The sequence below is a fragment of the Cynocephalus volans genome, chromosome 4, assembly GCF_027409185.1.
Source record: "Cynocephalus volans isolate mCynVol1 chromosome 4, mCynVol1.pri, whole genome shotgun sequence".
In the NCBI taxonomy this organism is placed as follows: domain Eukaryota; kingdom Metazoa; phylum Chordata; class Mammalia; order Dermoptera; family Cynocephalidae; genus Cynocephalus; species Cynocephalus volans.
The window spans coordinates 160,276,519-160,344,621 of NC_084463.1; the positions used below are offsets into that span (position 1 = coordinate 160,276,519).

The 68,103-nt window shown below is 50.1% G+C and overlaps 5 protein-coding genes and 1 non-coding gene across 10 annotated transcripts in view; 3 read left to right on the plus strand and 3 right to left on the minus strand.

The window, feature by feature from the left end:
* BATF2 (basic leucine zipper ATF-like transcription factor 2) overlaps positions 1-5,875 on the minus strand; it is a 7,166-nt gene extending 1,291 nt beyond the window's left edge. Inside the window, exons 1-2 of the mRNA XM_063096003.1 lie at positions 5,837-5,875; positions 4,290-4,394 (exon numbers count right to left, since the gene is read on the minus strand). Coding sequence (XP_062952073.1) covers positions 4,290-4,394; positions 5,837-5,875 — 144 coding nt within the window. The remainder of the gene's footprint in view (positions 1-4,289; positions 4,395-5,836) is intronic.
* Positions 5,876-21,156: 15,281 nt separating this feature from the next.
* Positions 21,157-28,234, plus strand: ARL2 (ADP ribosylation factor like GTPase 2). Of its 2 annotated transcripts, XM_063094433.1 has the most exons (6): positions 21,157-21,281; positions 24,702-24,812; positions 24,908-25,070; positions 25,775-25,829; positions 26,798-26,878; positions 27,771-27,857. In XM_063094433.1, the coding sequence occupies exons 1-5, from the start codon at positions 21,217-21,219 to the stop codon at positions 26,863-26,865; spliced, it is 462 nt and encodes a 153-aa protein (XP_062950503.1). In that variant the 5' UTR covers positions 21,157-21,216; the 3' UTR covers positions 26,866-26,878; positions 27,771-27,857. The 2 variants fall into 2 exon arrangements, with proteins under 2 accessions (XP_062950503.1, XP_062950502.1); XM_063094432.1 differs by lacking the exon at positions 25,775-25,829 and having other exon boundaries at positions 27,771-28,234.
* A 2,214-nt stretch (positions 28,235-30,448) lies between these two features.
* Positions 30,449-42,172, plus strand: SNX15 (sorting nexin 15). 3 transcript variants are annotated; one of them, XM_063093697.1, is made up of 8 exons: positions 30,449-30,614; positions 35,822-35,857; positions 36,081-36,201; positions 37,461-37,576; positions 37,673-37,820; positions 38,129-38,272; positions 41,074-41,331; positions 41,624-42,172. In XM_063093697.1, exons 1-8 carry the CDS (start codon positions 30,516-30,518, stop codon positions 41,728-41,730), a joined length of 1,029 nt encoding a protein of 342 aa, XP_062949767.1. In that variant the 5' UTR covers positions 30,449-30,515; the 3' UTR covers positions 41,731-42,172. The 3 variants fall into 3 exon arrangements, with proteins under 3 accessions (XP_062949767.1, XP_062949768.1, XP_062949769.1); XM_063093698.1 differs by having other exon boundaries at positions 38,132-38,272; XM_063093699.1 differs by lacking the exon at positions 41,074-41,331.
* On the minus strand, positions 36,703-36,776 carry TRNAI-GAU (transfer RNA isoleucine (anticodon GAU)). The gene has a single exon. It is a non-coding gene; the product is annotated as a tRNA-Ile (tRNA).
* Positions 42,173-42,585: 413 nt separating the features above from the next.
* Positions 42,586-45,080, plus strand: SAC3D1 (SAC3 domain containing 1). Of its 2 annotated transcripts, XM_063093696.1 has the most exons (3): positions 42,586-42,697; positions 42,907-43,487; positions 44,503-45,080. In XM_063093696.1, exons 2-3 carry the CDS (start codon positions 42,914-42,916, stop codon positions 45,003-45,005), a joined length of 1,077 nt encoding a protein of 358 aa, XP_062949766.1. In that variant the 5' UTR covers positions 42,586-42,697; positions 42,907-42,913; the 3' UTR covers positions 45,006-45,080. The 2 variants fall into 2 exon arrangements, with proteins under 2 accessions (XP_062949766.1, XP_062949765.1); XM_063093695.1 differs by lacking the exon at positions 42,586-42,697 and having other exon boundaries at positions 42,827-43,487.
* Positions 45,081-45,581: 501 nt separating this feature from the next.
* NAALADL1 (N-acetylated alpha-linked acidic dipeptidase like 1) lies at positions 45,582-57,419 on the minus strand. The gene is made up of 18 exons (XM_063095942.1): positions 57,235-57,419; positions 56,981-57,153; positions 56,778-56,899; positions 56,269-56,391; positions 54,113-54,396; positions 53,908-54,012; positions 53,134-53,219; positions 52,851-52,970; positions 48,332-48,417; positions 48,186-48,249; positions 48,027-48,094; positions 47,766-47,857; positions 47,594-47,684; positions 46,760-46,841; positions 46,503-46,676; positions 46,340-46,427; positions 46,136-46,228; positions 45,582-45,768 (listed from the first exon to the last, which is right to left on the minus strand). The coding sequence occupies exons 1-18, from the start codon at positions 57,417-57,419 to the stop codon at positions 45,582-45,584; spliced, it is 2,223 nt and encodes a 740-aa protein (XP_062952012.1).
* Between the last annotated feature and the right edge of the window lie 10,684 nt (positions 57,420-68,103).

The window sequence follows — 68,103 nt, forward strand, 5'->3', positions numbered from 1 at the left end:
ATAGCCTTCATGTAGCAACTTCGATGTCATTCCATCCTGGACACATTGAGTCTGCTTAATGCTACTTCCAGACCTCCCCAGTGCCCAGAACTCACCCACCAAAACACTGTGGGGGGAATCCCACACACTTTGGTGGGTGAGTTGTGGGCACTGTGGGAGGATTCACTGGTATGTCCTGTTTGGCATCCCTGAGTCAGCATTATTAAGTTCTGTTCTGCTGAATGTCAGGTTCTGACAATAATCAATGTGCAGTTCTTTTTTTTTTTTTTTTTAAAGATGACCGGTAAGGGGATCTTAACCCTTGACTTGGTGTTGTCAGCACCACGCTCTCCCAAGTGAACTAACCGGCCATCCCTATATAGGGATCCGAACCCGTGGCCTTGGTGTTACCAGCACCACACTTGCCCAAGTGAGCCACAGGCTGGCCCTGATGTGCAGTTCTAAATAACCATGTATGATGACAATACTGGTAAAAATGCAGACAATTTTATTTCCACGTGTTCATAAGGCTGAATAACTTGAACGACTTCCTTCGGTCCCCTGCCCCTCCTTTTCTGGACACTTTAAAAGAAGAAGTTGCAAGAGTGATTTGCATAATAATGTGTTTAGGTCATGGACTCAAAGTTCTTTTTTTTTTTTTTTTTTTTTATGGACTCAAAGTTCTGACAGAAAGCCACCAGCGGCCCCACTCGCAGGCTGATTTCTGCATGTGGAATGATGGATGTTTCTAAAGTGTATTATTAGGTCATTAGGTCACCCTTCACCTAAATACTCCAAAGTCTTCAACTCACCTCCAGGAATTGACTCATTCATTCATTCATTTGCCACCTTCAGATCTCAAGTCTCATGACAGGGAGTTTGGACATTCGAGATGGCTCAAATGTCACTACTCAGGGAGGGCTCCCTAGTTAAATCTCTACCACCCCACCCCACCCACTCCCTCCCCTCTTGTCTACTTTATTTTTTCCCATAGCCATTATCACCATCTGACATCCAGAATACTTTATGGATCAGTTATTTGTCTGTCTGGCTTCCCTACAAGAATATGTACGAGCCCTGTGGGGTGAGAGTGGGGTGGGATTTTGTTTGCCGCGTTCGCAGCTGACTCTCCATCCTCGATAGGCATTTCTGGAAGGAAGAAATAAGTGAGTGCATGGAGTCTCCTAGGCACCACCCCGAGCACCAGTCCTCACCTTGCCTGGTCTGCAGGGTGCTGCTTCCCCACGCACGTGCCAGCACTGTTGAATTTGCCCCCACAGCCTTTTCTTACCTTCATCCACTTGGAAAATTCCTATTCATCCTTCAAGACCCCCTCAGACTTCATCTCTCTCTCTCTTTTTTTTTTTTTTTTTTACCAAAGATGCCACTAGATATGTGCTATGGATTAAATTGTGTCCTCCCCCACCCCCAATTTATATGTTGAAGCCTTAACCTCCGATATGACTGTATTTAGAGATAAGGCTTTTAGAGGGGCCGGCCCGTGGCTCACTCGGGAGAGTGTGGTGCTGACAACACCAAGGCCACGGGTTCGGATCCCATATAGGGATGGCCGGTGGCTCACTTGGGAGAGCGTGGTGCTGACAACACCAAGTCAAGGGTTAAGATCCCCTTACCGGTCATCTTTAAAAAAAAAATAATGAGAGAGAGAGAGAGATAAGGCTTTTAGGAGGTAATTTAGATTAAATGAATTGATAAGGGTGGGGGTCTAATCCTACAGGACTGGTGACCTGAAAAGAGGAAGGGAGACAGATCACTCTCCTCCCACACTCGCTGAGGAAAGCCCATGTGCACACGGCGAGGAAGCGGCCAAGGCAGAGAGCTCTCACCGGGAACTGAATTAACTGGCACCCTGATCTTGGACTTTCCAGCCTCCAGAACCATGAGAAGTAAATGTCTGCTGTTTAAGCCACCCTGTTGATGGTATTTCATTATGGCAGCTGTTAAATGAAAAGTATAGGAGGCCGTTGTTTTGGGCTAAGTTTCTGCACTAGGCCCCAGTAGACAGGAAAAGATAAGGAAGTTCCCTCCGCTTTAATCTTGTCCCCACAGGTAGCTTTTTTTTTTTTTTTTTTTTGCTCGTGGTCAGTAAGGGTGTCCAAACCAGTGACCTCGGTGTTGTAAGGCTTCTCTCTAACCAACTGAGCTAACAGGACAGCCCCTAAGAAAAGTAGCATTTTTTTTTTTTTAAGATGACTGGTAAGGGGATCTTAACCCTTGGCTTGGTGTTGTCAGCACGACGCTCAGCCAGTGAGCGAACCGGCCATCCCTATACAGGATCCGAACCCATGGCCTTGTTGTCACCAGCACCACACTCTCCCGAGTGAGCCACGGGCCAGCCCAGAAAAGTAGCTTTGAAATGACTAGTACACTTCTTTGCTACTGCTTTCTTCATCCCTTCTCTGTCTATAAAGCCAATCCCTTCTGCTCAGCTCATCAGAACACTTTCTGCCTTTTATGGAACAAAGTGTTGCCTGATTCTAGAAGTGCAATAAAGCCAATTGAGATCTTTAAACTGTTTGTAGTAATTTTGTCCTTCGACACAGTGTGAAAAGACTCATTAGTCTTTTCATGCACTATGTGTTGCCCCTACCTATGTGTTCCCGGAGCACTTTATTCTGACTCTACGATTCACTCAACAGTGAATTATTGAGCCTCTTCTCTTTGCCAGGCACCGTTATAGACAGTGGGGAAACAGCAGGGAGCAGAATAGTCCCTGCCCTCATGGAGCTCAGGAGGAAGACCGTATGGAATAAAAGGTCAATGCTAAGAAGAAAGAAGAAAAAGCAGGTAAGAGAAGAGTGGTTGGGCTGGCTGGTTAGCTCAGTTGGTTGGAGTGCGGCTGTGTAACACCAAGGTCAAGGGTTTGATCCCTATTCTGGCCAGCCACAGAAAAAAAAGAAAAAGAGAGAGAGAAGAGAGGTCTCTTTAGATTGGATGGTTTAGAAGGACCCTTCTGAAGAGGTAACATTGAACAAAGACAACAACAGAAAGGAGTGAGGTTGAGCAAGCTGCTATCTAAGGGAAGAGCCTTCAGGCAGAAGGAACAGCAGGGCATAGTCCCTGAAGCTGGAAGGTGCTTGGCCTGTTAAGGAAGGTGAGGCTGGAGTGGAGCAACAGGATGCCAGAAGAAGAGGGCAGAGCGGTGGGGTGGAGGTTGCAGAGAGCATAGGGCCTTTGGGTGCAGAGGACTGAATTTTCCTCCTCACTGTAAGGACTAATGTACGTGCAGCCCTCCCGCATCCAGGTCCTGAGCCCAGCTCTTAATCCTCTCCCCCAACTACTGGAGGCCTCCCTGCACAGAGGAAGAAGGGAGGCTCCCAGGGACAGGTAACAGTCCAATGTCAAGCAGCAATTGCTGTGGAGCCCTCCCCTCCCCCACCGGGCTGCTTCCCTCCCATCGGGTGTCTCCTTTAGTCTCCACGGGGATCCCACCAGAGGGCAGGGATTGTGGTGCCCATTTTCAGATGAGGAGAGGAAGCCTGCCCATCTTAACCTTGAGCCAGAGTTCTCACAGTGTGGTCTTGGCCACCCACCCACCCATGGGGGGACTAATCACAGTGCAGGTCCCTGGGCCCTGCCCCAGCCTCAGGAGATGGGATCTGGTGGGAGAGGAAGAATCTGCATTTTTTAAAAAAATTTTACTTCTCAATATACATTGTAGTTGATTTTCATGCCCCTTTACCCATTCCTCTCCACCCCCTCCCCTGCCCACCCACATCATATCTGTTCACTTGACTTAAACAGTTCAAGGGATTTTTGTGGTTATTCTGTCTTCCCCCACCAACCCTTGATTTGTTTGTGTGTTTATTTATTTGTTTACTTTTAGCTCCCACAAATAAGTGAGAACATGTGGTATTTCTCTTTCTGTGCCTGACTTGTTTCACTTAATATAATTTTCTCTAAGTCCATCCACATTGTTGTGAACAGTAGGTAGTATTTCATTCTTTTTTATAGCAGAGTAGTAAGAATCTGCATTCTAACAAGTGCCGCAGCTGGCCTCTGTGTTGGGTTCTCCCGATTTGCCTCCATTTCCTGTCTCCCTTCCCCTAGACTGGGGTGGCCTTGAGGACAGGACCGGGCTGAGGATGCACCCTCGGTCCTTGAAGCCCAATGTGTACCTGCTCAACACCCAGAAATTTCCAGATCTCAGCTGCAGGACTCTTTCCTTCTCCCAAACTCAGGGGACCCGGGAAAATACAGCAGTTTATGGGAGAACTGCTCCCAGGCAGGGGGATAAGTGGCTGGGCCAGGTAAGCAGGGGCAGGGACGGGAAGGGAGGGCATTCCCACCTGGTGCAGGGCATCCGCCTTATCCGTGTGCTTCTGCCGGCTGCGCTGGGCGGCGACCCGGTTCTTATGTCTCTTCTTCAGGTGCCTCTGCTTCTCCTCAGAATCCTGCAAGGCACCGGCCAGAGGGCTCAGGGGTCCCTGCAGGGGCTTGCACCCTCTGTCCTGGATGGCCGTTTGTAAAGCCAAGTCCTTCCCCTTGAGTCAAGTCCCTGAGCGTCCCTGTTCTCCTAGGAGCCTCTTGTGCCCCCGCAGCACCTGCACCCCATCATGGGCACTCCTTGTAATGTCAGCTTCACCAGAGTCTCTCTCACACATCACAGGGGGCAGGTGGGAAGCTGTGGAGCCCAGCATTGGAACCCAGAGAGAACTGACTCTAAACCCCATACCCCATTCTGAGCAAGTCACCCACTTCTCTGAGTCGGTCACCTCATCTGTACAATGGAGGCACCACAGCACTTTGCTTACAGGCTGCTGTGAGCAGTAGAGGACACCATAGCATGGCAGCCCAGAGCTGGCCAGCAGGTAGGGAAGGTCCATTGTGATTCCAATTGCTTTTGTTGCCACAGTCAAGGTGTTGATTTTCCTAATCTTGAGCTCAGGGTCTGATTTCGGTCCCACATGTCCATTCCCAGCTCAGGCCCAAAGCTGATATTCCCTACTCGATAAATATTTATTAAGCACCTACAACATGCCAGGTTCTAAGCTACGGGGATACAACAGTGAACAAAACAGAGGACGAAAATCCCTGCCCTCAAAGTGCTTGCATTCCCGTGGGGCAGCAGCCTAGAAGGAATGAATGGAGAGCCCCTTCTGACTCAAGAGTGGACTCCAGGGCTGACAATTGTGTCAGTTTCATCAATGAAACTTAAAAGAAATGTTTAACCCGAATGCCTAGAGCTCCAGAAAGTCAGGGTAAGAGGGTCTGTTGAAGACCTCATAGCCAGACCCCACCCCAGGTCACTCTGGTGGTGGGGGGGAGTTCAGTGTAAGGATCTCAGGCAAGACCCCGACCGTCCTGGCTGAGGACTCTGTGCTCCTAGGTTCATGCTACAGCTCCACCCTGGCCACATGCTCAAGTTCATGGCCATAGCAGGCTCATTTTAGACACTGGGGCACCAAGAACTGGAGGCTGGGGGAAGGACCTACAGAGGGGGAAGAGCAGAGGCTCAGGCATCTGGGTCCCAGAGAGGGACAGGGCCTCCAAGGGAAACCATGGTCGAGGGAATCTAGCCAGGGAAGAGAAGGCTCCTGAAAGGGAAGTGAGGGAAGAACAGGTGGATTAGAAAAGAGCAGGCATCCAGAGGCCAAGTTCTGAACTGGAGGCTGGATCTGCAATACAAGAGCTGGAAAGGCCTCATTCCAACCTCCTGACTTTTCAGGGGAAGAAAGTGAGACCCAGAGAGGGTATGTGTGGAGCCCTCGGTCACACAGCCTGTGGACACAAAGTTGGGACGAGGAGCTTCCGAGTGCAGCCCTCACTATCTGGGTGCTGGGGACCCTCGGGCATATTCCCCTTCTCATCCCCAACCCTTGTCCCCTGTACTCACTGTCCCGGTCAGCAGCCCATCGACCCCGCAGAGGTGCATTGCTTAGGCAGGGGGAGCAGGCTCACTCCGCTGGTCCTGGGTGTTCCTCAGCAGCTGTGATGTCCCAGTGCCCTCTGGGGGCCCAAGGAAGTGACAGCTTTTTAAATCTCTAGTGACCACTCCACCCCCAGCAAGCCAAGTTTCAGTTTCTCCTAAAGCCGCCAGCTGCTCAGAATCCCTGGCTCAGGGTTGCTCACGTGGCTGGAATTTCCTAACATGAACTGGCCTTCCGGTTGGGCCCCTTCTGTGGGAGGAGGCCAGTAAAGGGTGGAGAGGAGGCAGAAACAAAGGCCAGGTGTGGGGAGGATGTTCTGGGAGAGAGGGCAGGCTGCCAGGAACAGAGTCGAGAGGAGAAGACAGTGGGGATTGAGGGCTCATGTGGGGTATGGCAGAGCCCCTGGGCTCTGGAATTGGGGGAGTCCAGGTTTACAGCCCACTTTGGAGCTGTGCAGCTTTGAGAAGATGACTCACCCTCCCTGAGCCTTAGTTTCCTCATCTGTAAAGGGTGGGAGTTGGGGAGGCAGGGGGATGGTACAAATACCCACTCCTAGGCTTGATAAACAAGAACTAAGCGAGATAATACAGCCACCCCAAACCCTCTGAGACCGATATTGAAGCATGTCTGCAAAAAACAAGCAATGGTCCTTAAATAGAACAGATGGATAAATTACTGTGTTTTCTTACAACAGACCACGTAGCAGTGAGAGAGTGATGTCTAGTGGTTAGGAGCTCAGCTACATGACTTGGGTTCATAACTTCACCTTTTTGTGCCTCTGTTTCCAAATGGTGAAAAGGGGATTGTATTAGTCCATTTTTGTTGCTTATACAAAAATACACGGAACTGGGTGATCTATAAAGAAAATGAAATTTATTGCTTACAGTTTCTGAGGCTGGGAAGTCCAAAGTCCATCTGGTGGTAGCAACAGTGACCCAGGGGTCTCACATTGCAAGATGGTGGAAGAGCAAGAGACAGACTCTCTTCTTTTAAAGCCCTCAGAACCACACTCCTGATCACCATTTTTAATCCATTCACTACTGCACAGTCCTACAATCCAATCACCTCTTCAAGGCTCCACTTTTCAATTACCATCATAGGATTTCCCACCCTCTTAACGATCACAGTGGGGACTAAGTTTCTAATACATAAAACTTGGGGGACACAATTCAAGCTTCAATGAGTTTTGAGGGGACATAATTCAAACCACTACGGGGATAGAATTAATTTTTTTGTGAATTAAATGAGCTAAGGCAGGTAAGTCACCTGAAACCATGCCTGGTAGAGACAGCAAGGCCTCAACAAACATTCACAATTATTATACAAAGGAAGATTTGAAGCTGCACTTACCATCTAAAAAATGCCTAAAGTCTAAGACATCCAATTGTACAGAAATAGGAAGCTGCAACAAGATCTGAACAATATGATAAAATTTCTATAAGGTTTAATAATAAGGATATGTAACTCTGACTTTTTTTGTTTGTTTTTTATTGTTTTTTTTTTTTTTCTTTTTGTTGTTGTTTCTTTTTGTTCATTTCTTCAGACATGGAACTATGTTATAAAAGTATAAAATATGCATGGGAATGAGAAACAAAATTCAGAGATCCGTGGTGGGGGAGGGATGGGCTGAGGGGGCCACATAGGGACTTCAGTTGTGTCTGTGGTGTTTTATCGCTTAAACTATGGGAACGCTAATATCTCTGTGATATTATTACCTACAGTTTGGGGTGTACCTGAAATGTTTCATAATAAAAAAATTTTTAAAGACCCAGCAAATCCTGGAGCCCCAGGCAAACCTGCATGGATGGTGTTGTACGTCTAAGAGAGACCAGGCTTGGATGAGACTTCTGTTTGGGTGACAGAGGAGCCAGTAATCCCTGTCCAGGAACAGCATGTACGGTGTAGGGTCCTATGGTCTGGTCACTAGAGCATCCTTAGGTTTGTGCCTGAGTCCCTAGGGTTCAAGGCTGATGATGTGGGATCACAAAGATGACAAATACTGCAGATATGATCTTCTAATAGGTGATGGTGGCCTGGAGTGCTGTGCTGAGGAGTTCACGGCTGCCTCTGAGCTTCTTAGAAGAGCACTGCAATAGGTTAGCAATGTCTGCCACGCCATGATTGATTAGTGATGTCTGCCATGAGCAGAGGTGAGGAGTGCTGTCACCATCTGCTCTTCCTAGAACCAGCCACAAGACAAGTCTGGGCTTTAGAGTCAGAAGGCCTGACTCCCAGTCCTGGCACTTCGCTCACCAGGTTCATCATCTGGAGCCTCAATGTTCTCACATGTAAACTGGGGCTGGCAAAGAAGTCAAACCTGTTTCACAGAGTTGTCTTGAAGATGGGAAGGAAAGACATGAGAAGCTCTCTGAATATTGTACAGAGATATCCCCCTCCTGAGATTTGTGGCAACATATTTTGGATTCTAGCATTATTAATGCAAGCTTATAATTAAAAACACCCAGGTGGGCAGGATTGGGCATGACATTGGGCCTTGCCCTCCTTGCTTCCAAGGGGCCTAGGGGTAGAGGCTGAAGTGAGGCTTCTCCTCTTTCTCCAAATTATTTTTGTTTCCCAGAAACTTGGAGGGCTGGGGCATCTTGCCTGAGGCGGGCACCTGAGGGGCTCATTAAGCACAGTCTATAGGCACCACAGGGAGCCGTCTGAGGAGGCTTGTGCATGATGTAACCAAGAAAAATCACCCGTGTGTGTGTGTGTGTGTGTGTGTGTGTGTGTGTGTGTGTGTGTGTGCGCGCGCGCGCGCGCACGTGTGTGGCTAGGACCCGTGGATCCCCACCCCAAGCCTGGACCCCAGTTCTTCCCCCTCCAGACCCCGGTGTCAGGTAGAAGGGTGACAAGCAGCAGGTGTGGCTCCTCCCTGGAGGCCACTGCCCTGGAGGAAGACCCCCAAGAGGTGGACGCCCTCCCAGGCTGGTAGGGCCATTCACTCTGACCCCTCACTAGGCTGGAAGTCCAAGATCAAGGTGACAGCAGATTCAGTTCCTGGTGAGAGCCTTCTTCTTTCTGACTTGCAGATGGCTGCCTTCTTGCTGTGTCCTCGCATGGGGTGGGGGCAGGGGGGAGAGAGAGCATGAGTGAGCGAGCTCTGGTCTCTCTGTCTTCTTGTAAAAACACTAATCCCATCATCTAAATCTAATTACCTCCTAAAGTCCCCATCTCCAATACCATCATATCAAGGGTAGGCACTTCAACATACCCGTATGAGTTTTGGTGGTGACACACAAATATTCATTCACAAATATTCAGTACACAGCAGAGGGTAAGGAAACTAATATCCAGAGAGGCAATGTCACCCCACAGGAGGGGGCAGAGCTGGAGGGAGAACACACCCTATCTCCTCCCAGCCCTTGGGCCCTCTCCACACCCACCTTGGAAGGGCCTGGGCCAGTAGTCCAAAGCCAGTAGCCCTGGTAAGTGGAAACGTGGAGGCTTCCCAAATGCCAGAGTTACAGAGATCCTGGGTGACAGGATCTTTGCCTATTTTGCTCTCTGAAGTGTCTCTGTGCCTCCAACACTGCCTTCACATAATAGATGCTCAATTAATGAATAAATGAATGAAAGTCAGGCAGGCAGCTTGCCCCCCAGGAACCCCAAAACTTTCCTGAGTAAAGTAATTTCTGCTTTACTCATTCCCATAGGAACTGCCCTGGGTTTCTGGAGGACTCTCCCCAACCAAACTCATTTCACTGATGAGGAAACTGAGGCATAGGGAGGAGACAGTCACGTGGCTGATTTGGGAGAAGCCAGGATGCATTGATGCCCCATTCCAATTCCTGCTTACACCTCCTGGGTTTGGATAGATGCTGCCCAGGGATGAGGACCCCTCAGGATGCACCACGTGCATCCCTCATTTTAGGGCTGGCCTCCTCAGGTCACCTTGAGGGAGTGACAGACGACAGATAGCAGAGAGATAAGCCAGGTGGCTGCTGGTCGGGCAAGGCTGGCTATTGACAGTGTGCCTGCATGGAAGCTTAGCATGGAGGAGTTTACAACCCAAGGGGGTGTGGGACACACCTGTTGGGGAGGTCACTTTCTGTTGGGGAGGTAAGGGAAGGCTTTCCAGAGCAAGAGCTCTGTGGGAGGGACACTAAAGGATGGGAAGGCTCTATCCCAGGGCCTGAAACTTGTTTTGGGGCAAGTCACATAGCCAACCTTGTTATGCCTCATCTGTAAAATGGGAAAATAATATAAGGATTTGGTGAAGTAATATATGTAATGGGCTTAGAACAGTGCCTGGCACACAGTAAGTCACACAAGTGTCTGTTAAACTTTTAACAAAGGGACCCAATAAATAGCTGATGAATTTTTTTTCACTCAACAACAGGTTTGTATTTTGTTTCACTATTATTTATTTTAAGAAAAAAGATAATGTGATGCAAGAACAAGGATGAGTTTGTTTTCCTAATGAAATACCTTTTTAATGAAAAAGAAAGTTAATGATTGTGTACATGTGTGAGAAGCAGCACTTAATATCTGATGTCAATTGCTCAAGATTTTTCACTTACAAAGGAGTCTTGATAAGAGATGGGAATTTGGGCTTCTCTGAATTCTTAGTTTTCCTTACTTAACCTTTTACTGTCATTTGTTGTCCTCAGAGTGGACTTGCCTTCATATATATATATATATATTTTTTTTTTTGGCGGCTGGCATGGGGATGCAAACCCTTGACCTTGGTGTTATAACACCGTGCTCTGACCAACTGAGCTAACCGGCCAGCCTTGCCTTAATTTTGTACAGTGTTGGAGTAAACGAAGTATTCTCCGTGCAGTCTTCTGTGAAGTCTTCACTGGGAGGTGGTACACATCTGTGTTACACGAGTCTCTTGCCCCTATAAAAGATCTAATTCAAACTTAAGTTATTGCGAGTCCAGAGTATACCAGCTTCAGCCACTGCTGGATCGTGATGACCAAACAACGTCATCAGGAGTCCGTCTCTCACCTTACCTGTTCTCCTCGGGGCTGGCTACATTCTCAGGCAGGGCCCACTCGTGGTAGATGATGGTCACCAGAAACACCAGCTTAGCTGCCTCAGGACAGAGACATCCCCCACCCTCTGCCACTTTCCCAATAGTTCCAACAAAGGTCCCAGGCCTGGCTCTCCTTGGTCTGGCTTGGGTCATGTGCCAATTCCTGACATCAGTTACTGTGGCCAGAGAATAAGGTGAGACTGTCAAGGCTGGGGTCCCAGGTCCATGCTGGAGCCCGGGGAGGCTCAACCATAGGGACTAGGGAGTGTGGAAGGGGCATCTCCCAAGGGCATCTGGGTGCTACTGGTGGAGGAAGGGTGAGTGGGTGCTGGGCTGATGCAGAGGGTGCAGGAGAGCAGCTCAGATTCAGATGTGAGGGGGCTGCTCCTTCACAGTACATCCCTTGCCCCAGTCACCTCCCCGGGGGGATGGACTCGAATCCCCACTTGTCCCTGACACCAAGCCTCTCACTCTTTCCAGTACCTCACCCCTGCCCGAGCTGGAGAGGATGGGGCCTGTGGGCAGGAAGGCAAAGGCTAGCTGAGGGGATGATTCCTGAGGAACTGAATGCTGGCCAGGGAGTGGGGGCAGTGACATCGTGGTGACTCCCCAGGGAGCGGGGAGCACAGACTTTCACTTTCAGCACAGTACTTTGTGAGCACATGGTGAGGGTTCATTAGAGTCTGCAAATAGCCGGGACTCCCAGGACTGGGTGACTTCACCAGGGGTTCTGTGAAGTCACCAGCACCGAGTCCCCGGTGCTGATGGAGAAGAAGCGGGAGCTGGCACACTGACTCCCACTCAGCGCCCCCCGCCCCTGCAGGCCTGCTGCCCAAGCTTTGTGCTCCTGATCCTCTGCTATTGCTTCACTGCACACATCCTTCTGGGAAGTTGACTGGAACGTTTGGGAATGGACAGGGATCATAAATAATAAACAGCTGAGCTCCAAAGAGTCAGTGGGCATTGACCACACCTCCTGGATTTTCTCAGGTAGTCCAAGCCCCACAGATACCTGGGTTTAAACCCTTGCTCTGCCACTGTTAGCTGTGTGACCTTGGAAGAGGCCTTGGGTTTCTCTGGGTTTCAGTTTCCTTGTCTGTAAAATAGGGATAATACCCTCTCTTTGCCAGGGCTATCATGATGATTGAAAGCACATATGGAAAGAGGTCACCAGTGAGCTCAGAAAGGGCGAGTCCCCTCTGTCTTATCCCAGTGACCCTTAAAGACAGGAAGGCCTCATGTGGAGCCTGGTGTGGGGGAGCAGCCAGCCAGGGTCACAGTGCCAGTGCCTAGCAGGCTGGGATGGGCAGAGTGGGCTGGGGAATAAAGCCCAACCCAGTCTGGCCAGCAACTCACAATGCAACACAGGACAGCGCTGCCCTCAGAGACTTGGCACTAAGGATGGCACCAAGGTCACGGGAGCTCTGGCTGAGCAGGTCGGCAGTTGGTCACGGCCAGAGGACTTTAGAGATTGTCTGTCGAGTCTCCTTGTTTTATAACTGGGGAAGCCGATGCTCAGCAGGAGGAGGGGACTTGGCCAAGGGCAAGGAGGCAGCAGAGCCTCAGCATGCTCTCCTCAGCTTATTCCTCGCAGATCCAGCCATCGTCTTGGAGCCTAAAGTGGAAAAAATGGGGAACACACAGGGCACCCATGGAAGGGCTGTGGGTCAGCAGGAAAAGGATTGAGGGGTGCACTGTTGAGAATGCGGCCTCCAGAAGCCCTGGAGCAGAGTCCCCGAAGCTGGGAAGGGAGCCCCTCCAGGAGAAAGGTTGGGAGGGGTCTCGGGAGGACTGGGTTCAGCTGCAGCTCATGTGCGCTGGGCTTTGGGGCCTCAGACAGCCTTGTGCCCTCTCTGGGCCTCAGTCTCCTCATATATAAAATGAAGGAATTTGGTAATGGATCTCTCAGGATCCCTCTTGCCATGCCAGCCTGAGGCCTCTTGGGAAAAAAGGATGCCTCCAAGCTGGAGGGGGACATTTTACAAAACGAGCTTCTGAACAATGCCCTGAGGGTGGGTGTTGTGGCCACCAGAGACCTGGGGTCCTCTCCCAGCACCGCCACTACCTGCCTTCCACTTTGGGCTGACACCCATGGGGGTGCCTATGAGACGCCATCCTTGGTTTGGGCCTAGTGTGGGTGTTGGACTTCATGGGGGTTTCAGAGGGTGGGAGCTGGATCTGCCTTGGTTTGCGGGGAAAGAGAAGCCTGGTAGACAAACAGAGGGACTGGCTGATTGTTGCTTTATGTTGCTTTGCCCCCCACGGATTTGTCACCCCTCTTCCCCTGGGTGATGCAGACGCAAAGGATTACTCAAAGCCCATCTCTTCTGAGCAGTGAGAGACCCCAAAGTGGTTAATCTTCCTGGGACCCTTCAGCAAGAGGCATCCCTTCCTTGGGAAATTAACCCCGAATTGGGGTTCTCTTCCTGCATCTATTTTCCAGACCAGGAAGTTACAGGAAGAGAACAGAGGTGGGGTTTTAGGCTGGTAATTTTCAGTGAAACAAGCCAGATGACATTCCAGTAAGGCAATTAGGTGATCTTACAGCAATTTCTCTGTATCTTTACATAACAATCTTCAGTATCTTTATATAACAATCAGTAACTTGTCTGTCCTTGAGCCAGCAACCTTGTTGTACCACAAATCTTTATCTTACACCAGAGACTTTATAGCCTGAGGAAAATTTCCAGTCCTCCACAAGGTCAATATTTGAAACTGCAAGGCTTTGGAAAACCAGGCCCTGTGAAGTACATTTGCTTTAAGAATCCTCTACAGCCAGTTAGCTCAGTTGGTTAGAGCACAGCCTTATAACACCAAGGTCCCAGGTTCAGATCCCTATATCAGCCAGCCACCACACACACACAAAAAGGATCTAAATCGCTGCCCTTGTGGAGTTTCCATTCTAGAGGGGAGAGAGGGAGATAATAAATGTAATAAATTAAGTAGATTACATAGTCTGGGAGGAGGCTGTAGGTGCCCTGGGGAAAATAGAGGCAGGTAAAAGATGGGGGAATGTGGGCTGGGGAGGTTCACATTTCAATAGCAGGGTTAGGCTGAACCTCATTAAGACATGTGAACAAAGACAATTTTTTCAAGACACTGAATATTTGAGCAAAGTACTGAAGAGGAGAGGGCAGTGACAGGGAGGTGTTGGTTGGGGGCAGAGGGGAGTGTGCACTCCAAGCCTGATGGGATTGGTAAGGTGGGGAGCAGATTGGGGTGGGAAGCCACAGGGGCCTTGCAGTCTACTGACAACCTCGGCTCTTACTCTGAAAGACACAGGAGCATTGGAAGGCTCTGAGCGAGGGACATGATCTGACACCCAGGTTCCAAGGATTCCTGTGCCTTGGAGAGGGGGAGCAGGGAAACCAGTGAGGAGGCTGCTGCTGCAATCCAGGCGAATGGAGGCTCTGGCAAGTGGAGAGAGTGGGAGCTGCCCCTGGGGTTGCTGAGTGAAGGCACAGCAGGGCACACCCAGCTGTTCTACTGGTCAGGCCAGGACCCCTAGAAACAAGCAAGGCAACCTCGCTCCCAAGGGTGCCACAGGCACCAGGTGAGGCAGACACGGGGGTTATTGGAAGAGCTCAGACTTTCAAGTCCTTACCAACTCCTACAGCTCTGGAAGGGCCTGAGGATGCCACGTGATCTTGGGTGGACGGCTGGGGGGTAACAGCTCGTTCCATGCCAGGCGGCTGGGCTAAGACAGCTAACAAAGATGCGTGGACACTGTGACTTGCTATCTGAGACGTTCAGCTGTGGCCTGCATGTGGTGCACACCCACTGACCAGCACTGGGGCCAGGACTGCCTGAGGATACTTAAGGCCTCCAGGGAGATGAGGGGTGGGAGTGGTAGAGCTGGCCAGGGCAGAAAAGGTCTGTACACAGTTGCCATTTCAGTGTTGAGGTGCACAGTCAACCTTCCAGTTCTTTGTTTACTAATCAATGGGACAAAACCTACGCTTGGGTGTGCTGCCACCAAGTGCCGGCTGATGATGCCTCTGTCATGGGCATGTGGTCCAAAAAATAAGATCTGCATCGTGGATGTGTCTTACCAGAGGAAAAAAACAGGTTTTCTCTCTTCTCATTAAAATTATAAATTTTGGGCTGGCTGGTTAGCTCAGTTAGTTAGGGTGCAGCTTTATAACACCCAGGTCATGGGGTTCGGATCCCCTTACTGGCCAGCCACCAAAAAAACAAAGAAAGAAAAAAAATTGTAACTTTATTTTAAACCACCTAATATAAACACTACAGTTTAAAAGAATAGAACAGAGGATTTGTCTAGAGCAAGCTTAAAAATAAATATTTAGATGAGGGCCAGCCCGTGGCTCACTTGGGAGAGTGTGGTGCTGATAACACCAAGGCCACGGGTTCAGATCCCTATATAGGGATGGCAAGTTCGCTCACTGGCTGAGCGTGGTGCTGACAACAAGTCAAGGGTTAAGATCCCCTTACCGGTCATCTTTAAAAAATAAAATAATAAATAAATAAATAAATATTTAGATATACTAATAAATAGAATACTTAGGTATACTTACTAATGTTTAATGATCAGCAGTTATAATTTTTTTTTGTGTGTGTGGCTGGTCCAACAGGGATCAGAACACATGACCTTGGGGTCATAAGGCTGTGTTCTCATCAACGGCAATTACAATTTAAGCAGAGTCTTCTCCCCTGGCTTTTTTTTTTTTTCCTTTTGTTTCCAGAATAAAGAGTTCTGTTATTTTCTTTCTTTCTTTTTTTTTTTGGTTGGCAGTGGGCCAGTATAAGGGTCAAACCCTGGACCTTGATGTTATCAGTACCATGCTCTAACCGACTGAGCTAACCATGCAGCCATATTTTTCCTTATGATTACATGAAGTAGAGCAGCTAATTAAAAGGTTATAACTTTCAAACTTAAAAATATAATGTCAAATTTCCTCCCCAGACATTGGGTAAACAAACACATGTCTTTAAAAGGCATCTAGGGAATGCGGGGGCCCATGTAAGCACAGTAGAGTCTGGAGTCCTGGGCTGAAGCCATCTCCAAGTGCTTCCCCTGGAAGAGCCGCATCATCTGAAGACACGATGGCAGAGCGAAGTGTGGCGACTCTGAAGCCTGCTGAGATATGCAGTGGTGTTCTAATGCGCTCTTACAGCAACAGGACACCTCCTGCTGCCCTGAGCATGGTGAATAAAATTGGCCCTGCTATTCCAAAGAAATCATTCACTTCCGGTCAAGATGGCAGAACAGATGGTCCCCAGTGTCACTCTCTCCCACAAATCAACCAATTTACAACTATAAAAAAGCAACAACAGCCAAGCTGGGGCTGCTGGAGCTCAGGGGAAGGGGAAGAAAGACCTGTGGAGCCCATGAAGATGGGAGAAGCCACGATGAGAGAAAAAAAAAATCACTCTATTTTGAATCTTGGCTGCTTCCAGGCTGGAGCTGCTGAGTATACAGAGCTGGAGCCGGCAAAAGCTGCAGCTGTGCCCTTTGGATGAAGTTACTTGGAGGCGGCAGGTGGGAAAAGGGTCTTGGTGGCCTCCAGGCCAGCAAGACCACTAATAGGGTTCCTGTGGGCCCACATCAGAGTTAGGAGCCACAACAACTGTAAAAAAGGAGCCATTCAGAGGCCTGTAAGTCATTGCAAGGGACTGGAGCCCAGCTTGTCCCATGGGAAGTGTTTGGAAGACAGGTGGTGGGGGAGACAGGCCCACTGGGGAGACACTGGGGCACAGCAAGGACAGCTGATCTGCCCCCAATCAGCATAGGACCACTCAGAGGAGACTGGTCAGGAATATAGAATTGCATGGGGTGCAATTTGATGTAAAGACTCAGGCCCAAACCATAGTTTTTACTCAACCCAGGTGCACCAGATTTCACTGGACCCAAAGTATGTACAAAGTCAACCATTAAAACCTGAGCTGCACAAAAAGCCTTCCCCAGGATATCAGCAGCAAAGCAGCAATTTAGCTCAACCACAGAGCTCAAGTGCTGGTCCCCACAGGAAGTTCTCCCATTTTAGAAGTAAGCAAAGGACAACAAACTAGATCCAGCGCAGAGTTTAAGAGGTGGGAACAGCAAATAATCCAACACAGAATTGAAAGAAAAACAAAATATCCACAACCAGACACAAAGTTTGATAATAACTAGTAAAGGTCTTATGTCACCAAAGAACACCTATAACACCTAGAAGGACTGGAAGTCCCCTGGGCTACCAAGTCAGAAAATGGGGAGGGCTGGGGGCCTCAGCCATGCCCCATGACACCTGCAACCAGTCCCAAGGGTGGAGGCCGAGGGCCTCAGCCACACACCCCCAACACAGGTAACCACCCCAGTGATGCCCAACTGAGCTGCCGCAGAAAGTGCTCCCCTGAGCCAGGGCGGTGGGGGAGCCTGAGGGCCTCAGCCACACCCCCGACACCCACAGCGAGCCCAGTGACAACCACTGAGCCACCACAGGAAGTGCCCTGGGCTTTCCAGAGCCGGGGCGGTGGGGGGCCTCAGGCCTTGGCCACACACCCCCAACACATGCAACCAGCCCAGCAACAACCACCAAGCCACAGCAAGAAGGGGCCTGGGTTCCTGAGCTGGGGTGGTGGGGGACGAGGGCTTTTGCCACACCGCTCCGACATCTGCATCCGGCCCGGCAATGACCAAGCCACCACTGGAAGCCCCCTGGTCTCAATCCTGCCCTTCCTCCTTCTTCCTTCACATTTCCTCCCACTTTCTCCTCTCCTTCTCCTTCCCAACTGCTCTATAGCAACATCATAGAATGTAAAAAAATATTAATAATAAAAAAAGTAAAAAAATAAACGGCACCTAGGCCTGACTGGTTAGCTCAGTTGGTGAGAACGTGCTGCTATAAGACCAAGGTCAGTGGTTCGGATCCCCATACCAGCCAGCCACCAAAAAAAGTTTAAAAATTTAAAAGAAACCTAAAAGGCATTTAAAATTCTATCCTCAAGTTAAAATCCACTTAGCCCTAAGAAGTTCTCCTGTGAAAAGCAGGTTTCACAGCTGTCAGGATTTGGGTATTTTAATTTCATGATTCTGTCTTGTGAAAAAGAAAAAAAGCATATATATATATATATATATTTTTTTTTTTTACGGTTATATATAACTACAGCTCTATATATCTTTCCCAGTTTCCTTCCAAAGGTATTTCCCAAGGATTTTATTTAAGACCTCTTTCTCCTTTCTATGAGGCAAATGGAAACACAGCCTGTGACTTGGCCCCTACCCTTTTTTGGGGGGGGGCTACCCTTGTCTTTAAAAGCCCCTCCACCCCCCGATTTCTAGACACAGGCAATTGTTCAAAACAAACACAGTTACTTCCTGGACTCCCCCTTTTCACAGAACTTGGAGGCTTTTTTAATTGGTATTTATTGAAATCTTATTATGTGGCCCCTGGGAAGCTACCACAACAGCTTGGACAGACAGGACTTTAAACCTGACATTTAAACAAGTATTTAAATGTTCCTGGTAGGTAGTGAAGTAAAACAATCCAGACGTGCTTATTTTTTTTTAATTAATTAAGTTCTTCCCAAACTTACTCCCCAGAGTTAATAGTTGAATTGCGGTGATTTTCAAACTTTTGTGACTGTGAGTACACACATCCATGTAAATATCTGAAATAAATGTTTCAGCAAACACTACTTACCTTTACTATGTGGGTAAAGCTAGTAATGTTTTCTGTTCTGTTCATTCTATTTAATTTTTGTGAATGCTACTAGGTTGAAGCATAGGAAACTGATATCTCTATAGTCAAAATGGTCAAATACGGGCAACTTCATATAGTCCAACCTATTTGTGACACTAATTTCACAATCCACTTAATGGTCTGCGTCCCATAGTTTGAAAAACATTGTTTAGTGGGTATAATTCCAGTCATCATTATTTTTTACATTAAAATGGGATTGAGATTTGCTTTTATCACTTACTATGACACGGACATCTTTCCATGCCAGTAAATTATAGCTCTACCTCACCTTTTTTTTGGCAGCTGGCTGGTACAGGGTTCAAACCCCAGACCTGGGTGTTATTAGCACCACACTCCAACCGGACAGCCCCCCAACTCCTTTCTTTTATACTTTTTTCATTAGTTTTTCTTTTTGTTTTCTGTCTTATTTTGTCCACCTCATCTTTCTTAAGGGCTTCATGGAATACACCACAAGCACGTATCCTGGCTTAGGTAACCCGCTCTCACTTGAAAGCACTTAGGTTTTTTTCCAATTTCTGGCTGTTCCAAACCATGCCACAGTGAACTTCATCGTCATAAATGTTCACATGCAGTCCCAGAACTTGTGTAGCGTAGACTTCTGGAGGCAGGACGGCAGGCTCCTACGGTCTGGCAATTTCACATTTTGATCTTAGTCAAGTCTCAAAGCCTTTGAGTAGGAATTATGCTTTTTTCCTGGGTGTAGGGAAAATATAGGGAAATGGTCAGGGCCCCTCAAGTGTTCAGAATCTTGCCAAGCTTTTGATGTAAATAAGCATGTGCACCCAGGTGTTCCTTGGTTATGGACTTAAGTATAAAGGACGAGTGGCTCTGACCTATGGTGACCCCTGTTCCCAGGATCCCCCGAAGGGTCACCACCGCTGCTGCTTCTGCTGTTGCAAGCTGTTACTGCTGAGGAATGAGCTCGTGTCGTCAGCGAATGGCTCCTGGATCTTTCCCAATTACCTAGCGTGGACCTGTATGTGAGGGGTCTGGTGACCCAGTCTGTATGATGGGTTTGAAAGGTCTGAGCCCTAGCCCTGACAATACAAATGGAACTAAAATAATGAAATGTTTTGGGTTTAGTTATGAATTGCTTTAAAAATACAATTGGCCACGATGGCAGGAGTCCGACAATAGCCCCAGCCAGACAGAGTAACTATTGCTGTAACCTTACACTGGGTGTGTGCCTGATGGAAGGTAAATGGTGCCGACCTGAAGGGGCGCACTCAGGCACCCTGTCTGTTCAGCCCTCACCTCCCCACAACCTCCTCCTGCAGGATGGGAAGCTCAAGCTCCTTCCAGACCTCTCTCTCCAGGCAAAATCCACAGAGGCACCCAGAAAGACAGTGAGCTTTACTGTCAACCAGACCTGAGTTTGAATCTTGCCCAAGCTCATTAAACTCTCTGGACTCCATTATCACATCTACAAAAGGAACATAAGCCTGTCAGGGTTTTAGGGAGAATGAAGTAGAACACGTGTTGTCAACAGTTACCCAGGAGTTAGCCATTATCTTCAGCAGGTGCTGACAGTTTTTTCCCAAGCATTAGATGGAATCTATGCCTCTTCTTCACATTCATCCTATAGCAGGCTGGGGGAAAGGCTGAAAGTAAGATAATAAGGCTCTCACTCTTCTGAGTTTACAGTCAGCTTGGTCCCTGGCCTCAGTTTCCTCTTTTTCTGGACTTCTTGAGCGCTAGGTTAAAGAAGGAAACTGCTGGACAACAAATATTTAACTGACCACTTACTACATGCCAGCTACTGTGGGAGGCACCATCTGGGTAGGAACTGTGCTTCTCAAGAGTGGAAACCATGGGCATCTTGGGTGGGACAATTCTTTGAGCAGGATTGTTCTCTGCATTTCAGGGCGCTTAGTATCCCTGTTCTCCACCCCCCCCCCAACTAAAAGACAGGGACTCTATTCTGTCATTGGCACAACCCAAACGCGCCCCCGCACATTTCCAAACGGCCCTGGGGGGCATTATCGCCCTTGACTGAGAACCACCGGCCCACTTCTTGCAGGGGCGCGGGAGTGGGAAGACCCGATTCTCTGCCACTGGTAGGTTTAGGATGATGCTGAGGGCCAAGATGAGCAGGATGTGGACCATGTTTCTGGGGGGGCAGCACCTTACAGTGGCCCCAGGATGAGCTCGTCAACACCCATGGGGCAATTGGTTCCGACTGCTGGCGCAGACCTCCTTAGCAGTACAGCCTACCAAGCCAAGAGACAACTTAGGAACTTCAGGACGGGCCGGTTAGCCGACTTGGTTAGAGCACGAACTCAAAGGTCAAGGTGTACCGGCTAGCCGCCAAAAAAAAAACCCCAAAACAAAAAAACCTTAGGAACTTCAGGTTTCTGTTTCCGGCCGACTCCTCCAGTCCTCGGGTCCTGGGGAGGAAGGAATGGGGTTTTGCCCTCGTCCCCCGACTCTCGAGAGGCGAAGGGTTAACGCGGGCAGCCGCGTAGAGCCCCAGCGCCGCTAGAGGGACCATTGTTGCGCTCGCCGGGGCGACCTCAGTCACGTGGGGAAGAGGGCGGGCCCAAACGAGAGGCCGGCCAATAAACCGCACTGTCGGTGGGCGTGATGGCCAATAGGAGCAAGGACCGGGGTCCCGGGACTAGAAAGAAACGGTGGCCGAGTGGGGGTTACGGGGATCATGGGGCTTTTGACCATTCTGAAGAAGATGAAGCAGAAAGAGCGGGAGCTGCGACTGCTCATGCTGTATCCTCCCGGACGCCGAAGCAGCGAGGGTAGTCGGGGGCCCCGCCGGGCGGGCAGTGCTAGGCGCCCCCTACCGGGCGCGGGGGCGCGACCGGTCCGTACCAACTGCCCATTGTGCGTCACGCACGTGGGCCCTACCAACAGCTCCTGGCGGGGGGCAGCGAGGAGGCCGTACCACCGGCCTGGAGCGGGGGGGTCCTTTCCAAAGGCCAAAGGAATGGGCCTAAAAGCGCAGCGGCGGGACCAGATGTACCAAGTGTAAGGGGGTGGCGGGGCCCGCAGGTAACTCGGACGGCACCGCCCGTCTGCCTGGCCCGAGCTCGGGGCTACTGTCCTCTCCGCCTCTGACCTCCTCCCCGCTGTCCGAGGGTGCCAGGCCCCGGCCCCGCCCTCAGGTTCGGAATCCCCGGAGCGTGCGGGCCCCGCCCTCGGCGCCGGGTGTGGACTGCGCGGGTAGCTTGGTCTGTGGGTTCAGCTGTCCGTGATTTTGCTACTCCGTGACCCTGCCCGTCGGTGTCCCCGCGGCTGCGGGCTGTAGTCCCGAGGCCCCGACCGCCTTATGAGTCCCCTCAGCAGACGCCTGCACTCGTTCGCTCCACGCTGTGCCAGGCCCCGTGGGAATCTGCCATCCAAGAGCTGGATAGGCCTCACCTCCCGGCAGGGGAGAGAAGACATTTATGTGCGCATCTAACCTAAAAATAATATTCATATCATGTGTGTTTTAATGAGCACTGAGAAAGCACAGTGAATTCCCTCATTCAATAAATATTTATTGAGCGCCTCCTAGATGCTAGGCACTGACTTAGGGGTTGGGGTGAAACAGCAAAACTAAAAAACCTGCCTTCATGGAAATTCTGTAATGCAGGGGAGAGAAAGATGATAATGAAGCCAATATGTGAAGTACGTATTGTGTATGGAGGAGAATGCAGAGTAAGTAGGGCTGTCAGAAAAGTCCATGCCAAGAAAGTGACAACTGAGAAAAGAGGGAGGTGAGGGATGAACCATGTAGATATCTGGGGAAAAAATATTTACGGCAAAGGAAACAAGTACAAAGTTCCTGAGGAAGGAATGCAACTGTGTGTTCAAAGGAATGTCAAGGATGGGCCGAGCCTGTGGCGCACTTGGTAGAGTGCGGTGCTGGGAGCGCTGCAACGCTCCCGCCGTGGGTTCGGATCCTATATAGGAATGGCCGGTGCACTCACTGGCTGAGTGCCGGTCACAAAAAGGACAAAAAAAAAAAAAGGAATGTCAAGGAGCGGGCAGTGTGGCTGGAGAGAGGAGGAGAGGAATGCCACACGCATAGGGCCTTTTGGTTGTTGGCTTTCCTTTTTAAGTGAGAAGCACAGAGGAAAGGTCAGGCAATTGCAGGAATGCAAGCGAGATAGGATGGTGGCTTGCACCAGGATGGAAGTAGTGTGGTCACGGACCTAGGGGGACATTTTGACAGTAGGGCCAGTAGAAAGTGCTGCTAGATGGGACATGAGTGTGAGAGAGCGAGTGAAGACAAGCCTGACTCCAGTGAGGACAAGCGTGACTCCTCAGTTTCTGGCCTGATCAATTAGAAGGACGAGGAGCCACCAGCCTGGATGGATAGGACCGAGGAGCAGCAGATTCAGGGAGAAGATGAGAGGTCTGTTTTGGCCATGTGAGATGCCTCTGAGACATCCTAGAAATGTCAGGTGGGCAGCTGGATCTATGTCCAGGGGAGCAATTGGATGGGAGATATAAATTTGAGAGTCATCGGCATAAAGATGGTATTTGAAGCCATGATCCAGGATGAAATCACCTAGGGAGTGAGTGTGGGCAGAGAAGAGAGCCAAGGTGTGCTAGGATGAAGTCAGAGAGATGAGGAAGAGCGGCCATGGAGATAGGAGGAGAATCATGTGTGGGTGTGTCCCAGAGCCCAGGGCAGGATGTGTGTTGGGGAGGAGGGTGGCAGCCATCAGGCAGGACTGAGGGCTGCCGGGCCATCAGAGAGCAGCAGGGAGGTCTTTGGGGACCAACCTTGGCAAGGGCAGTTTGGGGAAGCAGCAGAAGCAAGAGACTGAGGAAGCAGGTTCGAGGAAGAGCAGGAGAAAGAAATCGGGGAGGGCATGTATGAACAACTGCTTTGAGGAGATTTGTTGTGAAAAATATAAATGAATAGGGAGATGGGGGAGAGGGATCAAGAGGGGGCTTTGTTTGCTGCTGCTTATTGTTATTATTTTTTTAATGCTTGCTAATCAGCTGATTTGGTTGCTACTTCTCATGTGGGAGAAACAAGCAAGTTTGTCAGCTGGTGGGGATGACCTAGGGGAGGAGGAAACATGGGTGATGGCATGGGGCGGCCAATCCAATTTTCAGGGCCTTATGCTGCATCTCAGGAGGGGTACTTCTCACCCCCGTTTCTTGGATTTGAGTCACTTGCCCCAGGTCTGGCGAGCAGCAGGAGGAGGCTGAGTCCAGGACCTGCCCTCCCCTCCACCCTTGCCCCCCAGCACCCCATCAAGCTGCAAGTGCCCTAAGTGTTGGGAAGAAAGAGGAGGGTGGTTCTCTCACACTGGTGGGCTCACCCATTCATTTGCACTCTGCAGCAGAGGGTTTGGAATATTCCAGAAACAGGGGTGAGGGTGGCTGCCTCCAGATATTTGCTCTTTCCTCAGGCCTTCAAAAAGCTGGCTCCTTTTCAGATCCCCTTACCTGCTAGCCACAAAAAAAAAAAACAAACAAACCAACAAACAAAAAAACTGGCTCCTCGTATTTGGGGCCTTAGCTCAAGACACCTCAGAGAGTCCTTCCTGGGCACCTCAGCTAAAAGAACCTCCTCCAAGGACCTCCTCTGAAAGCCTCTCCACTGTACGAGTATTTCTTTCTTTCTTTTTGGTGGCTGGTAGCTATGGGGATCCAAACCCTTGACCTTAGTCTTATAACACTACAATCTAACCAACTGAGCTAGCCAGCCAGGCTGTCAGTCTTAGATCCCTCTTTATGTTTTATTTTTGGCATCTGGCCAGTGCGGGGATCGAACCCTGGACTTTGTTGTTATCAGTAACACTCTCTAACCAACTGTGCTTAGCTGTGCTAACCAGCCAGCCCCCCTTATTTTCTTATTTGCTTGCACTTTATCAGCCATCTCCCCACTAGAGTGTAAGCTTCATAAGGGCAGGGACTTCATCCTCCAGCATCCAGAAGAGGGCCTGGCATGTAGTAGGTATTCACCAAATATTTGTTACGTGAATTAAGGAGTTTGGGGCAGCAGAGATGATAAATTATTATATCCTGATAATTTCATATTTATCATGGGTCAATTGTGGGTCAGGCACGTGCTCCACTCACTTTCATAGGTGGTGGGAAATGATTAGTCCTCTGAGATAGGGGCACTGTGATGATATCATCACTGGGCAGAACTCAGGGACTTCTTCTTAACTGGGCACACCCCAGCGGCCTGGACAATGCTGGCAAAACGACCATCCTCAAGAAGTTCAATGGGGAAGACATCGACACCATCTCCCCAACGCTGGGCTTCAACATCAAGACCCTGGAGCACCGAGGGTGAGTGGGGTCCTAGTGGGTGGGCCAGCCCAGAGCAGGGTAGGGAGGGCTAAGAGGGGCCAAGCTGACCTTCCAGCCATCCCCTCCCTGCACAGATTCAAGCTGAACATCTGGGATGTGGGCGGCCAGAAGTCCCTTCGGTCCTACTGGCGGAACTACTTTGAGAGCACGGATGGCCTCATCTGGGTGGTGGACAGCGCTGACCGCCAGCGGATGCAGGACTGCCAGCGGGAGCTCCAGAACCTGCTGGTGGAAGAGGTGGGTAGGGTGCCCAGCCAGGCGGGGGAGCCAGGCTTCCATCAGCATCCAGGCCCCAAAACTTTGTGCACATACATGGATGTGTGGACACCTTTCTCAGCAGATTCACAGAGAGGTCCATGACCACAGAAGGACAGCTAGAGGCAGGATCCATTCCTTCACTAGGCCCCCACTATGGGAGCCCACAGTGCTCCCATAGGCAGGACTCACGCTGTGGACAGAGACTTGGGTTCATATCCCTTAGGTGTCACTGCTTCACAATCCTGAGCTTCAGTTTCTGCACCTTGAAATGGGATGACAACATCGTTGAGCTTTAGGGCAGATGACTCAAGGCCAATGTGTAAAGCTTTAGGAGGCGATGGAGCCTGGCTCAGGAGTCTGACTCTTTGCTGTGTGACATCAGGCAAAGAACTTAACCCCTCTGAGCCTCCACTTCCTCATCCCTAAAATCAGGATTATAATTAGAGTGATCTTATGCTTTATTTTCTGGGACAAAACACTTTTGTTAAAATTTTAGATTTATAGAAAAGATGGTAGTACAGAGGTCCCCATATACCCTTCACCCCCTTCCCCTAATGTTAACATGTTACAGCAGTATACCTGTCCAAACTAAGAAATTAACGTTGGTGAATTACTATTATTTTAACTACAGATTTTATTTGTATTTCACCAGTTTTTCCACTGATGTGCTTTTTCTGTTCCAGGATGTGATTCCAGTTACTGCATTGCATCTAGTTGAAAACGAGGAAACTTTTGAAAGTAAAAGAGGGAGTTGTTAATTATGCAGGGACAACAGGCATGAATGGGATTGTCCTGGGCACGCATGTGTTCACTCAGTGTAACAGTAGTCCTTCCTGGGGGTGTCGAGCAGGTCAAATGAGATCACAGCTACCAAATGCTGAACCCAGGGCCGGCCTGTGGCTCACTCGGGAGAGTGCGGTGCTGACAACACCAAGTCAAGGGTTGAGATCCCCTTACCGGTCATCTTTAAAAAAAAAAAATAATAAAATAAATAAATGCTGAACCCAGGCCAATCCAAGCAGGTCGAGGCCCAGAGGGTTAGATCCGCCCACCCACATGAAGGGACTCCTAGTCACAAACACATATATGGAAATAACTCGAATCAGAGGCAGAGAGTGAAGCCTGTCAGTAGTAGAACAGTTAAAAGGCTACCTGAAATTGGGAAGGTCACTTCCAGCAGACCCCATGGGCCTCTGGGATGCTCATCTTCTCTGTGCATGTCAGGTCATCATATCTGAGCAGTCTGTACAGCAGAGGGCTCAGGGATCATCTTGTCCAACACCCCCTCTCTGTTTATGGAAGAGGAAACTGAGGTATGGGGAGAGAAGTGCCCACTGGGGGGTGGTTAGCTGGAACCAGAACCCTAGCCCAGCCCAGGGCTCCCTCCACCCCATGTGTGGCCAGCCTCAGTGGCTGTGTCTACACTGCCCACCCCACCTGGGCCTCTCCCACCACCCTGGGACCTTGTCCAAATCTTCCAGGTTGACTTTTTGACTTTTTTTTTTTTTTCTTTTTGGCAGCTGGCCAATATGGGGATCTGAATGCTTGACCTTGGTGTTATGAACACCACGCTCTCCTAAATGAGCTAACTGGCCAGCCCTCTCTCCCCCAGGTTGATCTTTGACCCCAGATGCTCTGGGCCATTAGAGGAGGGGTCAGGCTGTTGTCTGAGCCCCCACTCCAGCCCTCTATCTTCTCTTCCACAGCGCCTGGCTGGAGCAACCCTCCTCATCTTTGCCAACAAGCAGGACCTGCCTGGAGCACTGTCCTCTAACGCCATTCGGGAGGTGAGTTTGGGCCTTAGGGCAGGCTCACCAAGGAAAATGGCACGCGTTTCTTTATTAATTTCTTTAAAAAGCATTTAGTAACCTTTGCTATGTGGAAGGACCTATACGGGGTACTGGAGATTCAGTGATTAATAAGGTGGAGTGTTGGCCCACAGTGTGGAAGAAGGCAGACCTACAAATAGATTATTCCACAGGATAACAGTAGCCAGCAGATAGTAAGTCCTTTCTCTGTGCAATGCTGTTTTGCATGGATTAACTCATTTCATTCTCACATCAACCTCATGAGATAGGAACTATTATTATCATTTTACATATGGCAGAGCAGGCTCAGAGAGGTTAAGTAAATCACCCAAAGTCACACAGCCAGTAAGTAGACAAGCCAGGATTTAAAACCAGGCTTGTCTAACCCCAGAGTCTATATCTTAACTGTTACTGTAGTCCATAAGCACTAGAATGAGGAAGAGCAGGGTTAGAATCTTGGTTCTGCCACTTGCTAGCTGTGAAACCTTAGGCAGGTTGCTTAACCTCTCTGAGCTTTGGTTTTCTCTTTGGTAAAATGGCCAGCACAACCCCTGGCTCATGAGGCCTTGGGAGGAATGGATGAGAGGACATGTAGTGTCCCTAGTGCAATGCCTGGGTCCTAGTACATGTTCGGAGCTCATCTATTACATCCCTAAGGGGCAGCTCTGGGGTGGCACTGTACAGACAGCCCAGGTGCTCCAAGGGGGCTGACAAACTTTCAGCAGGGGCCAGGGGACACTTCCTGGATGGGGTGACCCTTGAACAAGGCCTTGAGGGAGACGTGGAGTTCTCCTGGGCCAGGAGAGGGAAGGGGCTGAGGGATGGCAGATCTGTGGTCACTGGCCCCAACCAGCATCTTCTTTCTTCCCAGGCCCTGGAACTGGACTCCATCCGCAGCCACCACTGGTGCATTCAGGGCTGCAGTGCTGTGACAGGGGAGAACCTGCTGCTTGGCATTGACTGGCTCCTGGATGACATTTCCAGCCGCATCTTCACAGCCGATTGAGCCACTCCGGGTGCCCCCCACCTTGCAATCCAGGCCCCCCAGCCCTCATCAAACACCATCCATGGGGGGATGGAGTCAGCCACCCGGACTAACACTCCCTGTCCCCCTCTATAACCTGCTGCTGCTACTGCTGCCCGCTGCTGCTCTGTGGCCACTGGCTCCTGTGGCAGGAGGGCTGTGCCCTAGCTGTCACTCTGGCTCCTGACCTGCCCTGTGGCTGCCATACCAAGAGGAGAGGATTGGGGCTGGGAGGGGACTACCTCTGATGCTAACAAGGCTGTGGGCCTCATCCTTTGCTCAGCTGTAAGAATAAACACTCCTTGCCCTGATTCCTGTCTGAGTCATTTGTTAATTCAGGAGCATTAGAGAATAGGTGGAGCCTACAGTCCAGTGGGGGACAGAAAGGAAAATAATTCCAGTTGAGGGTTAACTGCTGCTATATCAAAGGGATGTGCAAAGAGTTATAGAAGCACAGGACAGGCTGCAACTCCATTTGGAAGAGTTCAGGCGGGCTTCCCAGGGAGGTGACATTAAAGATGGGAGTGAAGGGGCCGAGCCCCGTGGCGCACTTGGTAGAGTGCTGCGCTGGGAGCGCGGCGACGCTCCCGCCGCGGGTTCGGATCCTATATAGGACTGACCGGTGCACTCACTGGCTGAGTGCCGGTCACGAAAAAACGACAAAAAAAAAAAAAAAAAAAAAAAAAGATGGGAGTGAAGGATTAGTTTTCTGGGTAGAGGAAGGGGAGAACAGTTCACCAGGGCAACTGCAGCCCTCATAGTGTGAATTAGAAAAAGGCAGCCCCAGACCACCACAGCCAGGAACCCACATGCAGTGGGCAACCTGCACAGCTGGACAAAGCAGCACAGGTTTAGGCAGAGGGAATCACACAAAAGAGGCAGGAAGAGCAAAGGCTCTTGGGAAATGACGTGAGTGTGCAGGAAGAAGGAGGGAGGGTGGCTGTATCAGGCAGGGGTAAGTAGCTAAGGCCTTCCCTGAAGGCCATAGGACACTCTGAAACAGCCAAGCTGGAAAAGGATGGGAACTCGGGCCGCCCAAGGGCCTCAATCCAAGTAGCAAGATTCAAGGCTATTTTCAGGGCACCTGGTTTAGTCCTAACAGTGGCTGTTTACTCTACAGGGTTCTGTTCTAAGCACTATTCAGTTTCCAATTCAATTAAGGACAGCCCTCTGCAGTACAGACTATTAGTGTCCCCTTTCATATGGGAAAGTGAGCCCTCAGGAGGTTCTGTAACTTGCTCAAAGCTACCTAGCGATAGGCCGGCCCGTGGCTCACTCGGTAGAGTGCGGTGCTGATAACACCAAGGCCACAGGTTCGGATCCTATATAGGGATGGCCGGTTTGCTCACTGGCTGGAGCGTGGTGCTGACAACACCAAGCCAAGGGTTGAGATCCCCTTACCGGTCATCTTTTAAAAAAAAAAAAAGCTACCTAGCGAGGAAGTCGGGGAGCCACTACACCTGCTGCCTCCTGTGATAGCTCAGGACTAATTATCTTCAGTTTTTGTCTCTCTACTCAAAATTCAAATGCCATGGAAAGGAAGCCTGCCTGGCGCATCCTGAGGCCCATGTCCACCTCTCAGTGAGGACTTGCCTGCCCTACAATCCCAATAGATTGTCCAGCAGGGGAGGGCAGCTTTCCCAAAGGAAAGTAGGATGCTGCTATCAATAGGCCAGGAAGAGACGTGGAGGAGCAGAGACATGTGTAAGATCTGTGTTCTGTTAGGATGGAAAAAGGGAAATGGAGGTTGGGTGGACAACCTTAGAATAGAAACAAGACGAACTCCCTCTGTGTACAATATTAGAAACCCCTGCCCTGTCCTGCAAGACAGATACTGTGGTCCGCAAGCTCTCAAACCCTGCTATGAGTGAACACACCCAGGCTCCAGAGCCGAAGCCTGGCCCTGCCACTCGCCGATTGATGCTCAGCAAGTTGCCTAACCTGCCTGTGCCTCAGTTTTCCCATCTGGGAAAAGATAATGCCACCTACCACCTAGGGTTGGGATGAGGACTAAATGGGTTGGCATCTTAAATATCATAAGCACTGTGTAAGTGTCAGCTAAAAAATAAAAAAAAGGAACTGAGGTTCTAGGAGTTAAGGGAAACTGATAGAGCTAGTAAGAGTTGTGACTTCGGAGCCCAAGACACCACCCCGCTTCTGCAGCGTTCTTTTTGCTTCCCTCACGGTTCCAGAAAACATGTATTAGCGAATCCTGTGAAGGGAAATAGGGAAATAATTTGTCTATGTCTAGATGTACTGGACATATTAGAAGTTGTGTGGATAGACAGAGAGCTCCGATGTGAGGCCGATCGCCCGGCAGAGATGAGAGGAGAGATGAGACCTCCCCAAATCACCTTCACTTCCGAATCACCTATGTTTACGCTTTACCAGCGTCAGGGAACTTTTCAGACTCTCCCTTGGCCGCGAGCCCGGGCTGAGAACCGCGTCGTCACTTGCGACCAGCTCCCTGGGCGGGAGGAAGAAGGGCGCAGGCGCGCGCGAGGAGGCGGCGGGTGGAGGCGGACCCGGAGGGGCGGGGGCGGCGCGGAGGAGGTGGAGGCCGGCGGTTGCCTCTGCTACCCCTCGATTGTCATGTCCCGCCGGGCAAAAGATGACTTCCTGCGGCACTACACAGTTTCCGATCCCAGGACCCACCCCAAGGGCTACACCGAGTACAAAGTCACCGCACAGGTGAGGTGGGGCCCGCGAGGACTTTACCCCTTTAACTGTAGGGGTGAGGGGCGTGTTTTACCTTAAGGAAAGGCGCTGGAGGAAGCTCCCTTTTTAGACGACAGAAATGGATTTCCCCTTTAAGGGGAGGCCTCCGTAGAGGTTTCGTTTACCTGTTTGACATGAGGGGGCGGGTCCGTAGGAGTCGCTGTCCTTTTTAAAGGGGCGTGGAGGCAGTTCCCGGACCCTCCAGGTGTGGTGTGTGGGCATCAGGCTGTGAATTTCTCTAAATTAACGTGAAAACTCTGGCTTAACCCCAATGTTAATTAGTTCTCCGATCTCTCGGAGTAAGTTTTGTTTATTGATTTGTTTGAAACTTATATAAAAGCCCTTTAAAAAGTTTATTTTTAATGTTTCAAGAAATCATACTGGACTGTGATTTAAAAAATTAATACCGTTGGGCCGGCCCCGTGGCGCACTCGGGAGAGTGCGGCGCCTGGGAGCGCAGAGGCGCTCCCGCCGCGGGTTCGGATCCTATATAGGGCGGGCCGGTGCGCTCACTGGCTGAGCGTGGTGCGGGCGACACCAAGCCAAGGGTTGCGATCCCCTTACCGGTCACAAAAAAAAAAAAAAAAAGACAAAAAAAAATTCATACGGTTCAAAAGGACTTAAGGAGTAAGTCTCCATTTTCATGGTCATAGTAGGAAGTCAGTAGATAGACTGAAGGTGATATACGAAGCAATAATAATAATATTATAAGCATGTCATATAGAGACATGGAGAAAAACCATGAAAGAATTAAAACTACAGCAGTGTAACAGAATGTCTGTAGAATGATGTGCAAGAACTGGTAGCAGTGGAGGCCCCCAGGGAGAGAAACTAACTAGATCGCTGGGGACAGGGGTTGGGTGAAGACTTTTTAGTGTAATTTTTTTTTTTTTTTTAATTTACCTTTTGCTGCTCGCTGGTGTGGGAATCTGAACCCCATGACCTTGCTGTTACCAGCACCGCGCGTTAACCAATTGAGCTAACCGGCCAGCCCTGTAAATTTTTTGTACTTTTAGAATTTTCAACTAAGCAACAATTAAACTAATGCATTAGTAAAAGTGAAGGAAAAACATAGACACTTTCAAAGTGATGTTAAGTACAGAATCTTAGATGTTTAAAATAGGCTTTCCTCAGTTTTCCTTGGGAAGATGGACTGGGGAGTGGGATGGGTGTGATAGGGGACCGTAACCCTTTCCTACAAGTCTTCCTGTTGGCTTTTCTTTTCTTTCGGTTCTGGCATGTGTTGTGACTGGCGACAGGCTCAGCTTGCCCTCTCGCACTAAATAAATGACCCGAAAGTCCAAAGTTGGTGCGAGGATTGGAAGCTTTATTCAGATAACTGGCATCTGGGAGGTGACCAGGCTAAAATCATCCCATATTCTGATGCCTGCTCTGGGGTTTATAAAGGGGAAGAGGCAGGAAGGTGAGGTAAGGGCTGTATCCTGCAGGCACAGGGGGAGGCTGGTCACAGGATCAGCAGAGGGTCTGAGTCAGATGTCAGGGTCCCATCATGGGCTGGGTGCTTTGGCGTCATGGAGTCTGCAGTTGGTGGACTGGTCAGCTTCAAGCCCTTGATGTTATTTCGGAATCGGAGTCCTTATCTCCTAGGGAGAGCTCAAAGACAATAATCTCAGTCAAACATCACTGGAACATAAAAATATCTGACTCAGTACCTATAATTAATGTGGATGCAATTTTCCTTTAAGCAAGAAGGTGAGTTAATAATTAGCTAAGGTGCTTTGCCTTTCTCTTGGAATTCCTTTGTTTGTGGTGCATTAGGAAAGGTGAGAAAAACAAGAAAACTTATTTTCCGTTCTTTTTTTGTTGTTTTTAGAAAGGTGACCGGTAAGGGGATCTTAACCCTTGACTTGGTGTTGTCAGCACCACGCTCTCCCAAGTGAGCAAACCGGTCATCCCTGTATAGGGATCTGAGCCCATGGCCTTGGTGTCATCAGCACCACACTCTCCCAAGTGAGCCACGGCTGGCCCAGAAAACTTAGTTTCAGTTCTTAATGGTAGCTGTGCAGCATCTAAAGTAAATCACATAAGGGTGTAATGGGAGATAAACAGAAATAAACTTTTGAGAAAGATCCTTTTAGGGCATGATTTGATCTCCAAGCAGTTTCAGCCATAGGGTCAGTTCATCAGTTTCTAGGCTAACTTCAAGGAATTGATGATTATCAGTTCCTAAGTTAATGACTAACTGAAATTTTCTGCTTGTTCTCAGTTACCCAAAGATGGCTATTTTCTGGGTAAGATTCTTTTCATGGTGATTTGAACCCTTAATATTGGTGCCATAACACCTCTTGGCTTTTTATTTTTATTTATTTATTTATTTTTAAAGATGACTGGTAAGGGGATCTTAACCCTTGACTTGGTGTTGTCAGCACCACGCTCTCCCATTGAGCTAACCGGCCATCCCTATATGGGATCCGAACCCCTGGCCTTGGTGTTATCAGCACCGCACTCTCCCGAGTGAGCCACGGGCCGGCCCCCACCTCTTGGCTTTTTAAACCAAGTAACACACCATCTCAGCCAGCCCCGGAAACAAAAAACAAAACAAAACAAAACAAAAAACCTAGTGACATGCATTACTTTGATATATTTTTATAATTTTTAAAGATAAATAGTTTTCTCTCACTTTACCATCCTCATTCCTCCTCTTCATGGGGACTGTGAAGTGGTTCTAGTTTCTTACTTATCCTTGTACATAAACTACATTTACAAGCAGATATATGTAGCCACTTCGTTATTATTATTTACTTACAATGGCGTTCTGCATCTTGCTTTTTTCACTTGCTGGTATTGCTTAATGGTTTCTTTTTGCTTTTGTTTCACTTTTTTAATTTTTAAAATTGAGACAATTTATATAAACACGCACAGATCTTAAATATACAGCTCAATCATACTTTACGTATATAGGAGGGTACTGTAAAAATTTCATGGAAAGATTCATATTATCTGTTATTTTTATTTGTTTACTTGTTTGTTTATTTTATTTATTTTGGCAGTTGGCTGGTATGGGGATCCAAACCCTTGACCTTAATGTTATAACACTGCAATCTAACCAACTGAGTTAACCGGCCAGACCCTCATATTATATTGTAATTCCATTTTTCCACAGACTTTTGGAAGTACCCTCATATACATGTGTGCAAACACCACTCAGATCAAGATATATTTATACACCAAGGTCCAGGGTTTGGATCTCTGTACCTGCCAACCAGAAAACAAAAACTATCAAACAACAAAAAAAGATACAGACATTTCCGTCACCCCAGAAAGTTTTATTGTACTTTAGAGTAGTCACCCTCCCACAGACGTAACCACTGTTCTGACTTCTGTCACTATAGACTAGTTTTGTCTGTTCTTAAACTTTATGTCAGTGGAATCAGACAGCAAGTATTCTTCTGTGTGTTGCATGTATAAGTAGTTTGTTCTTTTTTATTGATGTGTAGTCGTCCATTGTATGAATATACCACCGTTTCTTTATTCATCTCCTGTTGTTGGACATTTGGGTTGTTTCTAAAAAATCTTTTTAGTTGTGAAGTTGTATGAACATTCATGTACATATTTTTTTATGGACATATGCACTAATCACTCCTTGGTATATACCTAGGAATGGAATTGCTGAGTCACAGGCTAGGCGTATGTGTAGCTTTACTAGAAATTGCCAAACAGTTTTCCAAACTAGTTGTTCCATTTTATGCTCCCATTCTCGCCAGTACTTGATATCGACAGTATCTTTAATTTTAGCTGTTCTTGGTATGTGTGTTATCTCATCGGAGTATTAATTTGAATTTCTCTGATGACTAGTGATGTTGAACATATTCTTATGATCTTATTGGCCATTCAAAGGTCTTCTTTTGGGCTGGCTGGTTGGCTTAGTGGTTGGAGCACAGTGTTGATAACACCAGGGTCAAGACTCAGATCCCCTTACTGGCAAGCCCCAAAGGAAAAAAATAGATCTTCTTTTGTGTAAGGTGCCTGTTCAAGTATTTTACCCACTTTTTTTCTTTTTAGAAAATTTTTATTTATTTATTTTTTTGGCAGCTGCCAGTATAGGGATGAAACCCTTTACCTTGGTGTTATCAGCACACTCTCTAACAACTGAGCTTAGCGGCCACCCCCTATTTTACCCACTTTTTAAAATAGGGTTGTTTGTCTTAATATTGATTTGTAGGAGATCTTTATATATTCTGGATATGAGTCCTTTATCAGTTATATATTCCTCAGTAGTTTTTAAATATAGTTTCTCCTACCAGAATATTTTAGGCATGTCTATTGTCAAAAGCCAAGGCCCCAGTTTTAGTCTTATCTGTCTCCCTTATGTGGTGTGTGATCTTGTAAGGGCCACATCCCCTCTCTGAGCCTTTGTCTCTTTGTCTTTTAAATGGGTATGTTATCATGTCTGCCTCGCTGTGATCTAGGATAAGGAACAGGAGGTATTTTGAAAACTGTCAAGTACTCCAAAATGTAGGACATTTTATTATCATGAACATAATGAAAACTGAGTCTTCTTTCCACGTCAGACCCAAATCTGTCCTTCCAGGGGTCACCAACCCCAGTGATGGTTTCTTTTGTGTTCAGGGCTGTTCAAGCACAGGCCTTCCTCCTTCAAGGAAGCTTCCTCCTTTACGGAGGCTCCTGGGATGGAACCTCACTTTTTTTGAGAGCCTTGGAGTTCTTTGGTTTGAGAAGGAGACACAGGGACTTGGGGCTTTGAAGGAACAGGGATAAACGGTGGGCTGAGGATGGAGCAGTCTGGACAGGCCTTTAGGAATCCTCCTCATTGACAGATGAAGGAGCTGAAGTGCATAGTAGAAAAATTGCCAAGTTACACTCAAAGCCTTAAAAGCCAGGGTAGGGCCAGCCCGTGGCTCATTTGGGAGAGTGCGGTGCTGATAACACCAATGCCACGGGTTCAGATCCCATATAGGGATGGCCGGTTGGCTCACTTGGGAGAGCGTGGTGCTGACAACACCAAGTCAAGGCTTAAGATCCCCTTACCGGTCATCTTTAAAAAAAAAAAAAAAAAAAAAAAAAGCCAGGGCAATTTGATGCCCATAGCCAAAGGGCATTGTCCCTTTGAGGGACTAGGAGATACCTGGGGCATTACAGGTGATGGGGTGTCAGATGTGAGTCTCTGGTCTCACCTGGCTCTTGTCTTTCTTTCTCAGTTCATCTCAAAGAAGGACCCGGAGGATGTCAAAGAGGTGAGGCTCCTTGGAGAAAGAGGGACCATTCCCCAATTCCAGATCTGGACACAGCAAGGGGGCAGCTGGGGACTTGTGCGGAGGCTGGCCCTCCCTCCTCCCTGACACTGGGCAGAGGGGTGCTGCGCCCTAACCTTCACTCTCCCTGGGGGGGAGGGAGACTGGTTGGGGGGAAGGCCGCTTCCACCGGTGCTGGTCCAGCTCCAGTCTCACGCCCTCACAGGTGGTGGTGTGGAAGCGGTACAGTGACTTCCGCAAGCTGCACGGAGACCTGGCTTACACCCACCGCAACCTCTTCCGCCGCCTCGAGGAGTTCCCCGCGTTCCCCCGCGCCCAGGTGTTTGGTGAGTGTTAGATCTGGACACTCAGGGCAAAGGTGGAGCGAGAGATGGGCAGAGGGGAGCTGTGCTGGTGGGGGCTGGAAAGAGGGCCTGAATCTCTGGGCAAAGATATGGTTGGAGAGCTGGACAGGCCATTAGAGGTGGCCTCATTTGACAGATGGGGAAACTGAGGCTCAGAGCAGGCTAGTCTTTACTGTATATAACAGACCTTTAACATTCCCATCTTTTAAGGGCCGGCCCATGGCTCACTTGGGAGAGTGTGGTACTGATAACACCAAGGCCACGGGTTCGGATCCCCTTACCAGTCATCTTTATAAGAAAAAAAAAAATTCTTGGGCCGGCCCGTGGCTCACTAGGGATGGCTGGTTAGCTCAGTGGGTGAGCGTGGTGCTAACAACACCAAGTCAAGGGTTAAGATCCCCTTACCGGTCATCTTTTTTTAAAAAAAAAGAAAAAAAAAGTAAAAAGAAAAAAAAAATTCCCATCCTTTTTTTTTTTGGCAGCTGGCCAGTACAGGGATTGAACCCTGGACCTTGGTGTTATCAACACCACACTCTAACCAACTGAGCTAACTGGCCAGCCCTCTTTTCTCTCTTTCTTAAAATGTGGCTACTAGAGAATTTGAAATTGCATGGTGGCTCATATTATATCTTTTTTGGACAGTACTGATCTGTTATTGGGTCTCCAGATGCACATGAAGTGTTCTTTCTCAGAAAGGTGAAGGGTTGCTGCTGGCAGGTTATGCCAAGACAGTGGCAAGTACAGCAGGATACTCCCCCTGGCTCCACGATAACGAGGCCAGAGTTAGATAACTCTGCACAATATCTAGAACAGAGCAATGAAACTGTAGAAAGGGGTAGCTTGCTGTGTGGCCTCAGGCAAGTCACTTTCCCTCTCTGAGCCTTACTTTTCTCCTCTTTACATGAAAGCCATCTAAAATGATTTTGTTTCTTGTTGATTACCTGCCTCCCCGTGTCTAGGATGATATCAGGAGGGCAGAGAGCTTGTTTCTTTCCCATTCACCTTCTGAACCTAGCCCATAGCAGGTGCTTAGTAAATATCTGGCAAATGAATGAATCGGGAGATCGATCCCTCCTTGTAACCACCTCCCCAGGAGGAGCCAGGGATGATTGCTGGGAGAAAGGGGAGGACAGCAGTGGGTTGCTCAGCGCCTCCCAGGCAGAACCAGGAAAAGGGGCTTTGAGGCCAGAGCTTCTGTGGGTCACTGCCACTCTACTTGCTCCTTGTCCTGGGGTCTGCAGGCCGGTTCGAAGCTTCAGTGATTGAGGAACGGCGCAAGGGGGCAGAGGACTTGCTTCGCTTCACTGTGCACATCCCTGCACTCAACAACAGCCCCCAACTGAAGGAGTTCTTCCGGGTATGTGCACCTGCTCCTCCCACCTCTCCTGCACCTAGGAAACTTACCTGCTGGCCAAGCTTCACCCCATGAACCGCCCCCTGGTCTTTCTTGCAGGGTGGGGAGGTGACACAGCTTTCTGAGGTGGCCAGTGACCTGCACATCCTGCCACCACCTCTAATCCCCACACCGCCCCCTGATGAGCCCTGGCTGCCCCAGCCACTCCCTGCAGAGAGGAGGGGCCTTGAGGAGCTGGAGGTGCCAGGTACACAGGGGTAGGGGGAGGGAGCCAGTGCTGGAGAGTCTGTAATGGGGAAGGTGGGGGTCCCTATGCCTTCCTCAGTGATCTTAGTGAAAAACCTGGAGTGTGTCCAAGCTCTACCACTTACTGCTGAGGAACTCTGGACAGGTCATTTTCCTTCTCTGGGATACAGTTTCTGTAAAATGGGCACAAACCCTAATAATGGGCTTATCCATGCCCATGGTTGCTGAAAGGACTTAGTGAGAGAATAATTCTATTTTGCAAGCTAGGAAATAGTTAAGTGGTAATGTCTCCAATGATCTATTTCTCAGCAGACCGCCCACCATCCAGCCCTGCCCAGGAGGCCCTGGATCTCCTCTTTAACTGTGGGAGCACTGAGGAGGCATCTAGTTCCCCTGCCCGAGGCCCCCTCACTGAGGCCGAGCTTGCCCTCTTTGACCCCTTCTCTAAGGAAGGTAAGCAGCTGGGGAGGCAGAGTTGGTGGGGGGACTGGGGCAAGAGGTCTCAGGGGTGGGGAGGAAGGCAGAGCCACTGACCAGCCCTCATGATGCCTGTGCAAATCCAAGACAGGCATCCCCTCAGCAACGCTGCCCTGCAGGCAAATGGTAGCCTCAGTGAGGTGCCCCTTCCCCAGGTACCACAGCCCCGTGCCAGGGCTTGGTGAGTTGGATACCCCTGTAACAATGAGCAACCACAGAGGAAGGAAACAAGCCATTTCCCACCATGGGGTCCTCTCCCTAAGAAAGCTTTGGAAGGAGCAGGGTCACACTGCCCTGGGAGGTTTGAGTTCCTTCACTTGGAAGCGTGAGGTGGGACTATCTGGCTGGCTTGGGGTCTGGCTGTGGATCCTAAAGGCAAGAGAGGACTGTTGGTCAGTGGGGGTGAGGTCTGTGCTCAAAGAGCAGCAGCTAAGGGAAGCCCTGCTGGGGGCTGGAGCAGCCGCCGGACTGTGGGGACTCAAGGCAGAAGGGCTCCTCAGTGGAGGTCAGGGTCCTGAGCACCTTCTTGCTCTGAGAGTTGAGATACTAGAGTTTTTCATTCTAAAATTCTCCAAGTTTATGCTGTTACTGCAGTTTGGGTGTCATGTGGCCTATGTCACTTGGGATAGTCATGAGACAGCTTCATTTTTGATTCCTCAACAGTGTTTTTAAGCCTGTTTTGTTGGCTTCCCTTCTTAGCCCTTTGGTATCCTCCTGGGCAGACCCTTAGCTTTTTTTTTTTAAAGATGACTGGTAAGGAGATCTTAACCATTGGCTTGGTGTTGTCAGCACCATGCTCAGCCAGTGAGCGAACCGGCCATCCCTATATAGGATCCGAACCTGTGGCCTTGGTGTTATCAGCACCGCACTCTCCCGAGTGAGCCACGGGCTGGCCCACACCCTTAGCTTTCTGGTTGGTTTCAGGCAGTTGAGCTCTGCCCTGAGGTGTGAAGAGGTCTGGTCAGCCCCCATCAGCGCGTCAGTCACCTGTCCAGTTTTTGGCCTCCCCTCTGCTGGGCTCAGGCCTGACTAGTGGCCATGATGACAAGGGTGTGAGGTGTGTCTTTTTACTTTTCTTATTCTGCTCCCTCCCCTCCCTGCTCCTGCCCCTGCAGGCCTGGGTAGGGGGAAGAGGGGATTGGAGGGGAAAGACATAGGCGGTGTCACTGGGGATTTCGTACCTGACGTCTGAGTGGCAGGCAGGCATCCACATACTCTGTCCTTGCTTGAGCTGAGCCCCTGGGGGTACTGGGTAGGCAGCCGCTTTTCAAGACCCCTCACATGTGGCTCCATGAGACATTCACTCAACCTGAAGGAAAACTGGTAAATCCTTGGTCCCCCAAGCCTGGAAGTGCAGTTTGCTCAGACGCTGCCCTGTCCTCCTGCCCTGCTGTCGTGGGCGTTCCCGAGAGCCTCCGACCATCAGAATTCTCCAGGCAAGGAGCCGGCTCTCATGTCTGTCCTCATCAGATGCATGAAACTCCTGAACCCAAGTATTTGAGAGTCCTAAGAACCCCCGTGCTCCCTGAGCAGCACAGGGAGGGCTGCAGACCTGGCTGGGAGTGGAGGTGTCCTCTCTTCTTACTGTGGAAGGCCCTTGGTCTCCTCAGGGGTTTTGTGGAACTTCTTGCTTGTCTTTTTTTGTTTATTTTGTTTTTTGTTTTTGGTGCTGGCCAGTACAGGGATCCGAACCCTCAACCTTGGTGTTATCAGCATCACGCTCTAACCAACTGAGCTAACTGGCCAGCCCTGGAACTCCTCGCTTGGATGGTGTTGGAGAGAGGCCCACCCATTCCCTCTCCAGACAGTGGGGTGCATGGTGCTGCCTGCTCCTGTACCTTCCCTTCAAAGGTTTTTTCACCACACATCCCCCAAATCTCCAGCCTCCTCGTGTGTGAGCTGCAGGGAAGACGTCTGACCATCTCTTAGCCAGTCCTGAGCCCTTCACTCTGGAACGTGAGGATACCCATCACCCACTGTCTTCACATTTGGGGGCCTCAGCTGAAATTCCAAGACCTCAAGAAAGCTCTGAGATTCTCTGAACCCATTATTCTTTTTTTTTTTTAAAGATGACCGGTAAGAGGATCTTAACCCTTGACTTGGTGTTGTCGGCATCACGCTCTCCCGAGTGAGCCACGGGCAGGCCCTCTGAATCCATTATTCTATGATTATTCCAAGGCCTGGAGCATTTCCACCCTTGGCCTGGTGTAGTTGGTCTAGCAACCTTTGGTTAAACTTTGTGGAGGGAATTTTTGGGACTCTAGATGAACTGGAGTCAGGAGGTAAATGGGACCACTGACTCAGAACTCATAAACTAAAGTTAAGGGCCGGCCCGTGGCTCACTTGGGAGAGTGAGGTGCTGATAACACCAAGGCCACTGGTTTGGATCCCTATATAGGGATGGCCAGTTCATTCAATGGCTGAGCATGGTGCTGACAACACCAAGCCAAGGGTTGAGATCCCCTTACTGGTCATCTTATAAGAAAAATAAATAAGTAAATAAATAAATTAATTAATTAAAAAAAAACAAACTAAAGTTAATATGTACCTAAAGAAAGAATTAGGCAGGTAAGTCTGTACAAAAGCATGTGAATCCCACCTATCAAGTGGATTATGGCTAGTTTGCTAGAAACAAGCGACCTCTGGATTGCCCAGGCATTGCTTCTTTCCAGTGGGGACAGGTTGGCTCCCTGATGGGCAAGAGAGGTCTGGGGGTGGGCAGCGGTCCCTGGGAAAGGAAGGGCCAGTCTGGCCTAAGTCCTCCCATCTGATTGCAGAAGGCGCAGGTCCCAGCCCCACCCACATAGGTGAGCTGGCAGCGATGGAGGTAGAGTCTGAAAGGTTGGATCAGGAACCCTGGGAGCCAGGAGGGCAGGAAGAAGAAGAGGACGAGGAAGGAGTGCCCACCCCTACCTATCTGAGCCAGGCCACAGAGCTCATCACCCAGGCCCTGCAGGACGAGAAGGCAGGCGCCTACCCTGCTGCACTCCAGGGCTACCGAGATGGTGTGCACATCCTGCTTCAGGGAGTGCCCAGTGAGTAGGGACTGGAGGGTGGAGGTTCAGGCCTGGGGTTCCAGATGGTGCAGTGAAGATGGAGTGAAAAACACACAATTCAAGGATTAGGAGTCCTTGCTCCTCACTGCCAGCTCTGTAACTTTTTTTTTTTTTTTTTTTAACCTCTCATTGCTTCGTTTTTTTTATTTGTAAGATGGGGAGAATAGATACTGGGTCCCAGGGAAAAGGGAAAAGCACATGATAACGCTCTGTGAACTGTAAGGGGCTAGACTGAGGCTGTGAGGGCAACTTAGCCGGTCTCTCTCCGCAGGTGACCCATCCCCTGCCCGCCGGGAGGGTGTGAAAAGGAAGGCAGCCGAGTACCTGAAGCGGGCAGAGGAAATCCTGCACCTGCACATGTCCCAAATCTCTCCCTGACAGGAAGTAGACCCTCCCGAGGACTCCAACAGCACTGCCAGCCACCCCCTTCCTCCCCAGGGCCTGGCCCTTCTCCTGGTCTTAGAACCCCAGGGGTTATTTCTTTATGTAACTGGACCAAGAATGAGAAAAATATTGAATTCTCAGCTCCCGACTACACCTGCCACCTTGGAATGGGGACTCACACTTCTGATCCTGTCTGTCTCTGTCCCCTGATGTGTGAGCAGCAGCTCTGGTCACTAAACTATCAGTTTACCCATGGAGAACTGGGATCTGCCAACTACAGTCTGCAGCCAAATCTGGCCCACCGCCTTTTTTGTGAGGCCTATGAACTACAGGGGTTTTTACGGTTTTTTAATGGCATGAAAAAAAAAAAAAATTCTGTGACAGGTGAGTTATATGAAATTTAAATATCTATCAATAAAATTTTGTTGGAACACAACCAGGCTCGTTCGTTTAGTATTGTCTATGGCTGCGTTCACGCTACACCAGCAGAATCGAGTAGCTGCAGGGTTGAGTCGTTGCGACCCACAAATCCCAAAACATTTACCACGTGGCCCTTTGCCGAAAAAGTCTGCTGACCTCTGATCTAGAAAATGGGAGAATGTTCGCCTTAGCCTCCAGGCTAGCAGTGGAGAATGACAGGCCGATGGAGCCAGTTTATTGGGTGAAAGAAATGACAGAGAGGAACCCAAAGCAGGGACACCCGTTTTGCGGGGAGCCTAAAGCCGGGGTCGGTGCAGCGGGCTGGAGCCCGGCGGGGCTGGGGGCGTGGCCCCGCGGCTGCCCCTCCCCTCCCCTCCCCCAAAGCCATCTGTGGCGGAAGCGACTGCTATCTCAGAACGTTAAGGGGAACCGCGGGGCTGAGCGCGGCGCATCGTTGGGGGCGTTAGCAGGGCCTGAGTGCGCGGAACAGCGGTGGCGTCGCTGGACTACAACGCTCGGGAGGCCGGATCGACGGGATCCGGTGAGAGGGCGGTGGCGGGCGGGGCCGCACGAACGAGCCAGGACGCTTGGCCGGGGCGCCGGAGACCCGGATGGGGAGGCGGGCCCAGCGAGGCTCGGCCCCGCCCCGCCTCTCCCAAGCCCCAGCCGGCCTCGGCGTGCCGTCCTGCAGAATCGGGCGAGCGGCGGCCGCCGACCCCGGCATGCTGAGCGCCCACCCTCTCTCCGCAGCGCCCCCATGCCCGGCCGGGAGCTGCCCGTGGGCACGTGCCCGGACATGTGCCCGGCTGCCGAGCGTGCCCAGCGCGAAAGAGAGCGCCGCCTGCACCGTTTTGAGGTGGCGCCGGGGGCCCGTGGAGACCGGCCCCGGGCCGACCCGCAGCGCGCCGTGAAGGAGTACAGCCGGCCAGCAGCCGGCAAGCCCCGGCCCCCGCCGAACCAGCTGCGTCCGCCCTCGGTGCTGCTGGCCACCGTGCGCTACCTGGCCGGCGAGGTGGCTGAGATCACCGATGCACCCCGCGCCGAGGTGGCTAGCTTCGTGGCGGACCGCTTGCGCGCCGTGCGGCTGGACCTGGCCCTGCAGGGCGCCGACGACGCCAAGGCAGCGGTGGTGCTGGAGTCGGCGCTGGCCACGCTGCTGGCCGTGGTGGCGCGGCTCGGGTCCCACGCGGCGCACGGGCCCGCGGACCCGGTGCTGCTGCAGACCCAGGTGCAGGAGAGCTTCGGCTCCCTGCGGCGCTGCTACGCGCGGGGCGCAGGGCCGCACCCCCGCCAGGCCTCCTTCCAGGGCCTCTTTCTGCTCTATAACCTGGGTGAGTCGGGGTCCCGGCGGCGAGGCGGAGCGTGGGGTCGGGAAGCCCTCTGTGAGTACAGTGAAGGCAGGGGAAGGAAAAAGCTTTAAAATCTCGCCATTTAGCTCTCCCGGGAAAGTCACAGGATCCACCAAGCCCTGGCGTGGGACCTCGGGCTGGGTCTGGGCATTCTCAGTAATAAAAGTGGAGGAGGCGGGGTTGGATCGGGAGTGATTTTTCAGCTTTTTCAACCTCCACTCCCAGTCGGTGTTGCAAAGCAACTCAGAACGTATCTGCCCATGAATATACCTGAGACAGAAGTTTCAAGACTTAGATCCTTCCTATGGGTGTATATTCTAAGTTCTGTTGCATTTAATTGTAATAAAATACTGTTGACTTCACTACCCACTAATGGGTCAGAAGCTCCAGTTTACAAAAGTGGTACAATATTCCAGCGTCCTTGACTGTCCTGGAAAGGAAGCAGGGCAGAGTCTCCGCGAAGAAATGGCCTTCCCAGGCAGACGGGAAGGTGTGGCAGGGCCAGCTCTCAAAATTGTGGGTGTGGGACAACCAGAGTAGTGGAAAATCCAAGTCAGAAGGCTTGGATTTGGGGCAGGCTTTGCTGCTTACGATCCTAGCGCAGCTTCAGGCAAGTCGTTGTTATCTGGGCCTGCTTTCTTCTTGTGTCAACACCGCCCCCTTCTTCAGTGTTGGAAGAATCTAGACTGAAGGAGGCCATGAACCTCTGGCAGCGCCTTCAGATATGGATCAGGGAAGCGGCTGATGGCAGGGGCTTACTTCTCAGAAGCGGGGTGGGAAGGTGGGCTAGGCCTGGGAGAGGAGTGGACGGGACCATAGCGGGAGGTGGATGGGGCCGAGGTCGCGAGATGCACTTGGCTAAGGGCCAGAGGAGATGGGCATGGCTGAGGACGGGAGCGGGTGCGAGGGGAGATGTGCAGGGGCCAAGGGGATGGGATGGGAGGTGGGCCTGACCTAATAAGGACCAGGCGTCCTCACCCCAGCTTTGCCCTCGCAGGCTCTGTGGAAGCCCTGCACGAGGTTTTGCAGCTGCCCGCTGCCCTGCGTGCCTGCCCGCCCCTGCGCACAGCCCTGGCAGTCGATGCCGCCTTCCGGGAGGGCAACGCTGCCCGCCTGTTCCGTCTGCTCCGGACCCTGCCCTACCTGCAGAGCTGCGCCGTGCAGGGCCACGTGGGCCGTGCCCGCCGCGGAGCCCTGGCCCGCCTCGCTCGTGCCCTGGGCACCCCCAAGGGGCAGACCTTGCCTCTGGACTTCATGGTCCGCCTGCTGGCCCTGGATGGACCCAGCGAAGCACGGGACCTGTGCCAGGCCCACCGGCTGCCCTTGGATGGAGAGGAGAGAGTTGTGTTCCTGAGAGGTCGCTATGCCGAGGAAGGGCTGCCACCTCCCAGCACCTGCAACGTGTTGGTGGGGAGCAAACTTAGAGGGCGCACCCTGGAGGCGGTGGTCATGGCAGAGGAGGAAGATGAGGGTGTGGACAGACCCAGGACCCCCTCATGAGGAGGGAGTGTGCTGTCGTGCTGTCTCCCAGAGCCCCAGGACTGGGTCAGAGTACTTAGGTTTCTTTTTTCATGATTCCCAGAGAATAAACAGAACTTGTTTTGTAGGGATCAAATTGATTATTTGCGGGAATGTGTGGGGAGTTGAGACCCACGAAGAGCATGGGTGAAGAGGAATGCAGACTGACTAAGCCCTATCCAGTCTGGACCTCAGTTTCCTTGCTGGTCTCTGAGGGATGGCTTTGGTGATCTCCACATTGACATCTCAGGTTAACATTATGCATCCCATCCTCACCCACCCACCACCAAGAGCAGTTGGGGGTTTTGTCATTCTCCACTGTCCCCCTCTCCTGCTGTCCACCATTTGCCAACCAAGAGCCAGGCTTGCCACTCATTTAGGCTTGCCACTGCCCTCAGGTGTCCACAACTGCTGGGACCCCAAGCTGTTGCCTCAGAAGCTTGAGAGGTCCCACAGTTGTGCCCTCCCCCGGCATCAGGGAAGACTGGTGGGACACACCCCAGTAGAACAGGTGGGAGAGGGTTAGGATAAAGAGAGAGCCAAAAAAAAAGGCTGGGGTCAGAGGTCAGCCACAGGCCTCAGGGTGGCTGCTGCACCCTCTAGGGCCACCACCACGATGCTGAGCTGCCTCTGTACCTCAGCCCAAGCTTCAGATCCGGGGTCTGTGTCCTTGGCAGTGGAGCAGGCATTGGCCAGGCCTGGGAATGTGGCTGTAGAGCCAGTGTGGGGTGCCCAGAGCACGTGGCTGTCAGGAGAAATGAGGGAGGATCAGGGTCAGTTGGGGACCAGGAAAGAGGAACTTCAGCCTGGAACTTACTCAGTTCCTGGACACAGCTAGGCACAAAGGCACCCCCTCCATCTGTCTGAAAGCTGGGGCTCTTACAGCAGTGGTGGTGGGATGAGATGTAGGTGACCCTTAACCGATTTGCCTCCCCTCCCGGTTGCCTCCCCTCCCCAACTGTCTCAAGGGGCTGGGCTGTGCTGTCTTTTTTCTTTTAATTGGGTTGTGCTCAAAAGGGCAGTGAAACTGCCATGTTCCTCCTCCCTCAGACAGGTGACCATTGCCCAGCCCCACCTGGAGGCACTTCCCAGGGGCTTCGGGACAGTCTCACCTGTAGTAGCGTTCCTCTGGGAAGGCTCGTGGGTTCAGGAAGGACCGTTCCAATAGCATCAGCTGGTCATTGAGCATCCGGACCTGCAGGGTGCTGCAGGAGGCAGGACCTGCTGGTCACCTTAGAGCCAGCAACCCAGCTGCCAGCCTGGCACCCTGCCTTGCATGCTGCCCTCCCAGACACCTGGCCACTGCCCTTGCTCACTCAGGGCTGCCTTTCTGCAGTGCTGATATGTGTTGGTCCAAGGCTTCAGCTGCTGACTCAAATTTCTCCACTGCGGTTACCAGAGGCCCTGTGAGGAACAGCCAGTTGCTTAGCCCTGGTGGCACAAGGCTCCCCATGCCTCAATGTCAGGGGCTGTCCGTACCCAGGCTGATGCCATGCTGCTCCAACAGGGCCCCGAGGTCCTGCTGGGCAGCCTGCAGGAAGCTGCGGAGAGTCTCGCTGTAGTCACTGACATTGAGGGGCAGGAAGAAGCTGTCACTTAGCCGGAGAAGCACACTCCCTGCCGTCCGGGCCACAGCCTGGTGGCTGCCGAAGCCTGCAGGGAGGGTGACAAGGCCAGGGCTCAGTCTTCAGCTCATTCTCTTCCAGTCTCAGGATGCCCCTTGTCTCCCTCCTCACCAGGGTCCAGAAATTTGTCCACGTAATCGAAGGTGTCGAAGGCTGTGTGGTAGGTGGGGTAGATCCGGGCTGAGGTCTTGCTCTGGGGAAACAAGACCCAGAGGTGGGCTTGGCATGGAAAGTGGGAGGTGTACCTACAGTGAGCTACAATGTGTGGCCACTCTCTCAACTGAATCCTTGCCACATCCATGAGGTGTGTTCTAGAATCCCCACTTTACAGAGGAGGAAACAGGCTCAGAGAAGTCACACAGCTAATACGTGGCAGAGCTGGGTCAGGTGTCAGTTTCCTGTTTCACATGAAGGAGAAGAGCCTGAGGCTTTGGAGTCAGATGAGGGGACTGAATCTTAGCTTCACCCTCCTGAAACAGTATGGCCAAGAGGTGGAGAAAGGGCTTTTGGAGCATCAAATGAGACATAGGCTGAGGACTCTGCTCCTTTACCTCATTTCACCCTCACATCCATACTGTGGGTCATCCCATTTCATAACGTTATTTAATCAACGTTGAGATAAACTTATTTCCCCCCCACGTTTTAAGATCTCTGGAATCAGGATGCTTCGTATAGTCAATGTCATCCTACAACTGATTGGCAGTGGGTTTTTTTTCCATCCCAATAGTGCATAACATAAAGGTGCATCTTACAATCATTAGTATCTTACATTTGATAACATAGATGAGCATAAACAGATGCTCAGAGAGGTTAAGAAACTTGGCCAAGGCAACAAAGCTACTGAGTGAAGGAGACGGATTCACTCTGCCTTAGAGCAGCCAGAAGGAGAGGAGGGGGCTCCTAGAGCGAGGTACAGGGGCGGGGGATGGATGGACGCCTGCTCACCCGGTCATAGGTGTAGGCGATGTCCATGGAGGAGATGCCCAGAAAATGAATGAAAGGCGCATAGTCACTGCCAGCACCCAGAGAGCCCAGGCTGCAGGAAGGAAGGGGACCAAGCTGGAGGGTGCTGGACTGCTCGCCGCGCCTGGGTCCCCCATCTTTTCCCTGAGCTCACCTGGGGACTATGCCATACACCGGGCTGCTGCGGTTGAAGTACTGGATCCAGTTGTCATAGATGCTGAGGTCACCGGTGCCTGGTGAGCGGATCTAGCCAGGACGGGGATCTAACCTTGGGACGGGCCCCTCCCCAGCCCCAACAACAAGGCAAGTCCTCCACCCAGACCCCAATCTCCAGCCCACCCACTGTCCACCTGATCTTACTAGGCTCATCCCCTCCTCAGTCCCGCCCCAGCCCTGCCCCCCCAGCCCCCCCCACCTCTTTGGTTGCAGAGAAGACGACACTCTGGACAGGGGGCGTCCCCTGCACCCTAAGGGTAGCATTGGCTGTGCGAGGAGCAGAGAAAGACTGTTCAAGCCCCAGCCCCTTCCTTTACCACCTCAGCATCAGCCCCAGCCCTGGTCCTCGCCCCCGTACCGAACACTGAGATGTCCACGTTGATGTAGGCCACGGTGCGCTCCTGCAGCTTGCTGAAGAACTCCTGCGGGCGCCAGGGCCACGTCAGCCTGTGCTGCCCTGCCGCAGGAACCCCTGTCGATCCCCACCCTGGGGGGCTCACTCACCTCTGTGAATTCCGTGGAGCCAATGAGCCCAAACTCCTCTGCCCCCCAGCTCGCAAGCACAATTGATCTGCGGGGTCGCCAGGTGCCTGGGGGGTGCAGAGAATGAAGGACTGGAGGGCAGGGTCCCCAGGATCCTGGGGTGGGTGGCTTAGGGGAAAGGCTGGGGATAGGCGGAAGGGGGAAAGAGCTGGAAAAGGCAGGACAGCTGTGACAGGAGGTCCTGGCACCCTTCAGGCAGATCTTCCAGGAGGCTCTGCCCTCTTTCCAGCTTCCGTCCCCTCTCTGTGACACCCTTCCCCCAACACCAAACTCCTCCAGATGGGGGTCCCGCCTGCTAGAATGCCCACCTCCCTCTTCTCTGTGGTCTATGGGAAGATCTTCCAACCCTCCACCCTCAACTTGGACTTCTGTGCATCCCACGCAAAACTTGCCCATAACGATCTTCACCTGGTGACAATACATTAACGTTCCCCTTAGGGCTTTATCCACCTTGAACCAATCCTTACAACAATGCCTTGAGGGAGTTACTGTTATTTCCATTTCACAGTTGAAGAAACTGAGCTACAGAGAGGTTAAGTGGCTTGCCCAGGGTCACAAAACTGGTAGACAAGAGAGCCTGGTTCATATCCAAGCATCTGGGTCCAGGGTCCTGGGGCTTAACCACTGTCCCACACTGCCTGCTAGTCCCTATGCCCCTACTGCTTTTGCTACAGTCAACAGCCACCTCCTGGAGGCCTTGGTGGGTCTCACTTGCCCCTCTCACCTCCTCTGACTCCCTCTCGCCCACCGCAGTGCCACATGCTCTGGGTTTTGCTCCCACCTCAGGCTGCAACTCAGTCCTCTTGCATCACTTATCTTTTCATTTTAAATGTAAGTTGTGTTTTTTTGTTGTTTTTTCTTTTTGGCCTTTACGGGGATCCAAATAAATGAAAAAAAATTTGGTGGGGGGGGGGGGGCCGGCCCGTGGCTCACTTGGGAGAGTGCGGTGCTGATAACACCAAGGCCACGGGTTCAGATCCCTATATAGGGATGGCCGGTTAGCTCACTTGGGAGAGCATGGTGTTGACAACACCAAGTCAAGGGTTAAGGCCCCCTTACCGGTCATCTTTTTTTTTTAAAAAAAGAGGCCTTTCCTAATGAGAGAACTTGCAGTTTCAGAGGCCACAGTTGGAAAGCAAGTGCCCAAGGTCAGGGAGAGAATGAGAGAGGAAGAAAGGGACAATCTTTGCTTTTTTGAGAATCTTGGCTGAGATGGAAAGAGATTGAGGGTAGGTGGAGGAATTTCCAAGGTTGTGAGAGATTTCCTTTTGAAGAAATGAGAGATGGACCTGATTATCTTATGTTAAACTAAATTTCAGATGGAATATGATAAAATATAAAAGCCCAAACAAAATGAATGCACTTGAAGAAAATCTGGGTGAATAGTTTTACACTCAGTGGGAAGGGGAGACCTTTCTAAATGAAACCCGAAACACAGAAGTATAGAGATGATTATATAAAGCAATAAAAGGTCTCTATCTTAAAAAGTAATAACTTTAAAAGACATTTTATTTTATTTTATTTTATTTTTTTTTAAAGATGACGGGTAAGGAGATCTTAACCCTTGAGTTGGTGTTGTCAGCACCACGCTCTCCCAAGTGAGCTAACCAGCCATCCCTATATAAGGATCCGAACCCGTGGCCTTGGTGTTATCAGCACCACATTCTCCCAAGTGAGCCACGGGCCAGTCCAAATAAACGAAAAATTCTAAAGTACAACACGATTACATGCTTGCAATTAAAAATTCTCACACCTTTTCCTGCCAAAAATGCATAACCTGAATGTAATTAGACAAACCTAAACAGAGGGACATCCGACAAAACATCAGGATTATGAGAGACAAAGAACAGCTAAAGAAATATTACAGATTAAAGGAGACTAATGAGACATGCCATGTGTAATTGGATCTTGGACTAGAAAATTCCTTTGCTGTAAAGATCATTACTGGGACAATTGGCAAATTTGTTCATTTCCTGATTCTGATCATTGTGCTGTGGTTATAAAAGAGACTGTCCTTCTTTTTAGGAAATATACAGTGGCATGTTTAGGGATAAGGTGCAACCTTTTCACAACTTTTAAATACTTCAGAAAAATATATAGTTACATGAGTATCATAAATAGAAAGCAAACATGGTAAGACCAATATTAGAAGTATTTGGACGAAGGGTGTACGAGGCTTCTTTGTACTATTTTTGCAACTTTGCTAAGTGTGAAATTATTATTATTATTATTATTTTTATTTATTTTTTTTTAGTGACCGGCACTCAGCCAGTGAGTGCACCGGCCATTCCTACATAGGATCCGAACCCGCGGCCTCTGGGAGCGTCGCTGCGCTCCCAGCGTGGCACCCTCCCGAGTGCGCCACAGGCTCGGCCCTAAGTGTGAAATTATTTCAAAATAAAACATTTAAACAAAAAAGACAGGAATTCCCGCACTATCAAAGGGGGTAAGGTCAAAAGCGCAGCCTCTCTCCACAGCAAGCTCGTCCACCGCCCCCTCTCAGTTGGCTTCAGCCACGCCTGTGGTTCACGCACCATGTCCTCTGCCCACTGCCCGCTTCATCTCCCAAGTCTCCTTTCTGACCTGGAGACCGCCACCTCCTACTGCCCGCTGGCCCTCTTCCCCGACTGTCTCCTGGGTACCTCAAAATCAATATATGAAGGGGCCGGCCCGTGGCTCACTCGGGAGAGTGTGGTGCTGATAACACCAAAGCCACGGGTTCGGATCCCATATAGGGATGGCCGGTTGGCTCACGGGGTGAGCGTGGTGCTGACAACACCAAGTCAACGGTTAAGATCCCCTTACCGGTCATCTTTAAAAAAAAAAAAAAAAAAAAAAAAATCGGGCCGAGCCCGTGGCGCACTTGGTAGAGTGCTGCGCTGGCAGCGTGGCGACGCTCCCGCCGCGGGTTCGGATCCTATATAGGACTGGCCAGTGCACTCACTGGCTGAGTGCCGGTCACGAAAAAACGACAAAAAAAAAAAAAAAAAAAAATCAATACATGAATGGGCACACAATGTATAAAGATGTAATTGTGACATCAATAACATAAAAGGGATGGGGTGGAGCTCGACAGGAGTTGAGTTTTTGTGTGCGATTAGAGTTAAGTTGGTATCAGTTCAAATTCCATAGTTATAATTTCAGGATGTTATGTGTAATGAGAGATGCGGAGAGTTATGGAGATGGATGGCAGTGATGATGGTTGTGCAACAGTGTGAATGTATTTAATGATACTAAACTGAACACCTAACGTGTAAAAGGGGGCTGGCCAGTTACTCAGCTGGTTAGAGCACCGCCTTGTAACACAAAGGATAAGGATTCAGATCCACGTGCCAGCCAGCCGCCAAAAAAAAAAAAAATGTAAAATTGTAAAACTGGTCAATTTTGTTATGTATATTTTACAATTTTAAAAGAGAGACAGAGAGAAATTGATATGTGAAGAACCAAATTTGGGCCGGCCCGTGGCTCACTGGGGAGAGTGCGGTGCTGATAACGCCAAGGCCACAAGTAACAACCGGCCATATAGGGATGGCCGGTTCGCTCACTGGCTGAGCATGGTGCTGACAACACCAGGCCAAGGGTTGAGATCCCCTTACTGGTCATCTTTTAAAAAAATAAAATAAAAAATAAAGAATCAAATTCTCTTTTTCCTGGATCTGTCCTCTGACCTGTTGTGTTTTTCATAAATGGCCTGCCATCCATGGAGTGGCTTACACCAGAGCCCTCCACTTGTCCTGTCCCTCACCTCCGTGTCCAGCAGACTGTCCTCCCCACTGCCCCCACCCTGGTCCAAACCCCATGATGCCCCCAGCCCCGAGGGTGACAAGGCCTCTAACTGGTCCCTCCATGCAGGCCCCTTCCCCACCGTAGCACAGGAAGCCATTTGGAATTTGGATTCCGTCATGTCACTCTCCTGATTAAAATAATTTGCCAGCTTCCCACCATCCTAGGATCAAACTCCAGACTCCTTGCTTGGGCTGCAGGCCACTGTGGCCTGGACCTGCCCCACCAGCCCCCTTTCTAGCCGCTGCCTGCTGGCTCTCCCACTCCCTAGAGCACTGGCACCTTGAAGTGCCACCTCCACAGAGAGACCTCCCTCCAGTTGGGCTGGCACATAGCAGGCACATGAGACACATTTGTTGATTAACAACTGTCTGTCATCCCTGCCCCAACTGGGCTGAAGTTCCCCAAGGGCAGAGCCTGGGCACTGCCTCATTTATGGCAGTATGGGGCTCCATCTGGCACACAGGAGGCTCTCAGAAGCTGCTGCAAACAATCACTAGCCCATTCCCTGTACCACACGGGGCTACTCCAGGCCCCGGCTGCCGGCCCATGCGTCTCTGCCCCCCCAGGGCCCTCAGACGTGGCACAAGAGGGCCATGAAGAAGAGGGAGAGGAGGTGGGACAGTCACAGGCTCAGAAAGGACAGTCACAGGCTCAGAAAGGAGAGTTCCTGGACCAAGGCAGGGGGCTGCCTCACCTTTCTTCAGCAGGGTCCCCAGGACACGGGAGATCTCCAGGAGGACAGCAGTGCCGCTGCTAGGGTCCACAGCCCCATGTACCCAGCTGTCCCGGTGGTTTCCATACAGCACGTAGCGGTCTGGCCAGAGGAACAGAGAGGCAGGAAACCAGAGGGAGGACGGGTGGGGTCAGTGGGCTTGGGATGTGGCCCAGGCAGGCCCCCGTGAGGACACAGTGAGAGTGGTGGGGCGCTCAGAGCAGGGCAGAGTCCTTGGGCACGGTGGGTGCGACGAGGGGCTCACCAGGCTCCACAGCCCCGCGGATGATGCCCAGGACGTTGGAGGAGTTCCTCAGCTCCAGGCGATTGTAGACACTCACTTTCACCTGGCTGGGGAGCGGGGAGGGTGTGACAAGAGTCTTGGCCCTGCCCACTGCCTCCCACCCAAGTTTCAGTGGGAGAAACTGAGGCCCATGGCAACATCACTTGCCCAGAAGTACCAAGAGAGGCAGCGAGGCAGCCCAGCTCTTCTGGTTCTAATTCTTTCACTTGCTCGCTCAGTAAGTGCTTATTGGGTACTTAGTGCATGCCCAGCACCTTACTAGGCTCTGGACAATGAAAGGGACAGATGTGGACCAGCCCTCACAGGACCTCCCTCTTCTGAGCAAGACAGACCATGAGGAAGTGAATAACCACACGTGAGGGGCTTGGGAGGAGAAGACAGCTGGTGGCCGGGGGGTACTGCGGGGTTGGGGGGGAAGCTGGCACGGGCCCCGAGCTGGGAAGGAGCTTGGCATGTTCAAGAGAGGGAGTGGCTGGAGGGTGGAGGTTTGAAATGAGGTGGCAGGGGCAGAGAAGACCCCACAGGACCTTGCGGGCCACACAGCTGTTCACAGGCTTCCCCAAAGACATGACAGATATTTGGGGGTCAAGAGAGGGGTTGGGAGAAAGAAGGAAGAGGAAGGGCAGGCCTGAGGTGAGAAGACGGAAAACCCAGCATAAGAGAAGGGAAACAACGGGAGGGGAGATGAGAGCTGGGGGAGAGAGGGCGACGGAGGGAGAAGTGGGCCCCGCTTACCTGTCTGCTGAGAAGTCACCATCGGCCCGGAAGCCAGGCCCCAACTTGTAGTCACAGCCCAGTGCTCCCTGCCAGGTGGCCAGGGCCGAGGTTCCATTGAGGTTACTGGGGAAGAGGGAGAGGCCGTTCAGAGTAAATGTGGGTGCAGGGGTTGAAGTTTGGGGGCCATCGGGGGATGGGCAGGAGACCTCCAGGACAGGCTCACCAGAGCAGGTCTTTTGCATCCTGGAAGCCAATGGGCTGTGTGGGAATTGGGGGAAATCCGGAGACATTAGTAAGGTCCAGGCGGAAGGAAGAGGGTTTGGCTGGAAGGTAGGGAGTCAGGGGGTCCCCAAAATACTCGTAGTAGGAGCCTCGCTCCACCCCCGAGGGAGGCAGGTGCCAGGAGTTCGGAAAGGTCTCGTTGGGTAGGCTCAGCCCATCGTTGATGTCAGCAGGGTCTGTGTACACCAGTACCCCGGCCACCCCATGCTTGGCAGCGTTCACGGCCTGCAGGAGGCAGAGGAAGCTGTGTGTAGGGGAGGGACAGGGACAGAACGCATCCTGTCCTCTTCTTCCCTCCTCTATGGTGGAAGCCAGGATAGATCTGTCTTCCCACAGGCAAGATGATGTTTGCACAAGTCATTCATGGTGGTTCTGCTTGCAACCACAAGAGACTGTGGGGCATAGCCAGGCCGATTCCTATCAGTGGGATCTGGTCCAATGGACAAGGAAGTCTGCAGTGGAGCACTTTGCAACAGCATAGAAAAACAAGGAGGTACTTGTACAGCCATGTTCACAGCAGCGTTATTCTCAATAGCTAAAAGGTGGAAACAACCCACGTGTCCATCAACAGATCAACAGATAAATGAAATATGGGATATAACAAACAATGAAATAGTATGCAGCCTTAATAAGGAATAAAGTTCTGATACAATATTAATGAACCTTGAAGACATTATGCTAAGTGAAATAAGCCAGACACAAAATAGCAAATATTTTATAATTTCATTTATACGAGGTTTTGAGAATAAGCAAATTCACAGGGACACCAGTAGGATAGAGGTTACCAGGGCCGGGGTGGGGTGGGGGTTATGGTTAAATGGATACAGAGTTTCTGTTTGAAATAATGAAGAGGTCCTGAAATGGATCCTGGAGATGTTTAATGTGCATGTACTTAATGCTACTGCGTTGTACACATAAAAATGGTTAAGATGGTGAATTTTATGTTATGTGTATTGTAGCACAGTGCAAACAAAACAGTACCCTAAAAAAAAAAAAAAAGAATGATCTCAAGGATGTATTAGGTGAAAAAGCATAGCTCAGAGCCACGGATGCTGGGGCTACTTCTGTGTAGAAAGGCCGGGGAGGGAGAGGGGTAAGAATATACATTTATACACTCCTTTTTTTTTTTTTTTTGAAAAGATGACTGGTAAGGGGATCTTAACCCTTGGCTTGGTGTTGTCAGCACCACGCTCAGCCAGTGAACAAACCGGCCATCCCTATATAGGATCCGAACCCGTGGCCTTGGTGTTATCAGCACCGCACTCTCCCCGAGTGAGCCAGGGCCGGCCTCTTTTTAACCTTTTTTTTTAAATGGAAATTTTATAATCTGTATATTTTTACTGTGCTCGCTTCCCCTTTTTTTTTTCTTTCTCCATTCTCTTCCTCCTTCCATTCTCTCCTTTTCTGTTTCTTTCCTTTCTTTCCTTTTCTTTCCTGGACACTTTTTTTGTAATTGCAGTAAAACACACCTAACCCAAGACTGACCGTCTCCACCACTTCAGAGCGCGCAGTTCCGTGGCGTGGAGCACATTTGTGTTGCTGTGTGACCATCACCACCACTGTCCCAGAGCTCTTTTCATCCTGCAGATCTGAAACTCTGTGCCCATTAAATAATAACTCTTCATTTCCCCCTCTCATTTTATACCTTTCTATATCAAAAAAAATGTTTTTAAGTTTTTTAAACCATAAACATGTAATACCCAGTCACAACTTTTTTTTCTTGCCATTCCGGAGACCTGAACACTTGACCTTGGTGTTATCAGTCCCATGCTCCTTGTCACAAATTTTGATTGAAAAGAAATGGGGTGAGGGCAACAGGAGGGATATAAGCTGAATATTCAGAAGAACTACCTCATGGGAGGACTGAGACTCCCAGAATATCAACACTGAAAATTTTGCCCAATCTCTTCCTTTCCAAAGGCTCAGAGGGTTTGGGGGAGGCACTCGAGGCCACACAACCATCAGTGGCACAGCTCGGAGCAGAGCTCACCTCTCCTGCCTCACACTCAAGGCTTGGCTCCCACACTGCTCCTACCCACCCCTCCCACCGCCATGCCTCGTCCCCATGCAGGCCCCTGCACTGGGGCTGCTGCTTACCTTGGCCCCACGCCCTGCACCCCCATAGCGAGTCAGGGCGATGGTGCCTTCGAGTTTGATGCCCTGAGTCTGTAGCTCCTTAAAGTCTTCTTCTGTGCCCTGGTTGGCATAGACGAGCAGGCCCTAGTCCCAAGAGGAGGTAATCCTTAGAGCTGGGCTCAGCAAGAGTGGGTGGGGGGAGGGGCGGGAAGGCTGGGTGGCAGGAGGAAGGATTTAGATTCTGTTTCCCACCTCAGCTCCCCAAGGACTGTCACCCCTGGTTTCCTCTGTGTCCGGGTGCCCTGAAACAGGCTTGGCCTTGAGCAGGGGCCACTAGTGTTTGCCGAATGACTAAGTGATGGAGGAAAGGAGCACCAATGGAGTGTGGATGTGAGTAAATTTGGATGGGGGGGTCACTGGGCCTCAGTCGAGGTGCTTCTCCTCATGCCCCTGGGTCAGGGTGGGGAGAAGCCTGGGTGGGAGCCAGGGGGCCTGGGCCATGGCAACAGGGGAGGGGGTTCCAAGCCCACCTGTGGAGTTCCAGGGGGACCATAGGCAGCATAGGGTGGCACCACATCGGGCCCCCCCTGCTCTCCGGTCAGGTTCTCCTCTCTCTGGCGGCAGGTATGGAGGATGTCCCCAGTGGGGCCCACTGTGGAGGGTGGGCAGTGTCAGGGCTAGCAGCTTCCCCACCCCTGTCCCCAGGCATTCCCCAGGCTGGGCAGGACCTCACCGACTTCCACGAGGTTGGGCTGCTCCTGGCTGGGAAAGGACAGCAGCACTTCATACTGGGGGGCCTCGGCCGCGTCCAGGCCTGACACGGGGTCCCTCCAGCGCTGCAGCAGCAGCTGCACCAGGGCCTCATCGCGGGGGCTAGAGGACAGGTGTGGCTCCCTGGAGAGTTCTCTGCAGAGGGCACAGGGAGGGTAGAGCTGGCGTCAGGGAGGGGCCTGTGCAGACAGGAGCAGCAGGCAGAGCTGCTCTCACCTGAGGTCCTCCCGTATCCTGCTAGCATCCAGTTGTCTCATGACAGTCTCAAGGACCTCCAGGTCCAGGTCCTGGGGGGCTGGCTGGTTGGCCCCTTTGGGGATGGCAAAGTGGCCCAGGATGACCCCCAGCCCCAGGAGGGCAGCAGCTCCCACCCCCAGCCCCAGCACCTTCAAACTTTGCATCCTGCAGAATCCTGGCTGGCTGGGGTGGCCCCGGTTAGGGCCTCCTTTTAGACGGGGTGTCGGGCCTAGTTAACCATTACCCCATGGTGGCATTGCCCTTTGCCCCAGCTTTCAGGGAGAGTAAAGGAACATCACGCAGTGGCATCCAGGAGCTGCATCATTCACCTGAGAGGATCTCCAAGGACATCAAGTCCACCATGGGACACTGAGGCCCAAAGAGAGAAGGGTCTCACCTGGGGTTTCCCAGTAAAACACAGGCCAAGCCAGGACTGGAACTCAGAGGTCCTGTGTCCAGAGCAGGGCTGTGCCTACTGCCACCATCACTGCTGTGTCTCCCTTGTGTCATCTGGTCTCCAGCCACATCTAGCCCTGTGTGTTTGAACAGATTTTGAGTTCAAATCCCATTCTTGCTAGACATAAACTGTGCGACTTGGGCAATTCACTTAGTTCTCTAAGCCTATTTTCTTAGCTTGCAAAATGGGCATAGTAAAAACTACTTCACAAAACCATGGTGCTGTTTTCATTAAACAAGGTTGCCTCTGTAGAAATATCTAGTGCCATGCAGTGGAGTTCAGTAAATTTTAGTCACCCCCCCATCAGATCCCCTAAAACACAAAGCCTAGAGCTAAAAGAAGAAGAGGGACACAGACTAATACTCTGCACCTGTCCTAAAGGGGTCCCAGTTTATGCGAGGAGGTGGAACTCTTGAAGAGAGTTCTGTTCCAGAGAATACAGCAAGGAAGTCCACACTTACTTGGCAAGGCGACTTCCTCCTCCACTTCCTGGCCCTGTCTGGAATCCATCCATTCATCCATCCGTCTGTGCACCATCCACCCACCCTCCCATCCGTCCATCCATCCACCCATTCACTCCTTCACTCACACATGCAAGCATTGTTCATTCATTCAGCTCCATGCTAATCCATGTTAGGCCCTGGGAAAGTGAAGTCCCGCAGAGGAGACGGATAGGCTTTGGGTTCAACCGTGTGCTGAGTGCCCTACAGAGGTAGGACCACTGTGCTCCCAGTGGAGAATGAGGAATTCTGTCTTGGGGGGAACATTTGAGGGAGTCCACCCAAGATGAGAAGGTATTTGACATGCAGGGAAGGTAAAGGGAAGCCCTCCGAGCACATGGCCTAGCATGTGCAAAGGCTGAGAGGGAAGGTAGCACACCAAGTACTCAGCACAAATACTGAGCCTCTTCTAGACTTCACAGAGCCAGGCAGGGCTGGGAAGGTCCCCAGGGCTCAAGCTATGGCTCCTCCCACCCTCTCATGTCCTATTCTACTTTGACTCTGCCCAGCCAGGTTGCAGCCCATTGATTGGCCCAAAGATGCCTGAAGAGCTGGGTGTGCTGGGCCCTGGTGGACTCTGTGTGTGTGTGTGTGTGTGTGTGTGTGTGTGTGTGTGTGTGTGATTTCACAGCCCCCTTGCAGATCAGCCCCCTTCCTGCTCACAACCCCATTTTTCCAGCACCTCCTGCCCCATCCCCTGTGCCCATCTCCCCTTGTGCTGCTGGTCAGGAGGGTCAGCATCGGAGGACCAAGGATGGGTGGGAGGGGGTGTTGTGTGACCAGCGACTTCAGGGAGGTGCACCAGGAAGCCAAAGTTCTCGACAAGGTGATTATCAGCGCCCAGAATATGACCTTGGATCTTATCAGAAGCCCATCAGTGTGGGGAGCATACACATTCCTTATGAGGACATGGGAGGGCTGTCACTACCAGGCAGGCAGCAGGATACCAAGGTCAGCTGATAAGTTAAGGAACAGACGTGCACCATGAGGCAGCAGCCCCACGGTCTAGTCCCACCCCCTCCTGGAAGGATTTAGCTCCTTGAACACATGAAGTCACAGACAGGACACCTGGGGCTGGTCGGTTAGTTCAGTTGGTTGGAGCATGGTGCTGATAACACCAAGGTCCAGGGTTCAATCCCTATACCAGCCAGCTGCCAAAACAACAGCAACAACAACAACAAGAAAGATAAACAGACAGGACACCTGGAGAAGCATGTGTGACATCTGTGTGTGTGATGACATCTGAGTGTGTGACTCTGCTGTGAGTGTGGTTTACACCTGGGAGTGTGGAAACATCTGTGTGTGCTACACCCAAGAAATTAGTTGGAGTCAGTGTCTGCACAGCTGAAGGCAGCAGACATTAACTTGGTTAATTTTCCTACCCATCTCGGCCAGGTGGGTGATGTGGCCTCTCCCTGACCATTCTGGATGGTGGGTGTTGATGGAAATCACTTCAGGTAGCTAAAGCACGTGACGACCTTTTCATTTTCCCGTTGACTCCAAGGACTCTTCAGTCCTCCAGGACCACCAACCCACGGGGCCAGCTCCTTCCACTCCTCTTCACCTTCCATGTATACTCACCTTCCTGCTGGCCCAGTTCGAGGCCGTTGAAGCCCTCTAAACCTCCTTGATCCTCTGCTTTGGGCACCTTCACTGGGGAAAAGCCCATCTTGGTTAAATCTGACTCACTCTCCACCCACACTCTGCCCCTGAATGTGCCTGCAGAGTCACATGACCTTGCTGATGGTGCTTTATTATTATTTTTATTTATTTTTGTCTTTTTCGTGACCGGCACTCAGCCAGTGAGTGCACCGGCCATTCCTATATAGGATCCGAACCCGCGGCTGGAGGGTCGCCGCGCTCCCAGCGCCACACTCTCCCGAGTGCGCCAAGGGCTTGGCCCGATGGTGCTTTAAATTTATGATCACAGACCTCAGGCAGACCCTCGACACTGCCTGGCAATCCTATCTTCTGCTGGTCCACTGACTCGCCCATGCATCTAGATGACTAATTTATACCCTCTCATCTTTTCTCAAGCCTCTAGCACATTCTCCCCAACCCCACTCTCAGTGGATGACCGTGTTCCCCACTTCACTGAGAAAATTAGAGGCAATCAAAGGGAAGTTCTACCACTCGAGCTCACACCCCCCGCTCCTCCTTGGCCCTCTCTCCTGTTACTGTGACGAATAGTTCATGCCTCCATCGGGGGCCAGCCTCTCCCCTGAGCACTGGTGCCCAGCACCCCTCACTACTCAGGATGTGTCTCCAGCAGGTCCCCCCACCCTCTCCTACTCCTCCACTTTTTTCTTTAGTAGATGGTTTCCATTCACCTTAAACTTCTATTTATGGTATTTAACATCACTCTTAAAAAATCTCTGAATCTCACTTGCTCCTCCAGTAACTGTTCTATTTTTCTGCCCTCTTTTATGATAAAACTCCTTGGAAGTCTGTGTTTGTCTCTAAGTCCTGCTGAAGCCCCACCCATGCAGGCTCTACCCATCACTCCACGAAAACTGCTCTTGAAAAGGTCAACTTTCCTTCAGGTTGCAAACCAATGGTCAATTCTGTCTTTTTTTGTTGCAGGGTGACAGCTGGCCAGTAAATGGATCTGAACCTGTAATCTTGGGGTTATAAGGCTGATCTCTAACCAACTGAACTATCCAGCCAGCCTGTCCTCTTCTTCTTGATTGACCCGGCAGCAGCATTCGTCACAGCTGATCACCCTGTCCTCCTCAAACACTTGGGGCTCTTGGCTTCTAGGACCTCAGACTCACCTGGTGTCCCTCCCACCTTTTCAGCTGCTACTTTCCAGTCTCCTTTGCTGGGAACTCTTTATCTCCTAACCTCTTAGTATCAGAGTGCCCAGGGTGTGGGCCATGGCTCTCTTCTCTGTCTAAACCCTAGGTGATCTCAATAGATCATGGCTTTATATACTGTGGTGGTCAGCCTCCAAGATAGCCCCAGAGGATACTGCAGAAATTATAGAAACTGACTTCCAAGGTTAGGTCATAAAAGACACGGTTGGCTTCTGCCTGGCTCTCCCTTGGATTACTTGCCAGACGCCATGTTGTGAGGATACTTCAAGCAACCCTGTGGACAGGCCACACAGTGCAAAGCTGAAGCTTCCTGCCAGCAGACAACTAGCATGCCAGCCCTATGAGGGAGCCACCTTGGAGCTGGATCCTCAGTGACAGCCAAGCCTTCAAAAAATTGTAGCCCCAGCTGACATCTCAACTGCAACCTCATGACAGACTCTGAACCAGGACCACCTAACCAAACCTCTTGCAAATTTCTCACCTGTGGAAACTTTGAGATAATAAATGTTTATGGTTTTAAGCCACTATGTTTCATAGTAATTTGTTATACAGCAAAGATAACCAATACAAATGACCAATATAAATATAGATTGAAAACCTACAAATGTATGTCTCCAGTGTGAACCTATCCCCTGAACTCTAGTCTTGTATTTCCAGCTTCCTACTTTATACCCACCCTTGGGCGATCAAGGGCATCTCAGGGCTGGTTGCTGAGCTCAGCTGGTTAGAGCACAGTGTTATAACACCAAAGTCAAGGGTTTGGATCCCCAGACCAGGCAGTCGCTAAAAAAGAAAAAAAAAGAGGCATCTCATGTTCAACATGCCCAAAACTTAGCTCCTGATCTTCCTCCTCAAACCTCCTCCTCCCACGGGCTCCGCTTTCATTAACGGCACCTCCAGCCTTCTATTCACCCAGGCCAAAAATCGTGGAGTTATGTTTTTATTCCATTTTCTCTTACACTCTGCCTCCAGCCTATCAATAAATCATGTTGGCTGTAACTTCAGAGTAAGTCCGGAATCCATCCTGGCCCAAGACTCCATCATCTTTCCCCAGATTATTGCAATAGCCTCTTAACTGGTCACTCTGATTTCATTGTCCCCTTCAGTCCCTTCTCCACACAGCAGTCAGAGCAATCTTTGTAAAGCACAAGTTGGGTCATGTCACGACTGTGCTCACAGCCCTCCAAGGCTCCCATTTCACTCAGAATGACAATGTCACTATGATGGCCATGGAGCTCTTCACAGCCCTGACCTCAGTGCTGCAGCCACTTTGGCCTCCAGCTACCCTGAACCTGCCAGGCAGGCTCCTGTTGGCTGCTCTGGCTCCCTGGAACACTGTTCCCCAGCTATCCACAGGGCACACTTCCTCAGGCCCTTCCTGTCTTGCTCAAACTTCACTTCTCAACAAGATCCTCCCAGACCCCTCTACCTGAAATCACATTCCTTCCCTCCCTCAGTCTCCCTCTTCCTTCCGTGGCTTTATTTCTCTCCATTGCATCCATCAGCAGCTAACTCGTGCACTATTTCTTGTCTCCCCTCCAGAAGTGTGAGTTCTACAGGGCAGGGCTCTTTGTTTTATTCACGCCTGAAGCCTCAGAGCCCAGAGCAGTTCCTGGCACCAAGGAGACACTCAGCGAGTATTTGTGGATCACAGCTCCCCAACGCTGCTCCAGCTGTCTGGTGTCCAAGGAGTGGCCAGGGCAACAACAGGAGGTACAAACGGTGGCCACGGAACCCCTGGGAAACAGACCCCATCTGGGTAAGCCCCAGTGGGATGGTTGAGCCAGCTGTGGGTGGGACGCCTCCTACAGAGCAGAGGTGCAGGTGCCCTCAGGAGAGAGGGATGCAGGATCTGACAAACCTCCAGGGCTGGAGCTTTCCAAAGGATGACGCTGGCAGGCTGCAGGCTATGGCCACCCTCTCAGGCAGGAACATCCGGACCTTTAGGCACAGCAGGGAGTCTGCAGGGAGCAGGTACTCAAAGCTGCTTCTGCTGGGCCTCTGAAGCCTGTTAGGGACCTGGGTAGATCTAATGGAGGTCAGATAATAATCACCAACACTTTCTGAAGCTAACACTGCACCAAATCCACACCAAATCATTCGGTCTCCCAAGAACCCTCTAAGGTGGGCACTATGATCAGCCCATGTTGCAGATAAACAAGTATGTCCAGTGGCTCAGTCATCGTCACACAAGCTAGCAAATGGTGGAGCTGAGATTAGAATGTGGAGAGCAAGGCTGCAGCTCCTGCACTCTTGTTCACAAAGCTGGTCCCATCTCTCAGTCACTGGGTAGTACACAGGCACCCCATTCTGCACCTCACAAGAGAGGTGGTTCCATGGGGGACAGAGGGGACTGGTTTGGCAACCCAGCCTAGCACCTTGATGACAGAGAGGCCCGGAAGATCTGGGGGCAACTTGTGACTGATACGGCAGCCTCTTTTGTCTAGTAGATCTGGGGGCAACTGTGAGTGTGAATTAAAAGACTTGGTAACACCCTGATGCCTGCACAGCTTTGCTGTGGGGCCTCTTGAGAGGGACCACTGGGCTGGTACTGCTCAAACAAAGCACCTACAGGAGTGGCCGGAGGGACTGAGCTCAGGATAGCAAAATGCTGGGGTCCTGGGCCTCAGGACCATGGTCAGGATGCATTTGAGACATCTGTAAGCACTTCTGTGGTTTAGAGATAACCAGAGAGGGGACTCTGTAATAGACTTAACTTCCTGCAGACGAGCAGTATTAATGTAACCACAATCGCTCGCTTTCCTAGGCCAAGGGGCTTCTAGAGGAGGCAGGCTCAGTGGGACCATGCTGGTAACCATATCTTGTTGATAAAGTCTTTAAATGGGTAAATTGATTTGACCATATAGCTATTGATCCAACTATCCCTGGTCAACCTCAGTATCGGATGGTTCCAGCTGTTTGTGCAGCTGGGTCACTGGTCAAGGACTGGTCAGGAAGTGGGTGGTGGGGGAGGTCTGGGACCCCTAGAGCCATCAGGTGAGGAGTGTGGGATCTTGGAAGAAGTGGGCTGCTAAGTCAGAGATCTTAGCTCAGCCCATCTCAGCCTGAGGCTGGGACATCATCGAATCTTCGCTGATCAAGCGTGTCCTCAGTTATTTTGCCTGGGCACGACCTCTAGAAGTCTGGTGTAAGTCAAGCCAGGCATGAGGAGGAGCCACAAATCTGAATTTCTGTCCTCTTGGCTGGTGCCTCACTGCAGTGGGCAGAAGGCAGAAAGATCGTCCCTGGCCCTTCCTTGTTGTCCTAGAGAATTCGCCGAGGAATTCTGCTTGATTGATCTTTTACCACTGATTAGGGCCTAGACTCTGAAGTTAGAGAGTACTCTACAGAAAACTGATTAGAAGCAAATGATGTCTGCCCAAGTAAGTAATATAACCCTTAGGGTTATGGGACTTTTAAAACAATTGCCCTACAGGATATTAATTAATTTTGTATTTGATTTAATAATCTTATTTCACGATTCCTTCTCTTTTCCCCCTTGACTACATGTTGAGTCCGTTTTTTGTATCTTTCTTTTTTTTTTTTTTTTTTTTTTGTATTCTTTTTTATTTTTATTTTTATTTATTTATTTATTTTTTTTAATTTTATTTTGTCGATATACATTGTAGCTGATTAATGCTCCCCATCACCAAAACCTCCCTCCCTTCTCCCTCCCCCTCTCCCCCCCAACCATGTCCTTTCTGTTTGTTTGTTGTATCAACTTCAAATAATTGTGGTTGTTATATCTTCTTCCCCCCCCCCCCCGGTTTGTGTGTGTATGTGTGTATGTGTGTGTGAATTTATATATTAATTTTTAGCTCCCTCCAATAAGTGAGAACATGTGGTATTTCTCTTTCTGTGCCTGACTTGTTTCACTTAATATAATTCTCTCGAGGTCCATCCATGTTGTTGCAAATGGCAGTATTTCATTCGTTTTTATAGCTGAGTAGTATTCCATTGTGTAGATGTACCACATTTTCCGTATCCACTCATCTGATGATGGGCATTTGGGCTGGTTCCAACTCTTGGCTATTGTAAAGAGTGCTGCGATGAACATTGGGGAACAGGTATACCTTCGACTTGATGATTTCCATTCCTCTGGGTATATTCCCAACAGTGGGATGGCTGGGTCGTATGGTAGATCTATGTGCAATTGTTTAAGGAACCTCCATACCATTTTCCATAGAGGCTGCACCATTTTGCAATCCCACCAACAATGTATGAGAGTTCCTTTTTCTCCGCAGCCTCGCCAGCATTTATCGTTCATAGTCTTTTGGATTTTAGCCATCCTAACTGGGGTTAGATGGTATCTCAGTGTGGTTTTGATTTGCATTTCCCGTATGCTGAGTGATGTTGAGCATTTTTTCATATGTCTGTTGGCCATTTGTATATCTTCCTTAGAGAAATGCCTACTTAGCTCTTTTGCCCATTTTTTAATTGGGTTGCTTGTTTTCTTCTTGTAAAGTTGTTTGAGTTCCTTATATATTCTGGATATTAATCCTTTGTCAGATGTATATTTTGCAAATATTTTCTCCCACTCTGTTGGTTGTCTTTTAACTCTGTTAATTGTTTCTTTTGCTGTGCAGAAGCTTTTTAGTTTGATATAATCCCATTTGTTTATTTTTCCTTTGGTTGCCCGTGCTTTTGGGGTCGCATTCATGAAGTCTGTGCCCAGTCCTATTTCCTGAAGTGTTTCCCCTATGTTTTCTTTAAGAAGTTTTATTGTCTCAGGGTGTATATTTAAATCCTTAATCCATTTTGAGTTGATTTTAGTATACGGTGAGAGGTATGGATCTAGTTTCATTCTCCTGCATATCGATATCCAGTTATCCCAGCACCACTTGCTGAAGAGGCAGTCCCTTCCCCAGTGAATAGGCTTGGTGCCTTTGTCAAAGATCAGATGGCAGTAAGTGTGTGGGTTGATTTCTGGATTCTCTATTCTATTCCATTGGTCAGTGTGTCTGTTTTTATGCCAGTACCATACTGTTTTGGTTATTATAGCTTTGTAGTATAGCTTAAAGTCAGGTAGTGTTATGCCTCCAGCTTTATTTTTTATGCTGAGCATTGCTTTGGCTATTCGTGGTCTTTTATTGTTCCATATAAATGTCTGAATAGTTTTTTCCATTTCTGAGAAAAATGTCTTTGGAATTTTGATGGGGATTGCATTGAATTTGTATATCACTTTGGGTAGTATGGACATTTTCACTATGTTGATTCTTCCAATCCAAGAGCATGGAATATCTTTCCATCTTCTTGTATCCTCTCTAATTTCTCTCAGCAGTGGTTTGTAGTTCTCATTATAGAGATTTTTCACCTCCTTGGTTAACTCAATTCCTAAGTATTTTATTTTTTTGGTGGCTATTGTAAATGGGCAGGCTTTCTTGATTTCTCCTTCTGCATGTTCACTATTGGAGAAAAGAAATGCTACTGATTTTTGTGTGTTGATTTTGTATCCTGCTACTGTGCTGAAATCATTTATCAATTCCAACAGTTTTTTGTAGAGGTTTTAGGCTGTTCGATATATAGGATCATGTCATCTGCAAACAGGGACAGTTTGACTTCATCTTTTCCAATCTGGATGCCCTTTATTTCCTTCTCTTCTCTGATTGCTCTGGCTAGTACTTCCAACACTATGTTGAATAAGAGTGGAGAGAGTGGGCATCCTTGTCTAGTGCCTGTTCTTAAAGGAAAAGCTTTCAGCTTTTCCCCATTCAGGATGATATTGGCAGTGGGTTTGTCATATATGGCTTTAATTATGTTGAGATACTTTCCCTCTATACCTAACTTATAGAGGGTCTTTGTCATGAATGAGTGCTGAACTTTATCAAATGCTTTTTCAGCATCTATAGAGATGATCATATGGTCCTTGTGTTTGAGTTTATTAATATGGTGTATCACATTTATTGATTTGCGTATGTTGAACCAACCTTGCATCCCTGGGATGAATCCCACTTGATCGTGATGAATAATTTTACGTATGTGTTGCTGTATTCTGTTTGCTAGTATTTTAGTGAGGATTTTTGCATCTATATTCATCAAGGATATCGGCCTGTAGTTTTCTTTTTTGGTTATATCTTTACCTGGTTTTGGTATCAGGATGATGTTTGCTTCATAGAATGAGTTTGGGAGATTTGCGTCCGTTTCAATCTTTTGGAATAGTTTGTAAAGAATCGGTGTCAATTCCTCTTTGAATGTTTGGTAAAATTCTGCTGTGAATCCATCTGGTCCTGGGCTTTTCTTTGTTGGGAGCCTTCTGATAACAGCTTCAATCTCCTTTATTGTTATTGGTCTGTTCAAATTTTCTACGTCTTCACGGTTCAGTTTTGGGAGCTTGTGTGTGTCCAGAAATTTATCCATTTCCTCCAGATTTTCAAATTTGTTGGCGTATAGTTGTTTATAGTAGTCTCGAATGATTCCTTGTATTTCAGATGAATCAGTTGTAATATCGCCTTTTTCATTTCTAATTTTTGTTATTTGAGTCTTCTCTCTTCTTTTTTTTGTTAGCCATGCTAATGGTTTGTCAATTTTATTTATCTTTTCAAAAAACCAACTTTTTGATTCGTTGATCTTTTGAATTGTTTTTTGGTTTTCAATTTCATTCAGTTCTGCTCTGATCTTAATGATTTCTTTCCGTCTGCTAACTTTAGGATTGGATTGTTCTTGTTTTTCTAGTTCTTTAAGGTGAAGTGTTAGGTTGTTCACTTGCCATCTTTCCATTCTTCTGAAGTGAGCATTTAATGCAATAAATTTTCCCCTCAATACTGCTTTTGCAGTATCCCACAGGTTTTGGTATGATGTATCATTGTTTTCATTAGTTTCAATAAACTTTTTGATTTCCTGCTTGATTTCTTCTTGGACCCATATGTCATTAAGTAGAATGCTGTTTAATTTCCATGTGTTTGTATAGTTTCCAGAGTTTCGTTTGTTATTAATTTCTAGTTTTAATCCATTGTGGTCTGAGAAGATACATGGGATAATTCCAATTTTTTTGAATTTATTGAGACTTGATTTGTGACCTAATATGTGATCTATCCTGGAGAAAGATCCATGTGCTGATGAGAAGAATGAATATTCT

Bases quoted from the DNA above. Each gene is read 5' to 3' on its own strand.
- ARL2 (XM_063094432.1), top strand. From the start codon at position 21,217: ATGGGGCTTTTGACCATTCTGAAGAAGATGAAGCAGAAAGAGCGGGAG. The intron at 21,282-24,701 runs GTATCCTCCCGG...GGCACACCCCAG, and splicing joins GAGCTGCGACTGCTCATGCT to CGGCCTGGACAATGCTGGCA. The intron at 26,879-27,770 runs GTGAGTTTGGGC...CTTTCTTCCCAG, and splicing joins CCTCTAACGCCATTCGGGAG to GCCCTGGAACTGGACTCCAT.
- SNX15 (XM_063093697.1), top strand. From the start codon at position 30,516: ATGTCCCGCCGGGCAAAAGATGACTTCCTGCGGCACTACACAGTTTCC. The intron at 37,577-37,672 runs GTATGTGCACCT...TCTTTCTTGCAG, and splicing joins AACTGAAGGAGTTCTTCCGG to GGTGGGGAGGTGACACAGCT. The intron at 41,332-41,623 runs GTGAGTAGGGAC...CTCTCTCCGCAG, and splicing joins CCTGCTTCAGGGAGTGCCCA to GTGACCCATCCCCTGCCCGC.
- SAC3D1 (XM_063093696.1), top strand. From the start codon at position 42,914: ATGCCCGGCCGGGAGCTGCCCGTGGGCACGTGCCCGGACATGTGCCCG. The intron at 43,488-44,502 runs GTGAGTCGGGGT...TTGCCCTCGCAG, and splicing joins CTTTCTGCTCTATAACCTGG to GCTCTGTGGAAGCCCTGCAC.
- NAALADL1 (XM_063095942.1), bottom strand. From the start codon at position 57,419: ATGCAAAGTTTGAAGGTGCTGGGGCTGGGGGTGGGAGCTGCTGCCCTC. The intron at 48,250-48,331 runs GTGAGTGAGCCC...TGGCGCCCGCAG, and splicing joins GCTCCACGGAATTCACAGAG to GAGTTCTTCAGCAAGCTGCA. The intron at 46,428-46,502 runs GTACGGACAGCC...TGTTCCTCACAG, and splicing joins GCAGCATGGCATCAGCCTGG to GGCCTCTGGTAACCGCAGTG.